General features: G+C 46.9%; 2 protein-coding genes across 4 annotated transcripts in view; both read left to right on the top strand.

Moving 5' to 3' along the window:
• Myo1c (myosin IC) overlaps positions 1-19,169 on the top strand; it is a 23,240-nt gene extending 4,071 nt beyond the window's left edge. For 2 of the 3 annotated variants that reach the window (XM_029483613.2, XM_021178300.3), the window contains exons 2-32: positions 2,701-2,856; positions 2,966-3,081; positions 3,565-3,763; positions 3,852-3,932; positions 5,529-5,708; positions 5,791-5,889; positions 6,256-6,369; positions 6,454-6,525; positions 6,863-6,982; positions 7,102-7,184; positions 7,391-7,496; positions 7,604-7,684; positions 7,942-8,033; positions 10,537-10,631; positions 10,712-10,758; positions 10,856-10,936; positions 13,073-13,178; positions 13,302-13,419; positions 14,092-14,205; positions 14,282-14,358; positions 14,881-14,949; positions 15,047-15,131; positions 15,231-15,390; positions 15,634-15,717; positions 16,469-16,562; positions 16,656-16,711; positions 16,863-16,998; positions 17,081-17,151; positions 17,233-17,330; positions 17,427-17,526; positions 17,885-19,169. In XM_029483613.2, coding sequence (XP_029339473.1) covers positions 2,701-2,856; positions 2,966-3,081; positions 3,565-3,763; positions 3,852-3,932; positions 5,529-5,708; positions 5,791-5,889; positions 6,256-6,369; positions 6,454-6,525; positions 6,863-6,982; positions 7,102-7,184; positions 7,391-7,496; positions 7,604-7,684; positions 7,942-8,033; positions 10,537-10,631; positions 10,712-10,758; positions 10,856-10,936; positions 13,073-13,178; positions 13,302-13,419; positions 14,092-14,205; positions 14,282-14,358; positions 14,881-14,949; positions 15,047-15,131; positions 15,231-15,390; positions 15,634-15,717; positions 16,469-16,562; positions 16,656-16,711; positions 16,863-16,998; positions 17,081-17,151; positions 17,233-17,330; positions 17,427-17,526; positions 17,885-17,911 — 3,117 coding nt within the window. In that variant the 3' untranslated portion in view covers positions 17,912-19,169. Of the gene's footprint in view, positions 1-995; positions 1,397-2,700; positions 2,857-2,965; positions 3,082-3,564; positions 3,764-3,851; positions 3,933-5,528; positions 5,709-5,790; positions 5,890-6,255; positions 6,370-6,453; positions 6,526-6,862; positions 6,983-7,101; positions 7,185-7,390; positions 7,497-7,603; positions 7,685-7,941; positions 8,034-10,536; positions 10,632-10,711; positions 10,759-10,855; positions 10,937-13,072; positions 13,179-13,301; positions 13,420-14,091; positions 14,206-14,281; positions 14,359-14,880; positions 14,950-15,046; positions 15,132-15,230; positions 15,391-15,633; positions 15,718-16,468; positions 16,563-16,655; positions 16,712-16,862; positions 16,999-17,080; positions 17,152-17,232; positions 17,331-17,426; positions 17,527-17,884 lie in introns of those variants that run through there. The other variant, XM_021178299.3, reaches the window with a different exon arrangement.
• A 5,901-nt stretch (positions 19,170-25,070) lies between these two features.
• Crk (CRK proto-oncogene, adaptor protein) lies at positions 25,071-53,242 on the top strand. The gene is made up of 3 exons (XM_021177079.3): positions 25,071-25,454; positions 37,829-38,364; positions 49,737-53,242. Exons 1-3 carry the CDS (start codon positions 25,214-25,216, stop codon positions 49,872-49,874), a joined length of 915 nt encoding a protein of 304 aa, XP_021032738.1. The 5' UTR covers positions 25,071-25,213; the 3' UTR covers positions 49,875-53,242.
• Positions 53,243-69,540: the final 16,298 nt, after the last annotated feature.

The following is a 69,540-nucleotide window of genomic DNA, read 5'->3' as shown; positions in this document are numbered from 1 at the left end:
GCACTTGAGAACCCTTTGCAAATGGTAGATATAGGGGCGGACGCTTTCCTCACTAGACAAGAAAACTGGACTCTCCCCCAAGTCCCTCAGTGCGTGTAGAATGAAAGAGGAAGAGGGTAGTAGTGGTGTTGATGGCTTGGTCAGTGCTTCATTTCAGGCAACCCAACAATTCTGGCAAGTATCAGCCAATCGGTCTCTTAAGGCACTTGCTCATGATCATCCTGCTAGTAAGAAAAGGCCAGGCTGGTTTTGTTGTTTTGTTTTGTTTTATCGTAGACATCCATATGCCACAAGAGGTGGCAACTGACCCAAAGTCAACTCCGCTCCTCACACACACTATTCTCGGGCCTAGAAAGGGCTGATGTCGTCAGAGAACCAGCGAGGGTGCTGGACAGACATGGAAGACAGCTGATGGCCTGGGTTCAGGGAAGAGCGGAGATCCAGAGGGAACAGAAAGAAGGGAGAGAGGAGAGGAGCCCATGGGGCAGGGCACTGAGTCCGGAGGATGTTCAGGCTGGAACATAAGGTTATTGGCTGCACATGTAGGAAAGTGAGAAGAGTGCTGCCTACTCGGCAAACAGGCTTCTTTAGGGGTCATGCTGGGTCAAAAAGGGGACCCTGCTCTGACCCTAGGACTAGTTTCTTTGCTAGGGAAGAGATCTTTCAAGAGATGTTTCTCTTCTGGCTCTCTTGGCACAAGTTTGTAATCTCAGCACTCAGGAGACTGAGGCAGGAGGCATCTTGAGTTCCAGGCCAGACTGGGCTCCGTAAAGAGACCCTGTCTCAAACAATTTCTTTTCTAGGGATTTAAAGAATGGAGCCAGTCCTTTGGGAGTGTGTATGGGGGTGGACAGTGTCCCGTACAGAGGCTCCGCCTGTCCCGGGGCGCCGGCCGTATTTGGACATTTCGTTCTATTTTTAACTTTCCCGGGACTCGAGGTTGGGGGTGGGGAGGGAAATCCTGCTTCCCCGGTGACCCACGGGCTTCAGCCCTCGTCTCGCGCGGGGTGTCCGGCCCCGTGTTGTAGACACGAGCCCGGAAGTGAGTTCCGGAGCTGTGTAGACGCGGCGGCCGCGCGGGTTCCGGGCCCCACCCTGGAACTAACGACGTTCCTCCTGGAAAACCTGACTCAGGCGGAGCCCGCGGCACGCAGGAGGCCCCGCCCCACGTGCGCCCCCTCTTAGGTCCCGAACCCCCTCCCACCCAGCCCGGCCAGGCCGTCTGCCGTGAGTCCTAGGGTCCGGACTCCGAGCCCCCTGAGCCAAGGGGCCTGCAAGGGGCGGTGCAGGGGGCGGGCTGGCCCCTCCCTCGGTTACGCCGCGGCCGAGCACCGACCAAGAGGCGCGGGCAACAGAGCGGGGCGCCGGGTCCGGCAGGATGCGCTACCGGGCATCGGTGAGCAAGGGCGCGGGCAGGTTTGGGGTCCGGGGTATCTCTCGGTGGCCTGCGGCGCTCCAGGGCCGGCCTTGAAGCGGGCGCGGCCCAGAAATTTCGGTGGAAGATGTCCCTGAAAGTTGCTAGGACAGGAGGCCGAGGAGAGGGCTGCAGAACGCTCGAACCCAGGACCATGCGGTCGCCCCTGGTGATGGCTAAGACCCCTCCCACCTGAGGACTAGGGGGCGTTGGCTGCGGTGGTGTTTGGCAGCAGCTTCGGGCTGGGTGGGTCAGGGGTGGGCAGGTCTGAGGGAGACAGGCCCCGGACTTTAGGGGTGACGGAGAAGCAGAGAACTCCTGGGCAACTAGGGCTAGAAACCAGGGTCAGGGGAGACTTGGTGACCTCCCTGGAATTTACAGCGGCTCCCAGCACCTTCCTCTTCCTTGACACCCCCCCACCCCCCGCCCCAGCATTTTCTAGATCTGCAGGCCCTCTTTGAAAGGAAAGCTCTGCCTAAGACGCGGCTTGAGGGTCGAGCTAAGCCTGTACCTGCCCCACCCTCGGGTGGCAGCTGGGTTTCCCCTGGGAGAACCCTCCACCTCCTGAGGCTTCTCAACGGTGGAGGAGCTGCGGGGGGGGGGAACGGGGGACCGGGGGGGGGGAAGCCTAGCAGCTGGAATGGAGGGAGTGGCTCCAGTTGAGGGAGGGCAGGCCACCCGCTTCTGGGGTGGGCATCAAGTCCAGCTGAGGTGGTGGCCCCATGGGGAAACCCTCTCCTAGGACGTGAGCTCTTGCTTATTCCCTAAACAACTTCTACTTCTGGGAATTTGGGGTGGATGGGAGTTGGAGAGGTGGCCCCTCCCTGTCTGCAGAATTCCCTCTGAACCGTTTGTCCTCCAAAGCACCTGTAACACGTAGCTGGGATTTGAGGTCACCTGAACTAACCCACTCCTGTTCTCTGAAGAGGAAGCAGTCCTGAGAAAGGAGGAGGTTTGTCCAAGGTCAACACCAGCATTCTTTCTGCTGTTCCTAGGAGCTCCTTGTCATGTCCCACCTTCCTCAACTCAAAACGCCGCCGCCCTGGATTCCATGCAGTCGTTCAATGTCTGCTGGGCTCTTGGTGCTCCTATGGGCTGTGTGCATGGTCCATATGTCCCATAGGGTCTCTTTTCTGCATTCCAGCATCCTGCAACCCAGCCATATGTCCGGAACATGTTCTGTAGCCTGTGTTCAAAGTGTCCCTGCCTTCTACATCCTGCAGGCAGGGTAGGAGACTAGACTAACCTGCAGACTCTGACAGTGTCTTGTGGCTGGTTCCCCACAGGCCCTGGGCAGTGACGGGGTTCGAGTGACCATGGAGAGCGCCTTGACTGCCCGAGACCGGGTAGGGGTGCAGGACTTTGTTCTGCTGGAGAACTTCACCAGTGAGGCTGCCTTCATCGAGAACCTCCGGCGGCGGTTCCGGGAGAACCTCATTTATGTGAGAGCCATAAGCACCGCTGGGCCCATGGACCTAGGGGAAGGTGGCAGCAGGAACCTTCAGGAAAAGCCTCTGACTCTTCTCCTCTCCCCACCCCCCAAACCCCCAGACCTACATCGGTCCTGTCCTGGTCTCTGTCAATCCCTACCGAGACCTACAGATCTACAGCCGGCAGCATATGGAACGCTACCGTGGTGTCAGTTTTTATGAAGTACCACCTCATCTGTAAGTGATTCCCTTGCCTTTCCAGGAGTGACCTACCCTGTCCTCTTGCAAGATGACTCCATCCAAACCCCACTCTGAAATGATTCCCTGACCCCTGGGTGACTCACTGGTCACTACTGTGAGGAATCCCATGGTTGTTCACCTATGGTCACCTCAGTTCTCATTAGTTGAATCTGAGTTCTGTCCACCAACCAGGACCCTCAGCTCCTGAACTCAGTTCCCACTCCTGAAGTATTCCTTTAACTATCTTAACATGGCCCACCTGTGAGGACTCCCAGCCTCATTCAAGTGCCCAGCTTCCCTTTGGCTGGCACCCCACTTGGAGTGATCCTCAGCTGGGCAGGTGTACCCTGTGAAGGCTTCCCACCTGTCCACCCCCTTCTCCATCTTCCAGGTTCTAACCCCCATATTTTACAAGAGTGGTTCCCTTCAGGAATGGGTGGGATACCACCCTGGGAACTCCCTGACAAACCTCTGTCCCAGGTTTGCAGTGGCTGACACTGTATACCGGGCACTTCGTACTGAGCGTCGGGACCAGGCAGTGATGATTTCTGGAGAGAGTGGGGCAGGCAAGACAGAGGCCACCAAGAGACTGCTCCAGTTCTATGCAGAGACCTGCCCAGCCCCTGAACGGGGTGGCGCAGTGCGAGACCGCCTGTTGCAGAGCAACCCTGTGTTAGAGGTGAGGAGAGTGCAGCATCTGAGGAGAGGGGTAGACAAGACAATGCCAGGCTTCGCTCACACTCCTGTCCCCGACCCCCCACCTTCAGGCCTTTGGCAATGCCAAGACTCTTCGCAACGATAACTCCAGCCGGTTTGGAAAGTACATGGACGTGCAGTTTGACTTCAAGGTACCTGTGGGTATAATAAGGAGGGGGTGGGTTAGCCATTCAGTGATTCAACATTTGTTTAGTGCCTACTACGACGTGCCAGGCACTCTTCCAGGTGCTGCTCTGGGAGCAGTGAAATCAAACAAATCTTGCCTCCTGGAGCGATAGGTGAATTATTACAGAAACATAATAATTAAGGCCTTAGCAGAAAATAAAATGAGGTAACAACTTCCTTTTTAATTAGATAGTCTCGGTTTGCAGTCCAGATTGCCCTTAAATTCCTGGTGGTTCTGCCTCTTCTTCCTGAGTAACTGGGTTTCCGGGAGCATACCGCCACAGCTGTGCCTGCGAAACGACTAGGGAGAAGGCCTCACTCAGAGATGGCATTGCTGTAACGACTTGGCAGACTGGGAAGCAGGTGTCACAGATGCCTGGGGGAAGGAGGCCAGGTAGACGTGAGGACCAAGGCCTTGCAGAGGCAGAGCCCTTGGTGTGTGTAAAGGCTACAGCAAAGCCGGAAGCTGGAGGAGAAAGCAAGGTGCCAGGAAAACAGTGAGAAGCCAGATACACCGAGGGCCTTTTAGGTCTGTGCAAAGGTTTTTTTTTTTTTTTTTTTTTTTTCTTTTTTGCCTTGGTGTGGGAATTAAACCAAGAACCTTCAGTCATGTTAAGAGTACCAGCTACGATGAGAGCTGAGAGCTCCTCAGAGCCCAGCAAGAATTTTTTTTTTTTTTAAACTGAGTGAAAAGGAACTATCAGAGGGTTTTGAGCAGTCGTGTAGTGATGTAACTTTCCTACTGAAAAGGTCATTCTGGCCGTTGTTGGGAGTAGATGACAGAGGAACGCAGCCAAGCAGGGGAACCGGTTAGGAGGCTGATGTAATGTAGCTAGCTGACAGATGGCATGGCGGCCTCTCAGATCAGGGTGGTAGACGTAGAGGTGATGAGCAGAGGTTGGTTCTGGGTGTTTTCAAGGTTAAAGTAGCAGGAGTGGCTGTTGGGATATAGGAAGTAAGTTGGGGAGGCCGGGGAGGGTTCCAAGGAGGACTGCAAACTTCCCTCTTGAATAACTTGTGGGACAGAGTTGCTGCTGACCAAGATGAGCTGGAGTTAGTGTGGGATAAGAAAAGCTGGGGTGCACCGTCAGGCTTGTTAAATTTGCAGTGCCTGGCAGGCATGCAAACAGGACTTCAGAAGTGGCTGAGTGTGCGTGTGTGTGTGTGTGTGTGTGTGTGTGTGTATGTATGTGTGTGTGTGTGCACGCGCGCGCGTGCGTGTGCAGGGACTGTGTGTGTATACCCGCTGAGGTGAGAGCAGCTCTCTCAACCACTGAGCCCTATCTCTGTTTCCTAGATGAACATGGTATGTGTGTGTGCACGCGCGTACGTGTGCGGGGACTGTGTGTGTATACCCACTGAGGTGAGAGCAGCTCTCTCAACCACTGAGCCCTATCTCTGTTTCCTAGATGAACATGGTAAGAGCAGAGTGGGTACCTGAGCCCACTTAGCCAGTGGCAAGGAGAGAAATTAGATCCCAGGTTTACTACAGGGGCAAAAGAGGAAGACAGCTTCTTTCTGCTGGTCCGGCTGACCATCCCTGTTCCCCACTCTGCCCACAGGGTGCCCCCGTGGGAGGCCACATTCTCAGTTACCTCCTAGAAAAGTCCCGGGTGGTGCACCAGAATCACGGGGAGCGGAACTTCCACGTCTTTTACCAGCTACTGGAGGGGGGCGAGGAGGAGACTCTCCGCCGGCTGGGCTTGGAACGGAACCCCCAGAGCTACTTGTACCTGGTGAAGGTAAGTGTTTGGCAGGCATGGTTGATGCCACCCAGGGGGCACAGTGCCAGTGGCAGCAGCCCAGCTGTGCTCTCTCTTCCAGGGCCAGTGTGCCAAGGTCTCCTCCATCAACGACAAGAGTGACTGGAAGGTTGTGAGGAAGGCGCTGTCCGTCATTGACTTCACTGAGGATGAAGTGGAGGTTAGGGCTCTCTGTGAACCCTCCCCTCACACCCACTTCTTTTGGACCCCTTTTCTTTTTTCTCTTTTCTTTTTTTTTTTCCTTTTGGTTTTTCGAGACAGGGTTTCTCTGTATAGCCCTGTCTGTCCTGGAACTCACTCTGTAGACCAGACTGGCCTCGAACTCAGAGATCCGCCTGTCTCTGCCTCTCAAGTGCAGGGATTAAAGGCGTGCGCCACCATTGCCCAGCTTGGACCCCTTTTCTACTCGAGCCCCCTTCTGCTCCTGAGGGCCTTACTAACCATCCCCTGCCCTATTTGAGCATCTCCTAGTTTCTGTGACCTCCCCCACCCCATAACCACCATGTGCCCCCTGCTACTACCTCAGGACTTGCTCAGCATCGTGGCCAGCGTCCTGCATCTGGGCAACATCCACTTTGCTGCTGACGAGGACAGCAATGCCCAGGTTACTACTGAGAACCAGCTCAAATATCTGACCAGGGTGAGTGTGGCGGGCAGAGGGTGTGGAAGGGGCGCTGAGGCAAGAGGACCCAGCCCCTCACTATGTCCATCCCACCCTTGGCAGCTCCTTGGTGTGGAAGGTACAACACTTAGGGAAGCCCTGACCCACAGGAAGATCATCGCCAAGGGGGAAGAGGTGAGACTCAGACTGGCCACAGGAACAGGAGGTGTGCGCAGTCTTAGGGAGCCCTGGCCTATTGTTCCCCTCCACTTGTCTACTCGGGGGCCTTCAGTAGTCCTAGAGGGGCCTGAGGCTCAGAGGGGTACAGTGAGCTGCAAGGCTCCCACCTCTTAAGAATGAGGCTGCTATACCAGCTTGTCCCTGCTGTCACAAAAAGCACCACAACCTTCCCACTTACTGAAACTCATGAGGCTGGGTGGTGAGAACGTCCTTGTCTGACGCCTGAGTCTGAGGGAGGTGGGACAGAAGGGTGTCTGAGGCATTCATCTCCTGTCTTTTTCCCCTGCTGCAGCTCCTGAGCCCACTGAACCTTGAACAGGCGGCATATGCAAGGGATGCTCTTGCCAAGGCTGTGTACAGCCGGACATTCACCTGGCTGGTTAGAAAGATCAATAGGTCACTGGCCTCTAAGGTGAGCGCTCGGTCCATGCTGCTTTCAAAGAAGACAGGGAGGGTGGTCAGGGAGACCCGTGATGGGGAGCTGGGGCAGACACTGGGGACCCATGCTATCTGCTGACTGGCTGGCCCTAGGACGCTGAGAGCCCCAGCTGGCGAAGCACCACGGTTCTTGGGCTCCTGGACATTTACGGCTTTGAAGTATTTCAGCATAACAGGTCAGTCCTAAGCTTTTACCCCTGCCCATCTGCCTGCCGATTGTCCCCTGCCCCTCTCCTCCTCTCTCCTCTGTCCCTTGCCCCTCTCTCCCAGCTGTGACCCTGCTTTGCATCTCTCAGCTCTGCTGCTTGTACCTGATCCTGTCCTTTCCCCGTCCCCGCTTTGTGTCCCCGGCACTACTGTGGGTTCTCCTGCTGTCCCTCAGCTTCGAGCAGTTCTGCATCAACTACTGCAATGAGAAGCTGCAGCAGCTCTTCATCGAGCTGACTCTCAAGTCCGAGCAGGAGGAATACGAGGCTGAGGGCATCGCGGTATGTGTGTGTCGGGGGTGCCCTGCGTGTTATAGGAAACTAGGCAGTGGGGCTCCCTGGAAGAGGGTACGGAACCCTATAATTGGCGCCCTTCTCGTTCTGTGCAGTGGGAACCTGTTCAGTACTTCAACAACAAGATCATCTGTGACCTGGTAGAGGAGAAGTTCAAGGGCATCATCTCCATCTTGGTGCGTGTCCTCTGCCCCTCTAGCCTCCTGCTGGGTGACAGTTGGGAAGCCTCCTATCCTCTCTCTCCAAGTGTGTCCACTGGGTCAGAGTGTGGGGTTGGGCAGGGTAAGTTGAGGTGCTGGCCCAGTCTGCACGCTCCCTGACAGGGCTCCCTAAACTCTGCCCCCTTTTCCTGTGCCTGTGGCTCTCTACATGGTGTCCCCTATACTTACCACCCGCCGTCCAGTAAATCCTCACCTTGTGTGCTGCCCTGCAGGATGAAGAGTGCCTGCGTCCTGGGGAGGCCACAGACCTGACCTTTCTGGAGAAGTTGGAGGACACTGTCAAGCACCACCCTCACTTCCTGACGTGAGTGGGCTGCTAGGGCTGGAGGAGGCTGGGGTCCCGCCACAGTAGCAATGCCGTGGTTGAAGGCATTGCTGGGTGGTAGTGGCAGAGGGCTTGCCCAACAAGCACAGAACTCCTTTTAGAACGGCGCAACACCCAAAACCAAACAAACCACCAGCCACCAGAGAAAGTAGAGATGGGGACAGTTGTAGAAAGCTACCCCTGCCCTTCCTCCTTAATCCTTTGTTGAGAATGAAACTTGCTAAATTGTTTGTTTGTTTGTTTTAAGCTTCCTTATTTGTGAATTGCTTTTTATGCAAGGGACCTCCTACCCTTAGGAGGCAGGGGCTGTAGAATCAGTAGTTCACAGCCATCTTGGCTACAGAGCAAATTCAAGGCTACACAAAGATCCTGTCAACAGAAAACTAAAAAGCCAAAGGATTAATCTAAAGTGGGGGAGCTTAGCACACAGACTGGGTGCGTGCACCTCATCTCCTCACCTACAGCACCAAGGATGCTTTCCTGTGCTCCATCTAACCAAAACGCAGAAAAATTCACTCATTTGGTAATAATAATTTAGCCAGGCAATGGTGGCGCACGCCTTTAATCCCAGCACTTGGGAGGCAGAGGCAGGTGGATTTCTGAGTTCGAGGCCAGCCTGATCTACAGAGTGAGTTCCAGGAGCCAGGGCTACCCAGAAACCCTGTGCTGGGATTAAAGGCGTGTGCCACCACACCCGGCTTGAAAAAGAATTTTTGAGGGTGAGGCATATTGTTTGTTTTAAGACAAGATATCACTGTAGCCCTGGGTGACCTGGAATTTAGAGGTCACCTGCTTCTGTCTTTGGAGTGCTGGACTTAAAGGCCTGCATTGCCATATCTGATATTTGTGTCTTGTCTCCCTTTCTCTCCCTTCCTCCCCACCCCCCAATCCCGTGTTGGGTTTTTGTTTGTTTGTTTGGTTGGTTTTGTTTTCATTTTGAGGAATAGTTTCTCTGTGTAGCACTAACTGTCCTCGAACTTGCTCTGTAACCCAGCTGGCCTTGAACTCAGAGATCCACCTGCCTCTAACTCCCGAGTGCTTGGATTAAAGGCGTGCGCCACCATTGCCTGGCTGGTTTTGGTTTTTTGAGGCAGGGTCTCACGTTGCTCAGGCTGGCCTTGAACTCACTATGTAGAAAAGAATGGCCTTGAATTTCTGATCCTAACTTCCCCTGCCTAAGTGCCAGGGTTACAGGCATGTGCTATCATACCAAACAACAAATTTTACTTTTGATTATAAAAACAATATTGCTGAGCCGGGCGTGGTGGCGCACGCCTTTAATCCCAGCACTCGGGAGGCAGAGGCAGGCGGATTTCTGAGTTCGAGGCCAGCCTGGTCTACAAAGTGAGTTCCAGGACAGCCAGGGCTACACAGAGAAACCCTGTCTCGAAAAACCAAAAAAAAAAAAAAAAAAAACAATATTGCTCATTAGAGAGAGCTGGAATGTGTGCAGAGCCTCTTGTGACCCTGTTACCCAGCGGTCATTCTTGGTAACAATTCCAGGCATTTCCTTCCTGCCTTTCCTATACATTTTTTCCCAAAGTCAGGAACTTACTGAGTATAAAGCTCAGGATAATCTTATGTTTTAAATTGTTGTTTTCCCTGTATCATCAAGCAGAAGGATTTCTTCAAATTATTTCTTTCAAAAACTGTGAGCCATGGGGACCTCACAGCTCTCACCCTGCCTTAAGGACTCCCAAGGAGCCTCTCCAGGATTTTGATTTTTTTTTTTTTCTTTTGCGGTATTGAATATGGAGCGTAAGACTTCCCATGCTAGGCGGGCATCCCTCCATGCTTCTGCTATAAGAACAAGTCTGCTGCACCCACCTTTGTACCTTGCTTGTATCTCTAGTTACAGGCTCAAAATAGTTCTTAAAAGTAAGAGGTGTGATCTGGAGAGATGGCTCAGTGGTTAAGAACACTGGCTTCTTGCTCTTCCAGAGGTCCTAAGTTCAATTCCCAGCAACCACATGGTGGCTTACAACTATCTGTCATGGGATCTGATGCCCTCTCTGGTGTGTCTGAAGACAGTGACAGTGTACTCATATAAATGAAATAAATACATCTTTTTTTTTTTTTTTAAAGAGGTGGTCTAAAGGGTACAAGTGTGTTTAAAAATATAAGTAATCTCTTGGGACAGTTTCCATTCTGAAAATGGAGAGGACAGCTTTACCACCCTCTAAACAGCTGAGCACTGGCCAGTGGCTGTGACAGATGGGTCCTGAGCCTATAGTGCTTGGCAGCCTGAGCCCAAGTTCCTACTCCTAGCTCCCGGAGTTGTGTATCCCTGGACCAATGTGTCTACTGTTTTGAGCCTCTGTGACCCCTGCAACAAGCGTGTACAGTCTGCCACACACTGCAATTTGTGGGACAGCCCAGGGGCCTGCTGGCTCCTTCCTGGATGGCCCTTAAAGCGTTTTCAACAGGAATTGGGCATGCTCCAGGTCAGAAATCTGTAGGTTCCTGTTCTTGTCATTCTCAGGCACAAGCTCGCTGACCAGAAGACCAGAAAATCCCTAGACCGAGGGGAGTTCCGCCTTCTGCATTATGCTGGAGAGGTGACCTATAGCGTGACTGGTGAGGATCCTGATGCCAGGTCCTGTGGGGCAGGGACGGGGCACTCCCTCCGTCACCTTCTGAATGTTCTCCCTTTCCAGGGTTTCTGGATAAAAACAATGACCTCCTCTTCCGGAACCTGAAGGAGGTGAGGGAGACAGGAGAACTAGGGTGGGCTGGGTACCCATAGCTCTGCGTGCATCTCTGACTTTACTGTCAACCCTGACCTGTGTTCTGCCTCACAGACCATGTGCAGCTCAATGAACCCTATCATGGCCCAGTGCTTTGACAAGAGTGAGCTCAGTGACAAGAAGCGGCCAGAGACGGTACGGGGACTATGACACTGGCAGCGGGTGTATGTGACTGAGTACACACCAGAGTCTACGTGGCACTGTGCCTGTGAGCGTGTTTGTTAACACCCAAGTACACAGCCATCTGTGTCTGCGGGAAGTTGCTCTCAGGGATATCTTTGCCTGTTTCTTTCTTCTAATTTATTTATTTTGTATATGAATGCTGTTTGCGTGTATGCCTCCAGGACAGAAGAGGGCACCAGATCCCCTGACAGACAGTTGTGAGCCACCATGTGGTTGCTAGGAATTGAACCTAGGACCTTTGAAAGAGCAGCCAGTACTCTTAACCACTGAGCCATCTCCCCAGCCCCTTTTTTCCAATGTATTACATTTATTTATTTGAGCATGTACGTGTGTGTACATGTGCTAGGGTGTGAGTGGAGGTCAGAAGATAACTTACTGGAGTCCGTTCTCTCCAGCACATAAGTCTTGGGAATCAAACTCAAGTTGACAGGCTTGTCAGGAACTGTTTTTACCTGTGAGCCACCTTTCTCCAAATGTAGACTGTTGTGTGCCTCCCTGCTTCTCTCTATAGGGTACCAATGCACCCCTGTCTGTGTGAGTGAGTGCCGTGTGTATCCGCTTAGTCAGCAGACATCTCTCAGCTCTCAGGGATCAGAAACAAATGGGTGCCCTCACAGCCAACTATGGTCAGGACCAGGTGCTAAATGGAAAAGTCTCCCTGGCCTGGGGGACTGCATGCAATGGGTGCTTGGGAACCCAAACTGCCAGAGGGGATAGAGGGGTCTCGGAAGGCTCCAAGGCAGAGGCAGCATTTGAGGTAAGAGGATGAGTGCTTGTCCAGTGGACCTGTAGGGGGCTGCTGTAGGCAGCAGGAGACCAGCACATACACACAGAGGCCGAGCTGAGCTATAGACAGTTGAACACAGTAGAGGAGAGGCTGGGGAAGGCACATGTGTGCCTGATGCAGGGGATCTTCAGCCCACTGAGGGCAGAGGTACAGCTATTGGGCTGAACCAGAAGAGGTTATCACAGCTCCAGGTCAGGAGGGAGAGAGGACCAGATTTCCAGGTGGATCATATTGTGATGGCCAGCCAGGACCCTGCTTCTGCTGTTCTGACCCTGCCCTCCCCATCTCCTGCCTGAGCCTCTTCCTCTTCCCAGCCAGGATCTTCCCACTCAGGACACCTCCACACCCTCCCCTCCCATACTCTAGCATGACTTGGTTTCCATATCCAGTGACAGCACCCCCCACCTCCACCCCAGCCTTGTTCTCTTTCCTCTTCCTGACTCGGGACGGGGTCACTCTCTACCCAGTCCCCCAGGCCAGGGACTTTTCCCACTCTTTCATTCAAACACTGGGTGATACCTATTCCTATGCCTAAGAACTTCTTAACTCCCTCTCCTTTGTCCCTGTAACCACTGCTCCAAGTCAGTCCCTGTTATTGCGCCTGTGAGCCAGCCAACCTCTTCCCTGGTTTCCTGGCTTCCCACCGGCCCTTCCCAACCCATCTTCCACATAAATGCTGTAGAAATAATCTAACATACAGATCTCCTTGCCACTCCCTTGCTCCAAACTCCTCATGGACTCTGTTTTCCTAAAGATAAAATCTAGTCTGTCCAGTGTAACCCTGCTCTGACATACTGCCCCTGCCTGCCTTAACTCTTTGCAAGGTTGTAGTTCCCTGTGTGGCAAGCCTTTGCTTAGCCATTCATCTGCTTGGACTGCCTTTCTCTCCTGCACTCTCCTACTGACTCGTACAATCTCAATTTAGGGTCATTTTCAGAGGATCTTCCCTGTGCACTTTTCCTTAGACTGATCAGTCATCTCAAACATAAGGAAGGGGGTGGAGGTATCTCAGAGATATAGGATGCTCTCCTAATGGGCACCAGGCCCCCACTTTCTCCCTCAGTACCAGGAAAAAAGAAGGGGGCGGGCCGATGGAGTATGATGTCACCAGGACCTTTGAGGAGGAGAGCTGGGTTTCTAAGCTGAGGTCTCTAACGGGCTGAAAGGAAGTAGGGTGAACTCCAGTCCCATCTGGTATGAAGCAGGGGTGATGGGAGGAAGTAGGGGGCAGAGGGGACATGCAGGGTTCAGTGGCCTCAGCCCAGCCCTAGCCAACCTCCTATACACCTTTGGTTTATCAGGTGGCCACCCAGTTCAAGATGAGCCTCCTGCAGCTTGTGGAGATCCTGAGATCTAAGGAGCCTGCCTATATCCGGTGCATCAAGCCAAACGACGCCAAGCAGCCGGGTAGGTCCTCTGGCCCCACGAGTTGTGAACTGTGCCTCAGGGATGGGGACACTTCCTTTCAGGGAGAGCCTAAGGACCACCTTTGTTACGCTCCAGTCGCTTTGTTACTTTGTTTCCTCTAAGGTCGTTTTGACGAGGTGCTCATCCGACACCAGGTGAAGTACTTGGGACTGATGGAGAATCTGCGCGTGCGCAGAGCCGGCTTTGCCTATCGTCGCAAATATGAGGCTTTCCTGCAGAGGTGGGTGTGGTCGGCCCACCAGTGAATGAATGAACTGGGCCAGTGAGCACTTCCTGGAACCTGGGAGGGAGGAGGGACGGTTATAACTCTAGTTTAGATATGAGGGTGCAGAGATCCTCAGCTGCTGTGAGACCCAGACCAGGAATCGTTTTATGCTACAGGCCTAATGTTAGTCTTGGAAAAGACAATGTAAGTCATGTACACAGCCCCATCCTCCCTGAAGCCCCTGGTGAGAGGCACAGGAGGAGCACATTGACAGGCTGCCACCAGAGATAGTGTGATCAGGGCTCAGAGAGGATGTTGTGGCTGTATAGCTATTCAGATGACAGGACCTGCCGGACGTGGTGGCGCACGCCTTTAGTCCCAACACTCGGGAGGCAGAGGCAGGCGGATTTCTGAGTTCGAGGCCAGCCTGGTCTACAAAGTTGAGTTCCAGGACAGCTGGGGCTATACAGAAAAACCCTGTCTTGAAAACAAACAAACAAACAAAAAAAAAACAGATGACAGGACCTAAGCCAACCAGAATATGAATCCCGTGTCTGCTCTAGGAAGATGGGGAAGATGGGAATACTTCAGTCCTCTATCTCTAAAATGGGGACGTCAGGCATGTGTACCATGTACCAGCCAGTGGGAGCAACTGTAGACTCCCAGCAAATCCCCTTCTATCCCTAGGTACAAGTCACTGTGCCCAGAGACATGGCCCGTGTGGGCAGGACGGCCCCAGGATGGTGTGGCCGTGTTGGTCAGACACCTCGGCTACAAACCAGAAGAGTACAAAATGGGCAGGTAAGTAGGGCCTGTTCCTGGGGCCTGGGGGCTGAAGGAGGTGGCGCCCAGAGGCTGATCACTGCTGTCCTCCCAGGACTAAGATCTTCATCCGATTCCCCAAGACCTTGTTTGCCACAGAGGACTCCCTGGAAGTCCGGCGGCAGAGTCTAGGTGAGAGAGACTCACTTTTGCTGTCCCACAGGGGGCCTGGTAAATAGAAATCACTGCTTTAGGGCTTCCTCTCCAAGAAACCTACCCAGCCACACTCAGGTCTCTTCCCCTTTTTGCCACCCCCAACAAAAGTCAACAGTCAGGGAGGCTGGAGAGATGGCTCTGCAGTTAAGAACACTGTCTGCTCTTCCAGAGGTTCTGAGTTCAATTCCCAGCAACCACATGGTGGCTCACAGCCATCTATAATGGGATCCAATGCCCTCTTCTGGTGTGTCTGAAGACAGCAGCAGTGTACTCATATATATTAAATGAATAAATAAATCTTTAAAAAAAATAGTTAACAGTCATCCCAGTTGCCTCCGGACACAGACACTAAATCATCCCTACACCCCTCCCTCTGCTGTCTTTCATTGGTTTACCTCACACAGCCTCCTCTGGTGTTCTTTACTTAAACCACTGACCATGTCCGGCCCTCAGCTAGGGCTCTGAGCTCTGACAGTTCATTTTCTCCCCCAACCATAGCCACCAAGATCCAGGCAGCCTGGAGGGGCTTTCATTGGCGACAGAAATTTCTCCGGGTGAAGCGATCAGGTGTGGGGGCATAGGGGTCTTTTGGAGGGGCGGGTCTAGGGGTGGGATGGGCCACCATGGTGAGAAGATAAAGGTCAGCTATCTGTGGTATCCACAGCCATCTGTATCCAGTCATGGTGGCGTGGCACACTGGGCCGGAGGAAGGCAGCCAAGAGGAAGTGGGCAGCCCAGACCATCCGTCGGTGAGTGCTGGGGTGCCAGTGTTTGGGAACTACAGATCAAAGTGAGTATGGGGATCTTCTAGTTTCTCACCCCAGTTGCGTCTGACCCTCCACCCCTAGACTTATCCATGGCTTCATTTTGCGCCATTCACCCCGGTGCCCTGAGAATGCCTTCTTCCTGGACCACGTGCGCACCTCATTTTTGCTTAACCTGAGGCGGCAACTGCCCCGGAATGTTCTGGACACCTCCTGGCCCACGCCCCCACCTGCCCTGAGAGAGGTCTGTGTGCTTTCCCTGCTGTGTTAGGGATAGTCATCAAAGCACTTAGTGTGGGAATCTTCTTACCCTGTGTCAGGAGAGCTGGCCAGGGGAGTCTCAGCAGGGAGAGACCAGAGAACGAGAGATGGGTTATGGAAATGAGTTTACTGGAGAGAAAACACTCTGGCTGGCTGAGGGGGCTGTTGGGGTTCTTCGGTGGGAAGGGCAGGCTGGAAAGGTGGTCTGACCCTGCCCTTCACATAGGCCTCAGAACTGTTACGGGAGCTGTGCATGAAGAACATGGTGTGGAAGTACTGCCGGAGCATCAGCCCTGAGTGGAAGCAGCAGGTGTGGAAGATGTAGCTGCAAGTATTTGGCTATAGGGTCCCTGGGAACAGCAGGCATTTTGCCTAGTCAACACTGTAGCCTCAAAAGAAGGCCAGGCCTTCACTGGACTTCATATGGGAAGTGGAGGCTGCAGTAAGTTTGAGGAAGCAGATAGAAGTCATGTTGTGGGCCAGCTTGCTTTGGTTGGTAGAAGCTTATAGGCCTTGGTTGGTCCATCTTCACACTCAGGGGTTGGTATCGGCCATTGATGTGCCTTGTGTTTACCGACATGGTGTTGGGTGAGGAGGACCTTAGCTAACCCAACAAGGCAGTCAGCCACCTACACCATCCTAAGCTGGAGCTGCATCTCGAGGCCCCGAGGGCCTGGTGGGAAACATTTTCTTTCTTTTTTTTTTTTTTTTTTTTTTGGTTTTTCGAGACAGGGTTTCTCTGTATAGCTCTGGCTGTCCTGGAACTCACTTTGTAGACCAGGCTGGCCTCAAACTCAGAAATCCGCCTGCCTCTGCCTCCCGAGTGTTGGGACTAAAGGCGTGCGCCACCACGCCCGGCAAGGGGAAACATTTTCAAACCTGACGGTCTGTCATGACTCCTGGAGAGCTCTCTGCCTTGTTTAGTGGGGATAATAGGCCAGGAAGCGAGAAGCTGACAGGGGTGTTGGTGACAGGGCACTGGAGAGCTGATGAAGGAGTTGCAAGCACTGCCCTCCAGGTTGTCCCCAGTCCTTTGATGCTGTGTTCTTTTGTCTCTTCAGCTGCAGCAAAAGGCGGTGGCTAGTGAAATTTTCAAGGGCAAGAAGGACAACTACCCCCAGAGTGTCCCCAGACTCTTCATTAGCACACGGCTTGGTGAGCTCCCACACTCCAGCCCTTGAGCCTTCCAGCACCATCTTGTCCCCTTCTGGCCTTACCTGACTTCCTTTTCCCTTCTCTCTGTTGTAGGCACAGAGGAGATCAGCCCCAGAGTGCTTCAGGCCTTGGGCTCTGAACCCATCCAGGTAAGAACCTGCTGTTGACTCTCACTGGTGCCCCCAAGTTCTCTGCCCCAGGGCTAGAAAAAGTGGGTCATGGCCTTATCAGAGGGCAAGGAAGTTGTCCCTACAACCCGTTAACCCTTACCCTGTGCCTCACACTGTTCTGTGTCTCTAGTATGCCGTGCCCGTGGTAAAATACGACCGTAAGGGTTACAAGCCTCGCCCCCGGCAGCTGCTGCTCACGCCTAGTGCTGTGGTCATCGTGGAGGATGCTAAAGTCAAGCAGAGAATTGATTATGCCAACCTAACCGGTTAGCCGGAGCGGAGGCCTACATGGGTGGGAAGGAGCCCTGCTCCAACCATCGCTCCCTGACCTCTGTTCTCCCCTCTCAGGAATCTCTGTCAGTAGCCTGAGTGATAGCCTATTTGTGCTTCACGTGCAGCGTGAAGACAACAAGCAGAAGGTACCCCTTCAGGGCCTGGGAGGCGGAGGGGGTTCTCTAGCCCTAAACGAGGCTTGACTCATCCGTGCATTGCACTCCCAGGGAGATGTGGTGCTGCAGAGTGATCATGTGATCGAGACACTAACCAAGACGGCCCTCAGTGCTGACCGAGTGAACAATATCAACATCAACCAGGGCAGGTGAAGCACGTGGGGGTGACTCAAGGACATGGGGACAGGACAACCCTAGGGGGTCCATCTCTGTAACCAAGTCTTCATGTGCTTCCTTGCCTCCAGCATAACGTTTGCAGGGGGTCCAGGCAGGGACGGCATCATTGACTTCACATCGGGCTCTGAGCTTCTCATCACCAAGGCTAAGAATGGCCACCTGGCTGTGGTGAGTGGGAGGGACCTGCTGTCCTGGGTCTATGGTAGAGCCATTGATGAGCAAGCCCTCCTTGGACTATGTGTCCCCTTTTTCGTGTTGCATGCCCAGGAAAGTCAGAAAGGGGAGTTGCTTGGACCCCTATGGTGGCCATAAAAGGGTGATAATAAGGAGGACAATGGGAAAGTGGGAAGATTGCAGGGAACGGTGGTGGTGTGCTTGTGGGAGGTTCACTCTGGCAAGCAGGTATTGCCATGGAAACAGAAAAGTCTTCAGGACCTAGCCTCCTGTAGGACTGCTAGGGGACTATCTAGCCTGAGCCTGTAAGCCCCTGCAGCTCCTCCACTTACTCCTGGGCTTCTCCCCCTAGGTGGCCCCACGGCTGAATTCTCGGTGATGAAGGCTCCGGTGGACCCTCCTGACTCCTGATGCTTTGCTTCTTCCTCTCCTCCCCTCCCAGTCACCAAAGACTCAAGCTTCCAGACAGGGATCCAGGGACACCCTCAAAGCCCACCTGCAAACTCCTGCCTCCTGCTTGCCCCCTCTCGAGGTGATCAGGAGCCAGGGAGCTACCCCAGGAGTGGGCCAGGCCGGGCCACAGCAATAGAAAAGCAGAGGCCTGAGCAGGCCAGGCCAGCCCTCTGCTGATGCCAAATATCTAAGAGAAGGGAATTTTAACTGAGGTTTTCTCTGAGATTTTTTGATGCTTTATAGGAAACTATTTTTTTAAGAAAGCCATTTTCCTACCCTAAACACACTGGATGTGTTTTTCCCTGCCTCGAACAGGGCAGGGAATGTAACTGAAAGACTGACAGGGCTGGGCTGGAAGGTCTCTTCTCTGGCCAAGCCTCTCCTCATTCCCTTGGCACCTTGTCTGTCTGTCCATCCACCTGCACCTTTTGCAGCCCACTATGACCTCCACAAAGAGGCTGAGGCCACCTCTGCCTACCCCATATTCCTGCCTTAAGAATGTCCTTTTAGGGGCTGGGGTATAGCCCAGTGGTAGAACTGGTGCTAAGCATGTGTGAGACCCTGGGCTCAATCCCCAGCATTAAAAAATAAAAAATAGGTTTTTTAATATTTTCACCCCAGTCTGAGGGCATCCCTAAAGTGGGGGAAAAGTCTTGAGAGTTTGGAACACTTCAGAGACAGTGTCTGGTCCAGGCTCCTGGGATCTACAGAGCTGGAGACAGAGGCACACAGAGGGAGGGAAGGCTTGCCTAGTAGAAGACTGAAGTAAATCCTAAAGTGAAGCCTGCCCTCAGCACACCTCACTGCCTTTCCCAGGGACAGGAAGGCCCATAAGGCAAGGGTCGCGTCTCATGTATGCACCTGGCTCTCTGACCAGCAATCACCCTTGGGAGCCACCTGGGTCTATGCCTTAGGATGACAACCTCCATACACATACATACTTTCGACCCAATTTAAGAATGGTAGGGTCTTTTATTGGCCTTGGGTGCCTCTGTGACCTGGGAGCCTAGGGACAGGGCTGGCCTTGGAGGAACTGCAGGGGCATCACCTCTTTCTGCTGCTTCTCTCCACCCCAGAGGTCCTTGGGTTTGCCCAGCTCCCTCTGTGCCCTCTGGGGCTCTCAGCCCACTGCTGACACTTCTGCAATCCAGAGAAACACTAAATAAAGCAATATGTATTTGCCAGTACAGTCTCCCTGTGAGTGTGGAAAGGGGGCCCTAGAAGGGAGCCTGGGGCTTGGCACTACAGAAGAAAGGAGACAGACCTACTTAGGAGCAATAGAGAAAAACCAAGTTAGGTGTGGTATTGTGAGCCTTAGTGCTCAGGAGGCAGGGACAGGAGGATTGGATTTCTTAGTTCTAGGCCAGCCTGGTCTACAAATCAAGTTCCGGGGCTATATAGACAGGCACAGGGCTCTGGATTTGGGCAAACAAACATCTGGTCTGGCAGCACCGCTGGACTGAGGAGATCTAGCATGGGCATAAGCCCAGGGGCCTGTGCTGATGCAAGACAGACTCAGGTTGGGAGGGGTCAGCACTTCATAAGGAAGCTGGTGTTTGAGGTATCTCAGGGGCTTGCTTCCAGTTCTGGGGATAGTGAATCCAGTCCAAAGTGGCTGGGGCGGTAAAGGCCACTTGTCAACAATGGCCATTTTATTGTCCTGGGGAGATCTCCTTCTAGGTGCTCAAAAGACATTGTTAGGAAAATGTCTTGGGGGCTAGAGAGATGGCTCAGTGGTTAAGAGAACTGACTGCTCTTCTGAAGGTCCTGAGTTCAATTCCCAGCAACCACATGGTGGCTTACAACCATCTGTAATGGGGTCTGATGCCTTCTGGTGTGTCTGAAGGGAGCAATGGTGATGTACTCATATGCATAAAATAAATGAATAAATAAACAAATCTTTAAAAAAAAGGAAAATGTCTTGGATCAGTTCTAGACTTCATCTCTGGGTACCACTGAAGGAATCACCCCCCCACACACACACACACATTTGTGAAAGCCACAACTGTCAGCAGTTCGAGGCTTTTATTCTATCCGGGGCAGAAAAACCCTGTTTCTGCCCTAATTATTTGCAAGTCTTGGAGATGATTTCACTAGAGTAAATGGGATGCCCTGCTCCCTGGTCATCGTAGTTATAAGAACATGGTAATTGGCTAGCCCTAGGACCCATTAGCCAGAAGGAAAGTGTGATCCACACCCAAGAGCAAGGACCACAAGTGGGAAGGAGGTGACCTCTCTGCAGAAGGAGAGGTTGGATATTGTAAGCTGGCATCTGCTCACAGCTGGGCAGCCAGCCACTAAGAAGCACACAAGAGGGAGGGTCATCATGGCACACAAAATGTACATGAAGGACCAAGAGGCAAGGGAAGGAAAGGCTTACGACTGTTCACTAAAGGCACATAGGGCAGACGTTCTCAGAGAATGTGGTACCCCAGTATACGACTGACTGTTGGGCCTTGATGTCATCTTGTGAATGGAGTAGATCTACGTTTAATACCTTCCCCAACACCTTAGTGACCATAGTGGGGGCCATTGAGATGGTTCAGCAGTCAGAGTATTTGCTGCCCAGTCTAATGAAGAAACCAAAATAACCTATCAGTTCTATCAATAGAAACCATGGCTCCCAAAGGCTGATAACTATATTTGTAGTAAATCACTAAAGCCACTATGCACAGCTTACTTTAGAGCGCTTTATTCTTTTTTTTAAAGATGTATTTATTTATCTTTTGTATATGAGTACGCTGTTGCTGATACACTAGAAGAGGGCATTAGATCTCATAGACAGTTGTGAGCCACCATGTGGTTCCTGAGAATTGAACTCAGGACCTCTAGAAGAGCAGCCAGTGCTCTTAACCACTGAGCCATCTCTCCAGCCCAAGAACTTTATTTTTTATTTGTTTGTTTGTTTTTGTTTTTTTGAGGCAGGGTTTCTCTGCGTAGCCCTGGCTATCCTGGAACTCACTCTGTTGACTAGGCTGGCCTCGAACTCAGAAATCCACCTGCCTCTGCCTCCCAAGTGCTGGGATTAAAGGCGTGCACCACCACGCCCGGCCAGGAGTCCTTTCTAAGAAGGCCTTTTCCTCTGTGGGGAAGTCTCAGGCTTATCAAGAAGCAAAACCTACCATTGTGATTGCAACCCATTGGCTCCTTAGGTACAAAAGGAGAAAAAGACTAAATTCTCCTTGCTGGGCAACTCCTGGGGTTTTGGAATTGCAGATTTGTGTGTGTGTGTGTGTGTGTGTGTGTGTGACAAGGAAGGTCCCTTGTGAACAGCCAGGTCTCCTCCCTGTTTTTTTTTTTTTTTTTTTTTTTTTTTTTTTTTTTTTTTTTGTGTGTGTGTGTGTGTGTTTGAGATAGGGGTTTTTCTGTATAGCCCTGGCTGTCCTGGAACTCACTTTGTAGACCAGGCTGGCCTCAAACTCAGAAATCCTCCTGCCTCTGCCTCCCCAGTGCTGGGATTAAAAGCATGAACCACCACGCCGGCTTCCTCCCTGCTTATTTTGCAGCTCAGTTATATGAGTTTGAGTGTTTTGCCATCGCATATGTCTGTGCACCACATGTAAGCCTGAAGCCTGTAGAGGTCAGAAGAGGACATGGGACCCCTAGGAACTGCAATTCCTGATGGTTGGATGGTTATGAGCTGCTATGTGGGTGTTGGGAATGGAAAACTCAGATTTTCTGCAAGAACAACTGCTCTTAAGTGTGAGCAATCTCTCCAGTCCAGTTATAATTTCCTTTTTTATGTTGTTTGTTTTACAGACAGCATCTTACTTGTTAGGCCTGCCTAGCTTGGAACTCACTATGTTGACCAGATTGGTCTCAAACATGCAATGATTCTCCTGCTTCTGTTCATGAGTGTCAAGGATACAGAGATGTGCAGACACACGTGGTTTAGGAGAAAGTTTAATTATTTTTGTCAATTAAAAATATTTAATTTGGGGGGCTGGAGAGATGGCTCAGTGAGTAAGAGCACTGACTGCTCTTCCGAAGGTCCTGAGTTCAATCCCCAGCAGCCACATGGTGGCTCACAACCATCTGTAATGAGATCTGACGCCCTCTTCTGGTGTGTCTGAAATCAGCTACAGTGTACTTATTTATAATAATAAATATATAAATATTATATAAATAAATATATTTATATAGTTAAGATATAAATAAATCTTTGGGCCAAAGCCAGCAAGCAGTGACAACTGGAGCGAGCAGAGGTCCTGAGTTCAATTCCTAGCAACCACATGAAGGCTCTCAACCATCTGTACAGCTACCGTGTACTCACATACATAAAACAAATAAGTCTTAAAAAAATTAAATTTCACAGCCTGGTGGAGTATGCTTCAATCTAGCACTGGGGAAGCAGAGGCAGGCAGATTTCTGAGTTCATGGCCAGACTGGTCTACAAAGTGAGTTCCAGGACAGTCAAGACTGCACAGAGAAACCCTGTCTAGATTTTTTTTTTTTTTTTTTGGTTTTTTGAGACAGGGTTTCTCTGTGCAGTCCTGACTGTCCTGGAGCTCACTTTGTAGACCAGTCTGGCCATGAACTCAGAAATCTGCCTGCCTCTGCCTCCCAAGTGCTGGGATTAAAGGCATGCGCCATCACCAGCCGGCTGAAATTTCTTTTCTTTTTCTTTTTTTTTTTTTGGTTTTTCGAGACAGGGTTTCTCTGTATAGCCCTGGCTGTCCTGGAACTCACTTTGTAGACCAGGCTGGTCTCGAACTCAGAAATCCGCCTACCTCTGCCTCCCGAGTGCTGGGACTAAAGGCGTGTGCCACCATGCCCGGCGAAATTTCTTTTTTTAATTTTATGAAATATATATGTTAGTGTTTTGCCTGCATGAACGTCTTTGTACCTGTAGGAGTCTAGGAGAGCGTGCTGAACACCTGGAAATGGAGTTATAGATGGGTATGAGCTGGCATGTGGGTGCTTGGATTCAAATCTGGTTCCTCTCTAAGAGCAGCAAATGTTCTTAACTGCTGAACCATCTCTCCATCTCTCTGAAAAGGGTCTTTCAGAAGAAGCATGAAGGCCAGGTGTGGTGGCTCACACCTTCAAGACCCTTAATTCTACTTGAGAGGCAGAAGCAGGTAGATCTCCATGACTTTGAGACTAGCCAGTGTGGTCTACATAGTGAATTCCAGGTCTAAACAGGTGAGCCTCCATCTAAAAATTAAAAAATACAAAATAAATGAGGAAGGGGAGGGCTGGTGAGATGGCTCAGCAAGTAAAGAGGTTTTGCTGCCAAGTCTCAGGTCCGGAGTTCTGAACCCTAGTACCTACGTGGCAGAAGGAAAGAACCAACTCCCCCACACTGTCCTCTGACCTTCACACCCAGGCCACACATAAATAAGCAAATACGTCAGTAAATAAACATAAAAAAATTAACAGAATATGGAAAACAAAAAAGATCCTTGCATAGGGGTGCACACCTGCAACCCCAGCACTCTGGAAGTAGAAGTAGGAGGACCAGAAGTTGAAGGTCATCCACAGCTCTGTCGTGAATTGGAGGCCAGCCTGAGCTACATAGGAGTATGCAATAGTAAATGAATAAATATGCCTTCCTGGGGGCGGGGGTGCAAAGGCAGACTGGTGTCTGCCAGTTTGAGGCCAGGCTGATGTACACAGCAAGTTCTAGGCCACCCAGAACTCATAGTGGGACCTTGTCTAAACAAACAAACCAAATCTCTCTTTCCTTTTCACTTATCCTGGGAATTAGGTTCAGAGTTTCCCAGAGTCTCTGTAAGGTCTTGCCTTGAAGCTCAGCTGTCCTGAAAAGGGAGAAAGGATAGTCCTTTGCCCCAAAGGGCCAGAATTTACACTGGATGGCTTCTGCTGCTAGTTCCTGGTGACTAAGCTAGATCAAGATGAGTCACTGGTAACAAGGAAGGAGCCCTTTTCCCTGCTGTCTCTCCCAGGGCTGGCCCAGACTATGGGTGGGAGCTCTGGAAGGCTGGAGCTATTGACTAGGCTAAGGATAACTTTGGTTTTGTAGTGAGACCAGGTCTTACTATATACAAAACACAGTTAACAGCTATGCAATGGTGGCACACGCCTTTAATCCCAGCACTGGGAGGCAGAGGCAGGTGGATCTTTGGGTTCGAGGTCAGCCTGGTCTATAAAGTGAATTCCAGGATAGGAAGAGCTATACAGAGAAATTCTTCCCCCCCCCCATTTTTTATTATTTTTTTTTGAGATAGATGAAGATGATCATGAAGGAAGTAAAAGTAGGAGATACACCTGGCTACAACTGAGAGTTTAAAAAAAATCTGGCTGGTGGATATGGGAGCCCCAATAGAGAGAACTCCATTTTTTTGCCTGGCTGGGCATTTTGTTTTCCTTGCCTTGAGTACCCTTCCCCACTTCATTCAACATCCTATCATTCAACCTAGGCCATCTCATCTGTGGACCCCTTTCTCTTATTTGTTTTGGTTTTATAATATAGGGCCTCAGACTCACAGGGATCCTCCTGTCTCCACTCCCGAAAGGTTGGGATAACTGTCATGAGTCACTTTACCCAGCTCTTGGGTCTCTCCAGCACTACTTAGTTGATTTCCTTGTGTTTCTGTTACCCCCACCCCCAATGCAGATATTGTTTCCTGGTCCCTCCCATAGGTGTGTGAATTCAGTGACTTAAGGCCAGTCTGGGTCAGCACTGCACCTGCGCGGCAAAATGCGGTATCTGTGGCTGCTCGTAGATAACAAGAACTTTAGCTGACCTCGGGGGAAACCGAAGGAAACACCGGGAAAAGACCAGCTTGTCAGGGAGCTTTGAGGGTGTCTATCATCCTGGGACCACATCATCTTTTTTAACTTCAGTCCTTTTCTTGGGGTTGCTACTTGTAGGTTCTGGGAGAAAAGACCGCCCCTACCAATCTGTCAAACACGGATCAGTCAGTTTGTAGATTGAGGCTCCGCCCCTTAGACCTAGACTCCGCCTCCTCATCCTCCGCGGTTGGGGTCTGGACCTGGCGGCGACGCCCAGGAGGCCGCATGCGCACTGAGGGCCCCAAGGACTCCGTTTCCCTTCTCCCAATGGCGGGCGTCGGTCCCCTTCCCGGCAGCCTCCCTCGGGTAGAGGGCGCGTCATTTCCGGTGGGGAAGGCCCGCGGCCGCCGCCGCCATTTCGGGCGCTGCTGGGAGGCTGACACCGGAGCCGGTCCGCTGGGCGGCGGGCGCCAGGGCTGGAGCGGCGCGCGTGCCGGCGGCGGCCCAGCGTGAAAGCGCGGAGGCGGCCATGGCGGGCAACTTCGACTCGGAGGAGCGGAGTAGCTGGTACTGGGGCCGCTTGAGCCGGCAGGAGGCGGTGGCGCTATTGCAGGGCCAGCGGCACGGGGTGTTCCTGGTGCGGGACTCGAGCACCAGCCCCGGGGACTATGTGCTTAGCGTCTCCGAAAACTCGCGCGTCTCCCACTACATCATCAACAGCAGCGGCCCGCGCCCTCCAGTGCCTCCGTCGCCCGCTCAGCCTCCGCCGGGTGAGGGACAGGCGGGTGGGAGGCCCGGGCGGGGGTGAGGGCCGTAGAACCCTGGTCTGCTGCAGGAGGGACGTGGGCAGAGAGGGCTGGAGTGAACCTGGCGGGGGAGCTGCCTTCTGACCAAGCTGGTTCCCACCGACGAGCGGGATTGTGGGGGAGGAGGAGCTGCTCACCGAGGCCTCTGGGTGTGCCTTGGGAGCCGGGGAAGGGGAACTGCTGCGGCCCCGGGGTGGGGCTGGGCGCCAGGGTCAGGCCCAAGGGCAGGGCAGGGCCAGGCAACTTGGGGACAATGAGTTAATGGGGATGTTACGGGGACATCCTTTGGCAGAGGTGCCCAGAATGGCTCTGCTAATCCTACAAGTGGCTTTTAGGCTCGAAACGTTTCCTGCAGTGTTAGAGCCGGGTTTGGCCATACTCCCCTGGTGGCCTTCAGTAGGAAGTCACCACGTACTGACTGGCTGGCTGGCTGGGAGGGATGGAGACACCCTCAGGAAGCCGGTCAGCTTTTTCCTTTCTTGGGCATTTTTCCAAAATATTTTTACCGTGCTCTTCCCTTATGGAAGGTGGTGAACTAAGTGACTTGGTGATAGAAAAAAAAAAATCCTTCTGTGACCAGCCCGGCGTAATTGAAGCCTAGCAGGCTTCTTGTGTCTAAGAGGTTTTAAGTGTCCAAAAAAACTGCCCGCTGCAACTAGAGTTTCTAGTTTCAAAGTGATTAGTGGAGGAAGATTTTTTTTTCCTTTAGGAAAAAACAAAAAACAAAAAAACCAGGCATAAGCCAGTGAGAACAACCTTGGAAGTGACTGGCACTTCATTCTCCCTGGATTTACTTAAAAAGTGTCAGATACGTACTTCTGGGTCTTTTCTTACTCTAAGTTGGTGTTGTGGTCAAAATCTTCCAGGATATGAGAACAGACCTGGTTAGCAGGTAAACACCAAGAATAATTATCCCACTGTTTCCTCATCAAGGACCATTGAGTTGTAATTGTCTTAGCTGTCTTATTGCAGTGTCTTGGCAATGTTAAGGATATTCATGCACTTAGCCCTTGACGTTTATGAGATGAACAGTGATTCTGAGATTTCTGTTGTCTCTGTGTATAACAGCACCAAGCTTCTTGCTTTCTGGATGTTTGAAGTGTAAGCTTTTTCCTCCTAGAGCTGAGGAATGGAGACTAGAGTCTCATGAATGGAGACTCACTGGTTAGCCTTGTAGCAGACTTGCATTTTTGGGATAGCTCTAATTTAGATTTACTCCCTTTGGCCACAAAGTGGGATAGACTGTTCTTTGTGTTAGCACATAAGTTAAGGGGAAAATTTGGATATTGAAGTCTTTTTAGTTAACAGATTTAGACCTTTCTATGTGTTGTTGATTTGTTTTTTTTTTTAAAGATTTATTTATTATATGTAAGTACACTGTAGCTGTCTTCAGACACACCAGAAGAGGGTATCAGATCTCATTACAGATGGTTGGAAGCCACCATGTGGTTGCTGGGATTTGAACTCAGGACCTCTGGAAGAGCAGTCAGTGCTCTTAACCACTGAGCCATCTCCAGCCCCTTGTTGGTTTGATAATATAAAATCAGATAGGAATATTAATGCAACACAATTGCCCTAAGCAAAGTACATTCTATTTTTGTGCTATGTGTAAAATAATGTATTGTTTTGTGTTAAGTGCAATAGTAAGATGAAATGTTGCCATTGACATCCAATCCTCATGCAGATTTCTTAGTTCCTGCTTCTAATCTTGGCACCTAGGAGGCTGAGGCGAGAAGATTTTTAAAAGTTCCAGGCTGTCCTTAGCAAGACTCTGCCTCAAAGTAAGAGTTATGTTAAGGGTGTGACTGGGAGTCTAGTTGAGTGGTAGCTTATTTGCCTGGCATTTGGGCAGGCTAGGTTTTATTCCCAATATTTGGGGGTGAGGGATTCAGTCCTCAGCTTTCTCTGTGTTTTATTAGAAAATGTGGGAAAAGCATTAGGCAGGCTTATTAGTTTAATATTTCTCTATACCTGGGCATTGTGGTTTTATATCTCAGTAGCTCCACCTTTTCAAAATAGGTGGTTGGCCTCAAAGAGGAGAAGATTGCCAGTTTGTGGGTTAGGTGTGGAAAGTTCATTGGCTTTGTGGCAATTTGTTCTGTCACATTCCCCAATTTCTCTATAGGTCAGTCAGTTCACTTGCTGGTTTTTTTTGTTTGTTTGTTTGTTTGTTTTTGTTTTTTCGAGACAGGGTTTCTCTGTATAGCCCTGGCTGTCCTGGAACTCACTTTGTAGACCAGGCTGGCCTCAAACTCAGAAATCCATCTGCCTCTGCGTCCTGAGTGCTGGGATTAAAGGCGTGCACCACCACTGCTGAGCTGCTTGCTGTCTTTATGATGGTTACTTAATCGCTGTTCTTCTCCCCATTAAGCTGGTTTTCTTTTGAAGCCACACAGGAATTAACTTGAGTTTTAGAGAGGCGTGCATGTGTATAATTTTAATAGTTAACACTTATTGGCGGATTATTGTATGCTAGATGCTTTGCTAAATACAGTGTGTGCCTTATATAATTCACTGTCAGTGAAACAATCCAATGAGTGAAATATTGCAATCTCCATTTATTAAAGTATTTTCTTGGTGCAGGGGGAGAGGAACTAGAAATCTAGTAACTTGTAACATTCAGTATAAGCCAGAATTTGAACTAGACAGGGTGACCTGAGAACTGACCATGTGTTGTATAGTTTTGATAGTCTTTGTTTATTCGCTTTGGGATCGATGCAGTGCACATAGGAAACCCCATTCTTTTGTTTTGAGACAGGGTCTCATTCTGCAGCCCGAGCTGGCCTGCAATTCTCTACATAAACCAGGCTGTCTTTGAACTCAGAAAAGTTCTTTTGCTTCTGCCTCCTGAGTACTATAGGAACCAGCAGCATGGCTCAGTAGGTCAAAGCACACACCTTGCAAACTTGGGAATCTGAGTTAAGAGAAGGAACCCTGAAGGTTGTCCTGACCTCCCCATGCCCACATCATTCCTGCACATCTATAGTTCTGGCTGGCCTAGAACTCATTATACTGTGTGCACACACTGTAAGAGGCATGTGGATAAGTAAGATAGGCCATGGATTGTCACCTTATCCCAGTAACCTTTTTTATTTGAGATAGGATCTTTTTGTAGCCCTGACATGGGACTAACTATGTAGACCAGGCTAATTTCTTTGTTTCTTTTCTTTTTTCTTTCTTCCTCCCCCCCAAACCCCCAAACCCCCCAGATAGGGTTTCTCTGTATAGCCCTGGCTGTCCTGGAACTCACTTTGTAGACCAGGCTGGCCTCGAACTCAGAAATCCGCCTGCCTCTGCCTCTGCCTCTGCCTCTGCCTCCCGAGTGCTGGGACTTTCTTTTCTGTTTTAAAAAGATTTATTTATTATTATATGTAAGTACACTGAAGCTGTCTTCAGACACTCAGAAGAGGGAGTCAGATTTGTTATGGATGGTTGTGAGCCACCATGTGATTGCTGGGATTTGAACTCAGGACCTTCTCTCCAACTCCCAGGCTAATTTCTAATTTGTGAAGATCCTCCTGTCTTTGCCTCGCTGTTGATATTACAGGCCTGAGCGGTTAGGCCCAGCTCAAACCCTGTTTGAACTTACCATAGATGTTTTGCTCCCACAGATGATCTCGTATGCTGCTATAGTCTGGGAGCATCTTTATGTTGCCCCAGAGCTGTATGGTAAAGTTTGTTAGAGTTTACTGGTCATGTTCTGTAAGGTTGGGCTTCAAAGTGAGCCTCTTGGGAAGACTTGGAACAATTGATCTACCAGTTTCTTCCACTTGAAATACTAGAGGACTAGACTTTGACTGATAGAGTCCTCTAAGGTGGGGGTGTGCCCAGCTTCTATCAATTGATAGAATTTTCATTCTAGCAAGAATGAGGGCCCTGGTTTCAATCCCCAGATCACACAGATCAGTTTTAGTGACACAGGCCTTTCTTATCACCACTTAGGAGGTAGAGACACAGCAAGATCATCCCTGGCTGGGCAGTGAATTGGAGGCCAAAACCCAAACTTGAATGGAGAGAGAGGGAGAGAAAGAGAATGAGAAAACATATATATAATTTAATGACAGGGTCTCACTATAGTTCTGGCTGGCCTAGAACTCATGTAGCTCAGGCTGATCTCAAATGTCTGCCTCCAGAGTGTTAGGATTAAAGGTGTGGGGAATTATTTTTGTTTTGTGCATTGGTGTTTTGTATCCTTGGTAGTGGAGTTACAGCCATTGTTCCTGACTGCTGAACCATTTCTACAGCTCCACCTACTACTTCTTACTTGTAGAACTTTGGGCAATTTTTGTTTTTTAAACTTCTCTTTGCTACAATTTCTTCATGTGAAAGTCAGAAAATGCCTGGTGTGGTGGCCCACGCCTTTAATCCCAGCACTCAGGAGGCAGAGGCAGGTGGATTTCTGAGTTTGAGGCCAGCCTGGTCTATACAGAGTAAGTTCCAGGACAGCCAGGGCTATACAGAGAAACACTGTCTTGAGAACCAAAAAAGAAAAAAAAAAAAAAAGGAAAATGATGTTAAAAGAGATTTCAAATGGAAAACACTTCAGCTGTGCTAGGTTCTCTGGCATGCACAGTGCGGTTGGTGAGCATGCGACCTCTTAGGGAGTAATGCTGGGTAGAAAGGGGGGAGGGAAGGGCTTGAGGTTGAGATCCTTGGGTCTGCAGCGTTTTTGATTACTGTGACTGGGCAATGGAAGTTTTCCACCTGTAGCCTAGTAGGTGGGTGAGGGAGCCTCAGACCTTGCCTTGGGCTGAGGATGTAGCTTACAGTGTTTGCTTAACATGCACAAGGTCCTGACAATGATCATCTTACCTTATTTTGGAGATGGTCAGGATGTCCCTCGAATGTAATGGTTCCAGAGAAGTTCTTTCTTGATTTTCTTTTTAAAAAGATATTCTTTAATTTTATGTATATGTTATTGTGTCTACAAGTGTATACATATATAATGGATGTGTAGTGCCTGCTGAGACCAGAAGAGGGCATTAGACTTTCTGGAATTGGATTGGTTGTGTACTACTATTTGTGGGTGCTGAGAACTGAACCCAGGTCTTCTGCAAAAGCAGCACGTGCTCCTAACTGCTGAGCCAGCTCTCAGCTGCTCTGCAGAGACAGAGATGGCCTTTAGTAGTTACTGACAAAAGTCCTATGGGAAGGTACAATAGGTTTATTAACTGTAGGACTTGCCACAGCTTTTCTCAACTTCTGTGAATTGCAAATTTTCTGGAGAGAGTTCTGAGTTTGTCAGACTACGGCTTTCTAGGATTGCCGAGATACTGTGGTACCTTCTTTGGCAGATAGGTGTAGTTCAAAGATTTTTGGGTGAATTTCTTGGAGTTAGGTTTGTAACATGTGTTTGTGTGCCCCTGGGTATGAAGGCTAGAGGTGGGTGTTGGGCATCTTCCTCTATTGCTTGCCATTTATTTTTCTGAGAAGTGATGTGTTACTTACTACACCTGGAGCTCCTCAGATGACTGGACTGGCTGGCCATTAGTCCCCTGGGATCCTTCAGTGCCAGCCTCCCAGTGTTGAGTTTACAGGAGCATGTCACCAGACTTGGCTCTTCCTTGTGAGTGCCAGAAATCTAAACTCCGTACACTGAGCCATCACCCAGCCTGAATTGCACATTTCTTAAGGAATTGAGAGGGTTTCAGGGAAGGATGCAGCAAAATTTTAGACTTGTTGAGTATCTATGATATACCAGCCACTTTTTGTATGTTTGTGTGTGTGTGTGATGCATTAAGTGCTTTAGGACACATGGGGATCAGAGAAAAATTTGTGGGAGTCTGTTCTTCCAAGTGAGTTCTGGGGATCAAACCCAGGCTGTCAGCCTTTGATCTTAACTGCCAGGACCTCTTAATATAATTACTGTGATGTTTTACTGTTATTCTTGGGGGTACATGTGCTGAGGTGTGGAGATTAGTGGGAGCTGGCTTCTGTCCTTCCATAGTCATAGTCATGTAGGTTTCAGGGATCGAACTTAGATCACCAGGCTTGTACGGCAAGCCCCTAGACCTGCTGAACCAGCTTACTGACCTTGCCACATTTTTTTGTTGTTGTTGATTTGCTTTTTTTGCAGGGATTTTGTTTTGGGTTTTTGGAGATGGGCAGCACTTTAGACTAGGCTGTTCTTTTTAGATTAGACAGTTCTCTTCATCAGCCACTTCAGAAACTGTTAGATGGGCGAATGACTTGTTTTACAGAGAAACTGAGGCACAGAGAAATTACATACCAGCTTATACAGCCAGTAAATGAGAATCTGATTCTGTCAAACTTTGGTCTACAAAGTACCATGCCAATATCCACTTTTTTTAAAAAAAAGATTTTCTTTTGTTTGCATAGTCTTTATTCATTTGTTACATTTTTTGAAATGGTCTCATATAGCCCAGGCTGCCCTGGAACTCCCCTGTGTAGCCAAGGATGATCTTGAACTCCTGATATTTCTGCTTCTGCCTCCCAGATACTGGGGTTTATAGGCATACATTACCAGCCAGGCTTCCTTAGTCTGCAGAATCCCTCTTGGATGCAAGGGCAGCAGCCTTTACTCCGTTGTATTGGACAAGTAGTGGGTATTTATCTATTTCTGCAGCTTGTGTAAATGCCATAGGTAATGGAAGAGGAAGAAAGGATTAGTAAAGAGGGGCAGAGAAGTGCTGTGAGAGTTGGAAAGGTTGATAGTGTAGCAGCTGTTGTTAATCTTGCCAGAAGTAACCAGGCCTATTTTAGCACAGAGCCCTCAGGTGTTCTGAATTCTTTGGGGAATGATACTATGAAAACTGATGTTGCCTGAGGCCTGAACAGCTTAAAAGTAATTGGTTTTGCAAATAGTGGTGAAGTACCTACTTAAAATTATCCCAGTTGTCTGCATATTTATTTATGTTTTTACTTAATTATTTAGTTTCTTGTTACACTATGTAGCTTTGGCTGGCCTGGAACTCAATTTGTAGACCAGGGTAGCCAAGGACATTCCTTCAGTTTTCTGCCTCCTAAATTCTGTTATTATAGGCATTTACCACCATACCTGGCTAATATTTATTTATTTATTTATTTTAAAAGATTTATTTATGTGAGTACTCTGTCGATGACTTCAAACACATCAGAAAGAGGCATCAGGTCCCTTTGCAGATGGTTGTGAGCCACCATGTGGTTTCTGGGACTTGAACTCAGGACCTCTGGAAGACCAGTCAGTGCTCTTAACCACTGAGCCATCTCTGCAGCCCCTAATATTTATTTTTTGATAGGTTAATTCATAACTGTACACTCAAGCCGTGCCTAGTGATGTAAACCTATATATAATTCAAGCTCCTTGATAGGCTGAGGCAGGAGGATCACCTGTTGAGAATCACTTGTCTAGGCTACAGAATAAGTTCAAGGCTGGTCTGGGCAATTTAACAAGAACCTGTCTCAAAATGAAACTTGCCTGGCATGTGTGAGGACCTAGGTTCAGAATCTTGCTCAGGTTTGATGTAGAGGAAATAACCAATCCTAGACAGCTGTGAATTCTGTACTTCTGTCCTCTAAACTGACCAAGTATCTCCTTCCTTTCTCTTCCTTCTGCTTCCTGCCTTTGGCTATTTGTGGTTGGGAGCGGGGAAGGAATCCAAATGCATAGCTGTGGTGAGGTCTGGGCTTATCTGTGACTTCTGTGCATTCTTTTCCCTTTTCTTCCCTTCTGGAGTTTGAATCAGTGAGGTTTTCCTGCCCCATATATCTGACTGCCCACAGCCATCAAGCCAGGAATCCCTCCTTTATTGTAACCTTAGCACCAACTAAGAATGATTTACAGGGAAAGTGTATCAAAGGTTTTGTTTGCTGCTTTGCTTATGTTTTGCTAGTTGGGATTGCCAAGGAAAAAGAAAAGGCTAGGGAGCCTGGTTTTTGTGGGTTTTTTTTTTTTTTTTTTTGGTTTTTTGAGACAGGGTTTCTCTGTATAGCCCTGGCTGTCCTGGAACTCACTTTGTAGTCCAGGCTGGCCTCGAACTCAGGGGAGCCTGGTTTATACCATGCAGCATTAGCAGCACTGGAACAAGAAACAACTTATCTTTGGCCTTTTTTTTTTTTTTTTTTTTAATGCTTTGTGCCAGGCGTGGTAACCCATGCCTTTAATTTCCAGCATTAGGGAAACAGAGGCAGGGGGGGAAATCTGTGAGAGTGAGTCCAGGACTGCCAGAGCTACACAGAGAAAAACCCTGTCTTGAAAAACCCAAAACAAACAAAAGATTTATGTGCTTTGCATATATGTATATGCACTACTTTTGTACCTGGTACTCTTGAAGGCCAGAGGAGGCTGCTGGGTCTTCTGAAGTCAGAGTTAGAGTTGCTGGGAACCCAACCCTGCAAGAGCAGCACGCATGCCTAACAGCCGAGCCCAGCCGAGCTGTCTCTCTAGCCTGTGTCTTCCTTGTGTGCTAGAAGAGTTTGTTGTTGTTTTTTGAGACAGGGTTTCTCTGTGTAGCCCTGGCTGTCCTGGAACTCACTCTGTAGACCAGGCTGGCCTCGAATCCGCCGGCTTCTGCCTCCCAAGTGCTGGGGTCAAAGGCATGCGCCACCGCCGCCCGGCACTAGAGGAGCTTCTGAAACTGTCTTAAAATTTTTGTTAATGATGGGCAGTGGTGGCACACACCTTTGATCCCAGCACTAGGGAAGTAGGTGGATTTCTGAGTTCAAGGCCAGCCTGGTCTACAGAGTGAGTTCCAGGACATCCAGGGCTATACAGAGAAACCTGGTCACAAAACAACAATAAATAAATTAATTAATTAATTAATTAAAAAAATTTTGTTGCACTCACCTTTCAGAGGTGTTTGCCATAGTGGTATGTTTGGGTCTTCCAGGCCCTGCCCTCCTCCCAGCCTCATGTAAGCACATCCCAGCAGTGGGTGAAGGGGCGTGGGGGGGAAATGTGTGTGTGTGTGTGTGTGTGTCTCCCTTCCTTCTTAGAACACAGGCGCTTTGGAAACGCTAGCGCCTCATCAGAACTGTCCTTATGATTTGCTATATCTCGGCAGTTTGCTGTAACTGGTTTTGTTTTGTTGCTGCTGCTGGTTTTTATAGGAACACATCTTCCATTGCAATAAAATCCATGTGGAAAGATGCCTAAGACACGCTGCTTTGTTTCTTGCGCACCACAGTGTTCACACCTTCTTTGTGAGTTGCTAAAACCTGAGTGTAGAATTTCATTTTACCACTTCTCTAATTTTAGAGTTGAACATTTATGTTGATTAACAATAATCAACGTAGGGGTCAGAGACATGGCTCTGCAGTTAGGATTGTTTCCTGCTCTTCTAGAGGACCTGAGTTCTGTTCCCAGCAGCCACAACAGGGGGCTGTAATTACAACCACTTGTAATTCCAGCTGTAGGTGAGCTTTTGACCTCTGGGAGCATCTATACATAGGTGGTATAGCATATGCTTCCTCCCTCTCCCTCTTCCCCTCTCCCTTTCTCCCTCTCTCCCTTTCCTTCCCCCTCCCTCCCCCCCTCTCTAAATAATCACACAAATAAATAATAAATAAGTAAATAAATATTCTTAAAAAGAAGTAATGGGCTGGTGAGATGGCTCAGTGGTTAAGAGCACCGACTGCTCTTCCGAAGGTCCCAGTTCAAATCCCAGCAACCACATGGTGGCTCACAACCATCCGTAACGAAATCTGACGCCCTCTTCTGGAGTGTCTGAAGACAGTTACAGTGTACTTATAAATAAATAAATCTTTTTTAAAAAAAGTAATATGTGGGGCTGATGAGATAACTCGGCAGGTAAATAAAAGCTTTTCCAGCAAGCCTGGTGGCCTGAGTTCAATCCCTGGGACCCACATGGTGGAAGAAGAGAATCCACTAACATAAACAAAACACACACCCACACACATTTAATTTTAGAAAACATTTAAGAATAACCTGTAAGGCCAGTGAGATGGCTCAGTGGGTAAAGGTGCTTGCCAGGCAAACCTGAGTTAGATGGCTGAAACCCAAACTCACACCTGTAATCCTAGTGGTCCTAAGTGACCTGAAGGTAGGGATAGGAGGAGCTCCTGGGAGTTCAGGAGCCAGATAGCCTGGGGCACAGGGCACAGCACAATAAAGAGAGATTTCCACAGACGTAAATAATAATAAATAGGCTAGGCTTTGCACATGCCTTCAGTCCCAGTACCTGGGTGGCAGAAACAATTGGATCTCTGTGACATTGAAGTTAGCCTAGTCACATAGTAAGTTTCAGGCCAGCCAGGGCTACACAGACCCTGTCTCAAAACAATATTTTAAAAGTAAATCTAAAGACAGCTCATGTTTCTAATCCAGTCCTCAGGAAACAGGCAGAAGATTACATGTGAATTTCAGGCCAGCTTAAATTACAGAGTGAGACTGTCTGAACAGAACAAAACAGGGATGTACGCTCCCCAGCAAAGAGAGTGATGCTTTATGAATATCTTTTTGTCAGCCACAGTTTCAGCGGGGCAGCAGGTAGCCATTTTGGCAGGTACACTTTGGTCTGTGGATAAGAAGACATCAGCAAGGCCCTCCATGATGTGGATGATGTAGGGTCATTTTCTCAGCAGCAGATGCCTGGCCATGTTAGCTCCTCTGTACACTGCACGTGGAGCTTTCTGGAGCAGGCAGTGCTGAACAGATTACTTAGTTCACACTGACTTTCACAGTTGCTGTCTTCATCTGGAACATCATGAATTAGATTAGTGGTGACAGACTGGAATAGGAACAGTTCTTTGTGAAAAGCTGTATTAGGTGGCATTGATGTTCATCAGAAGCCTCATCCCAAATACTTTGATGCCCACTTAAAATCGCAGCAGTGGGAGACCAAGGCAGGAATATCATAGACTGTAGCCTACTCTGGCTACATCACAAACCACTTTTTTTTTTTCCCCCGAGACATGGTTTCTCTGTGTAGCCCTGGCTGTCCTGGAACTCACTTTGTAGACCAGGCTGGCCTCAAACTCAGAAATCCGCCTGCCTCTGCCTCCTAAGTGCTGGGATTAAAAGCGTGTACCACCATGCCCGGCTACAAACCACTTTTCAAAAAACAGCCATTGCAGGGCTGGAAAGATGGCTCTATGGTTAAGAGCCTTCCAAAGGACCCAGGTTCAATTCCCAGTACTCACATGGCAGTTCACAACTGTAATTCCAGTTTTAGGGAATACAATACCCTCACACAGAGACATACCAGCAATGTAAATCAGGTTTTTTAAAAATGAGAACAAAACAGCCATAGGGCTAGTAGATTTGTTCAGTGGGCAAAGTGCTTGCCCCACAAGCCTGGCAACTTGAATTTGACCTCTGGTGCTCACATAAAACTGGAAGACAACTGACTGCCAAGTCCCCAGATTACATGCATACATCATATACACACACACAGTTTTTAAAAAATGCAGCCAGCAGTGGTGACTGGGTTTGTGATCCTGCAACTCTGAGCATGCATGTCCCCCCACTTAGACACACATAAGAGGAATCACATCTCTAGGTCTGTGCATGACTGATCAGGAGCGCTTGCTTCTCTTGAAGGGGACCTGAGTTCAGTTCCTTTTGGTATCCACATGGCAGCACACAACGTCATCTCTAATTCAAATCTCAGGGAATCTGATGCCATCTTCCAAGTTGTACCTTTTAGTGATAATAATCTTTGTGCCAGCCGAGGCTTCACAGACCCTGTTTCAAAATAATCAAGGGGTGGGGGTGGGGAGCTTGCTGTGTTTCCTGAGGCTGCAGGGTTGTATTTGGTTATTTATGTCTGGGGTAGCAGCAGAGCACAGCTTGGGAGAATCAAGAAGTGACTGTGTTGCGCTCTGCAAGCCAAGTGGCCTGGTCTGTCACGGCCTTTTCATATCTCCTCCCCATGGTGATGGGCACCTTGCTCTCCAGAGGATGCTCATTTTATTTTATGTGTATGGGTGTTTTGTCTGCATGGATGCCTGTGCATCATGTAGGTCAAAGGAGGTGAGGAATGGGCATCGGATCCCTTGGACTGGAGTTACAGTGCTAAGAATCAAACCTAGGGCCTCTGTAGGAGAGAGAATGCTCAATTTAAAGGATGACACCCATTTGGACTGTGAAGAAAGTTTGGTTTTTTTGTTTTTCAGTATACTTTTTTTTTGTTAATTTGTTTTTTTGTTGTTGTTGTTTTGTTTTTTCGAAGCAGGATTTCTCTGTGTAGCCCTGGCTGTCCTGGAACTCACTCTAGACCAGGCTAGCCTCAGAAATCCACCTGCCTCTGCCTCCCAAGTGCTGTTCGGTATACTTTTTTTGTGGTCAGATAACGACTAAATATGTACGAGGGATGCATAAAGACTTTGAACTTCAGTATAATATATCTTCAAATGACACTCTGCTCTGTTTTTTCCAGGAGTGAGTCCCTCCAGGCTCCGAATAGGAGATCAAGAATTTGATTCATTGCCTGCTTTACTGGAATTCTACAAAATACACTATTTGGACACTACAACATTGATAGAACCAGTGGCCAAATCAAGGCAGGGTAGTGGAGTGATTCTCAGGCAGGAGGAGGCAGAGTATGTGCGGGCCCTCTTTGACTTTAATGGGAATGATGAAGAAGATCTTCCCTTTAAGAAAGGAGACATCCTGAGAATCCGGGATAAGCCTGAAGAGCAGTGGTGGAATGCAGAGGACAGCGAAGGAAAGAGGGGGATGATTCCTGTCCCTTACGTGGAGAAGTATAGACCTGCCTCCGCCTCAGTATCGGCTCTGATTGGAGGTAACCAGGAGGGTTCCCACCCACAGCCACTGGGTGGGCCGGAGCCTGGGCCCTATGCCCAACCCAGCGTCAACACTCCGCTCCCTAACCTCCAGAATGGGCCCATTTATGCCAGGGTTATCCAGAAGCGAGTCCCTAATGCCTACGACAAGACAGCCTTGGCTTTGGAGGTACATAATGTGCAAAATGTAGAAAGACGAGATCTGCTCCAGGGTCTCCCTTTCAGACCTCTTCCGGCTTTGTAGGAATGCTGATACAGCGCCAGCTTTGTGATGTTGTAGATGTCAAACCATTAAGTACTGACTTTGGCATTTTATGTGGGTTTTCTCTTTTTTAGAGAAAACCTATTTTGCAATGAGTAAATTTAAAACTGTGTAACTGTGTAACGTTCCGATTGATGTACTAACCCTTTGACTAATTACCACCTGGATAGGAATTAACTTGAAGTCATTTTTTTTCTCATCTGTATTCCTAACTTCTTTCTTGCTGTTTGCCACTGTCTGAAACGAAATGGGTTCGCCCAGATCAGAATGTAATAAGTGGTATATAGCAGTATACTTAGGTGGGATTTTAATTTTTTCTTTCTGTTTTGAGACTGGGTGTCTCTATGTACGTCTGGCTGTCCTAGAATTCACTTTGTAGATCAAGCTGGCCTCAAACTCACAGAGATCTGCCTGCTTCTGCTTCCTGAGTGCTGGGATGAAAGGTGTGTGCCACCATGCTCAGTCAAAAACTTTTATTTTAGTGGATAGTAGATTCTTTACTATTAATTATGTTTGGCATGAATCAGGAAAAGCTGAATGCTAGCCTTCATCAGGCCTTGGTTCCTGGTGTAGGGGAGACACACACACACACACACACAGAGTGTGCAGGTGTGAATTGAGCCATAAGTAAGAGGATGAGTTATAAAGAATAGATTTGCTTCTCTTTGTTGCTTAGTGTGTTTGATAAAGGAGAAGCCAGTTCTTTACAAGGACTATATTTTACTTCAGTCCTCTGTGGAAGCCCCCGTTGTTAGGACCCGGCATTCATCACAGGTGTTCCTTTGTTCTTCAGCACTCCCACCTCATCTTTTTACCTGTTTCTTTCCTCCGTCTTTGTGTTGTGAAGAGGAAGGAATTCAGTACAGAATTCAGAACAGAAGCTGATGCAGAGGTGACCTGCTCCTGCGTATTTCAGAGCCTGCCAACAGCCTGGCTTGAGTATAGATCGGTAGCCAGTTCTCATAACCATGCCTGAAATTATGTGCACACAGTGGCAGAGAGGGGAAGGTGCCCTTGTGGCTTGCTCTTTTTTTCCCTGTGGGTTGTATTCCTGCAGTAGGGGTAGGAGCTGCCTGTGAGGAAGAGTGGCAGTTCACACGAGCCAGACTGATGCTAATGCATTTGAATTTTTTAAAATTTATTTTTATTTTATGTGATGGGTTTTATTTTATTTTTCTGCATATATGTCTATGTGTCACATGTCCACAGTGACCAGAAGGCAGCATTGGATGCCCTACAACTGTGGTTACAGACTGCCTTCTGGGTGCTGGCACTCAAACTCTGGAAGAACAGGTAGTGTTCCTAACCACTGAGCAATCTCACCAGTCCTGAAATTTTCCATTTTTAGTCTAATTGAGTTGAGTTTCATGGGTTTGACTGAAAACTGCATTATTTATTTGTTTGTTTAGATTTTTTGAGGTAGGGTCTAGCTATGTAGCCCTGGCTGTCCTGGAACTCACTCTGTAGACCAGGCTGGCCTCAGAAATCCGCCTGTCTCTGCCTCCCAAGTGCTGGGAGTAAAGGCGTGTGCCAGCACTGCCCAGCGAGATTAAGTCTTAATTTTAAAATACCATGTCTTGACTTTGAGAAATGGACTGTGTGTTATCTGGATCACACTGCTTGGCAGATGAAGAAAGCAAGTTGTGAGGCTGATGTGGGTGAGGAGGTGTTGCTCTTGTCTAACTGCTCTGCGCATTGTGGACGGGCTCTTTTTTTTTTTTTTTTTTTTTTTTTGGTTTTTCGAGACAGGGTTTCTCTGTATAGCCCTGGCTGTCCTGGAACTCACTTTGTAGACCAGGCTGGCCTCGAACTCAGAAATCCGCCTGCCTCTGCCTCCCAAGTGCTGGGATTAAAGGCGTGCGCCACCACTGCCCAGCGTGGACGGGCTCTTGACGTTGACTGTAGACCTTAGTGACAACAGACTGGGGTGTGAGGCAGCATTCCTGGCCGGCGAGGAGAAAGATTTGATTTATTTGACATGTTGAATGTTTTGCCTGTTTGTATATATCAGGTCAGAACTGGACTTATGGGTGGTTGTGGGTTCTGGGAACTGAATCTGGGTCCTCTCTGCAAGAGCAGCTGCTGAGCCATCATCTCACCCAGCCCAAAGAGAGATGATTTTTAAGGGTGTCTCTGGTAATTAGAGGCATCAGTGATTTAAAATGGTTGAATTGTTTTCTCAGTTTTGAAATACTATACAAAACTTGCCTCCCAAATTAGGGGATTAAATGTGTGTGCTACCATACCTAGCCTTTTTAAGACAGGATCTTGGTATGTAGCCCAGGCTGGCCTCACACTAGTGCTGGGAGTAGAGGCATGCGTTACCACATTGTTCGATAAATCTCAACTTCTAAGTGTAGATCCCAAAGCTTATTTTATGCTTCTGTAGACTATCCAGAACAGTGCTGCTTTTTTTAAGTGTAGTCTCCATTTTCTGATTTAGCCTGATAGATAAGGCTTGAGATGACTTGGATAGTTTCATACTTGGAGACCTTTTTAGAAGGGGAGGTCTTACTGTGTACCTCAGGCTGGTCAGTAATTTGTTATGTAGACTAAGCCTGCCTTTGACTTGTAGAGACCATCTCACTACTACTGCCTCCTAGGGCTCTTGCTCTGTGGGAACCTGCTTTTCATGACACACATGAGACAGAGAAGAGTGTGCTGCTGAGAGACTAGTGGCCTAACTCTGCATCTCTAATTGGGCCCACATTGATGGTGCCCTTTTTTTTTTCTATAGTTTATTTAGGTCATGAGTAGGGGAGGGAGTTGAGGGAGTAGAGACAGAGAAAGGGTGTGTGTGTCGGGGGGAAGAGTAGGGACCAGCCATGAGCATGTGGATAGAACTCGGGGAGGGGAATGGAGACGGGAAAGAGGGTAAAAGTGAGAAGAGACGAGTGATGGTGCCTTTTGACTCATTCATCCCTGTGGTGTTTGAGATTATGAAGAGCAGGCCTGTGGTATATCTCTAATTTGCATTTTTCTGAAACTCTACCAATAGGTTTCTGGTCATGGAGACAGGCATTTCATTTTCTTCTCATCCTCCTCCTCTGGACTCTCAGCATTGTTATTTGGAGCTCTGGGAAGAGTGGCCTTGGGTAGGAACAGGGCCTGGGGTTCAGTGGTAGAACACTTGTATAGTATGAACCAGGCCCTAGTTTTAATCCCTAGCATGTGCGTGCCTGCATACAAACACACACAGACACATACACACACAACTTCGGAAATAACAAATCTACTTTTTGGGGAGGTGGGTGTTGAGACAGGGTTTCTCTGTAGCCCTGGCTGTCCTGGAACTCACTCTGTAGACCAGGCTGGCCTTGAACTCAGAAATTCGCCTGCCTCTGCCTCCCAAGTGCTGGGATTAAAGGCTTGCGCCACCACAGCCCAGCTCACAAATCCACTTTTTTAAGATGAGATTTTGATAAATTAGCCTGATCTTGATATCAGCTGGCCTTGAACATTATCTTCCTCCTTAACCTTCAAATACTTTTGATGTTTTTCTTGTTTTGTTTTTTAATTACAAGTTCTTTTTTCTTGTTTTCTTGTTAAGTTAGGGTTTAAGCAGGTATGTATACTTAGCCCTCAAATGTTGAGATCACAAACCTCTGTCACTATGCTTGGATTCAGTCTTAAGTATTTGTATCCTAATAACTTAATGGCTGTTTTTAAAAACAATAAATGTAATTAAAAGAAAATATTTTTAGTTCAGCATTAAATAACTGTCATAACTTGTCTCATGAGATGTGTTCATCAGTTAGATGCCCTCTAGTTTTCAGACCTGGGGTCATGTTGACATTGCACTCTGATCTTTCCCTAGCATTTGTATTTGTGAGTTACACATACAAATAACAACTGTGTGACATTTTTGTACTGTGCTCATATTCACATCCTATGACCACTCTTGCTTCTATTTTCTTTGTTGTTAAATATTTAAAGGGTTATGTTTTGTTATGTTTTTGTGTTTATTTTTGGGAATACATACATGTAATAACTTTATATGTGGAGGTCTAGAGGACAGCTTGTGGAAGTCAAGTCTCTTCTACCATGTGGGACTAAACTCACCAAGTGCCTTTAGAGCCATCTGTCCAGACCTTGATATTTTGAAGACTGGATCTGTAGCCCATTCTGTTCTCCATTTCCTTGTGTAGTGAAGATGGTCTTAATCCTGATCTTTTTGCCTCCGTCTCCCAAGTGGTTTATTTTATCATTACAAACTTCTACAACCCAACTTTATATACATGACATCTTTCAAGTATCTATAGTGTATCCTAATGTCAAAATTGAACTTCCTCAAGCCTATTAACTCAATACAGATCAAATATCACTGTGTTTCTCTCAGCATCTTAAAATGCTTCCTGGCACTTCTGTGTGAGTTGTACCATGCCTGACACACTTTGAAGACTTTAGGTCTCGTAATATTAATTTTTAGAAAAAAATTTTTTTTGTAGTCTAAGGATTAAAATCTAGGCCTCTCATGGATCCTAAGTAAGTGCTCTACCATTGTACTACTCTCTTCCCCTCCCCCATCCCAGGAAATTCCATTTGTTGAACTTTTCTTTGAGGGAGTGGGGACTTGTTTGTTTTTGAGACAGGGTCTCACTGTATAGCCTTAGCCTAGAACTTACCATGTAGACCAACCTGGTTTTAAATTTCAAGAGATCTGCTTGTCTCTACTGCCCAGGTTCTGGGATTAAAGGTATGTGCCACCATGCCTGGATCCCAGCTGTGTTTGTTTTTTGTTGTTTGTTTGTAATGTATATGAGTATACTGTAGCTGTCTTCAGACACACCGGAAGAGGGCTTCAGTTCCCATTACAGTTGGTTGTGAGCCACCATGTGGTTGCTGGGAATTGAACTCAGGACCTCTGGAAGAGCAGTCAGTGCTCTTAACCACTGAGCCATCTCTCCAGCCCCTAGCCTTTTCTTTTTTATTTTTTTTTATTTTTTTATTTTTTGGTTTTTCGAGACAGGGTTTCTCTTTATAGCTCTGGCTGTCCTGGAGCTCACTTTGTAGACCAGGCTGGCCTCGAACTCAGAAATCCGCCTGCCTCTGCCTCCCGAGTGCTGGGATTAAAGGCGTGCGCCACCACGCCCGGCGCCTTTTCTTTTTTAAAGCAGGACCTTAACACTTGTAGCCCAGGCTTGCCTCAAACTAAAGGCACTCTTTCTGCTTCAGCCTCCCAGTTAAGATTAAAGGTGTCATCCACCAAACTAACCTCTCCTTTGTCCTTTATTTGGCTTTTCAGAGTTGAATTCAAGTCTTAAAAGATATTGAAACAAGTTCTCATACCGTCTCGCTAGCTTTATTGGAACTTGCTATGGTCCACTTATTGTCTTGGTTACAGTGGCAGAGTAGAATGTAGCCCTCGAACCCCTGCACAACAAGATGGAGATGACTGACTCCACAAAGTGTGCCTCTGACGTCTGCGGCAGGCATATAGACACACACAGTGACAAGCAGACTCTTTACATAACAGCAAACTAGATTGGATTCAGAAGCAGTAGTTTGCTGATTGCTGCCGTAGAATGCTATAGTTTCCTTAACTTCTCCCTCAGACAAATCTTGAAATATTTTTTGCCAAAAAATATTTGGACAGGCCTGAGGAGATGTCTTGCCACAGAAAGACTTGATCTGAGTTTGGGTCCCTGCCCCCGCATAGAAAGGGAGGAGCAACAGCACGTGCCTTTAAATCTAGCGCCAGATGAGGCAGACACAGAATCCCTGGGATTCACGGGACAGCCAGGCCATGCAAAACCATAACGATGGGCTCAGTGAGAAACACTGTCTCAAAAATATTGCTGGGCTGGTGAAATGACTGCAGGTAAGGATGCTTGCCATCAAAGCCTGGAGAGTTCCATCCCCATGGTAGGAAGAAAAACCAGACTCTACATGTGTGTGCTAAAACTTCCTGGGGAGGAGAGCTCAGTATCGCTTTGTTCCTGGTTCATTCTGGGTCTGATAATGTCTTCACTAGGCTCACAGTTGACTTGGGTAGCTGTACAGAGCTGGAAAACATGCCAGTTGACTTGGTTTCCTGGGAGCCAGCAACCCTATTTAGTCCCTTTTATCGATGGCTTGATGCTTCATCCTCAGGCTTGCTCCTGAGGATGTTGCCGGATCTGTAGGGAGGATGAGGACCAGATGGAGCAACAAACTGGTAAAAGGATGTTGGAGCTGTAACACCAGGGAAGCTGCAACATAAAAGGCCCGTCTAAGTTACACAGCAAGACCCTGTTTGACTCCTTTTCCTTCTTTACCCTCTCCTCCAGAGAAAGGAGGAAACAGAAGAAAGCTGAATTGACCTATAAAGTCAGTGCTTGTGAAACTGAGGAGGGTTACTGTGAGGTCAAGGCTAGTTTAGAATAATATATAGCTTAGTACCAGGTCAGCTAGAACTATATAGCAAGACTATCTCAGGAAAACAATAATCCAAGCCTGTGGTGGCGCAGCCCACTACTCCAGCATTTGGGAGGTAGGGGTGGGAGGGTCAGAAGTTAAGTAAAGGTCATTTTCAACCGAGAGCTCTTGGGCATCTTGATAGTAGGTTTTAAGGCCCTTTTTCTTTATTTCTTACTTATTTTTATGGTTAATGTTGAGAATAGGATCTTACAGTAGCCTAGGCTGGCCTCTAGTCTCTTCACTCAACTTGCAGTGGTGGTGCACGCCTTTAGTCCCAGCACTCGGGAGGCAGAGGCAGGCAGATTTCTGAGTTTGAGGCCAGCCTGGTCTACAAAGTGAGTTCCAGGACAGTCAGGGCTACACAGAGAAACCCTGTCTCGAAAAACAAAAAAAAAACAAAAAAGATGTTGTACCATGTACCCCAACTGATTCTTATACTAATTTAAAATTTGAAATGATGGGCAGAGAGATGGCTCAGCAGTTAAGAGCATTGACTGCCCTTCTAGAGGACCCAATTTAATTCCCAAGACCCACATGGCAGCTCATAACTGTCTGTAACTCTAGTTCCAGGGCAACCAACACCCTCACCCAGACACACATGCAGGCAAAACATCAATGCACATAAAAATAAATTAAGTAGGGCTAAATAAATAAAATAAGTAGGGCATGGTGATGCATGCCTTTAGTCCCAGCACTCAGGTGCCAGAGGTAGACTGATGTACATGAATTAAAGGCCAGTGTGGTCTACAGAGTGAGTTCCAGGACAACCAGGACTACACAGAGAAACCCTGTCTCAAAAACCCAAAATAAAATTGGAAATGAGTAGTGTTATAACTGTTGTAATCTCTATATTCAAAGGAAGATACGAAAGTATTTTAAGATTGTAAGATTTAAGCAGGGATGGTGCACATCTTTAATCCCTTCACTCTAAGAGTGGGGAGCAGAGGCAGGAGGATCTCTTGAGTTTAAGACTAGCCTGGTCTACAGAGCAAGTTCCGGAATACGCAGGACTACTACACAGAGAAACAGGTCTTGTCTTTTCTACTATTCGTTATGGTTTCTATCTATAATATCAGCACCCAGCAGTCAGATAGATAAAGGAGGATAATCTGCAGATTAGCCAATCAACAAAGCAAGTGCCAGGACCTCTGAGAATCAATAGTGAGACAAACCTCAACAAAGAAAAACAAAAGCTTTGTAGCACTGCTGGGGCAGACACTTTTGTTCTACTGGCTTTATAGCACAGGCCTGTATCCCAGCACTTGTGGGGAGCAGAGGCAGGAGGATCTCTGAGTTGGAGGGCAGCCCTATGTAGTGAATTCCAGGCCAGCCAGCCAGTTTCAAACAGACTGAAATAAAATAGTACAAAGTGAATAAGGTGGTGCACATGTGCAACCCCAGCATTGAGAGGTTCCAGTTCATCCTCAGCTGCGTGACTGCAAAGTCAGCCTACGTCAGGTCAGAAAGATAGAAGAAAGGAAGTGTTAAGTGTTGGATCTCTCTTTAAAACCAGGCTGTAGTGAGTTGATGTCTAACAGGAGAAAGTACATACATAGCTCTGGCTCTCTCAAACAGCAAGGACTGGTCTTAATGCCCCAGCATTTACAGTTGCCCTTTTCCCAAACTGTTGGGAAACCCGTCTCGTGGGGCTTCAGTGACAGCTCTGCTCTTTTAAGGTTAGTTATATTCCCTTTGGCTTTTGTCCTTGACCTCAAGAGCCCCCGAGAACTCTGAACATTTCAAGAGGGCAACCCTGTGAGGCACAAAGGGTTATTAATTTTAAGAGTATGTAGATGAAGGCCACCTTAGGGAGTTTTATTAGCCCAGCTGACTGGTTACATGTTCTCAGGGCCATGTAAAAATTAGTCATTTCATCTTTTTGATCTCTCTACTAAGAACTTATGAGTTTAAAAAGCAAATTTTATATTTAAAATACTGTTCTTCTTGGGCTGGAGAGATGGCTCAGCGGTTAAGAGCATTGACTGCTCTTCCGAAGGCCCTGAGTTCAAATCCCAGCAACCACATGGTGGCTCACAACCATCTGTAATGACATCTGACTCCCACTTCTGGTGCTGTCTGAAGACAGCTACAGTGTACTTACAAAATAAATCTTTAAAAAAAATTTTTTTAAAAAAAGATACTGTTCTTTTTGAGTCTCCTTTAGAGCGTAGAACCAGGAGAATTATATCTTTTTTTTTTCTTTCTGAGAGGGTTTCCGTCTGTAGTGGCCCTGGCTTTTCTAGAACTCGCTCTGTAGACCTTCCTGGCTTCAAACTCAGATCTACATGCCACCAACTCGCCGAGATTAAAGGTTTATGCCACCACCTTGAGAATCTATATCTTAAAGATGGCTATAAGGCCAGGCTTAGCAAACACCTTTCATCCCAGTATTTGGGTGGTAGACACAGATAGCTTTCTGTGAAATTGGGGCTAGCCAGAACTACATAGTAAGGAAGCCCTGCCTCACAATACAGTAAATCAAAACCACACACACACACATAACAAGAATAAAAGAAAAGGGAGAGAAAAGATGTCTTTGATTTGTCCAAAGGTTTGCTTATGGTGCACACAATTCTAGTAGCCTCTGGCCCCATTTTCTTTAAAGGAGAAAAGGCCTGATGACAGGTGGGCTGATGTAAGACCTAGGAAGAGCTAAGTAGTATGTTGACTGAGCCCTCCCCCTTTTTACTGAGGTGTAAACTCATTTGTTCACCTATAAAACTTAACAGGTGTTGCCCAGTGCATTTACAGGTATGGGTATGATAATCACGAAACTCAAAAGTATTTATTTCCAACTCTTCAGAATGTTCCCTGTGTCCTTTGTCTAGGGCCATGTGTATGCCATGTGCATTCCATATCGGGGAGCTGCACCCAAGCCTTAGATTACCTTCATTAGCAAGTAATATTTCACTTTGATGTCTTGGGTCCTTGAGGACTATATAACAATCTGTGGTCCCCACAGTCAGCCGCCTTGGATGTTAAGATGAGCTGAGTGAGTGCCAGAGCGTCCAGGCCTGGGTGCGGTGGTCGCCGAGATGCTGTGGGTCTGCAGGCCCCTCCTGCCTTTGCCTAGGTGGCCCTGGCCCTCGTGGCACTGGCAGCTGGAGCTGCTAGCTTTTTTTCACCCTCTGTATCTTACACTTTATTCCATTACTCCCCTCTGGTCCGCTTTGTTTCTCTGTTATCTAAACAGCCACATCAGTCCTTTGTGGTTTTCAGGGTTTTCCTCGGGGAACTTACGGACAGACCAGTAAGCAAGAATTTTCCCTGTTACTGAGATCAGACTGGTTCTATAGATCATCCCTGGCCTTCCCATGAGTAGGCATTGACCAGTGACTACTAGAGAGATTCTTGAGAATTCCTGAAGCCTCCTATGGCTGAGCTTCAAAGTTCCCCATCTAATAGCACCATGAGTTTTGGTGTCAGGTAATTCTGAGTTTAAGTCGTAAGCTGTGTAAAGATCGTAATTGTCCTAATCCTCCACTTTTTCTATAAAATCAAATTGTTATCCTGGAGATTTATTGTGAGACTTAGAAATTAAGATCTATAGAATACTCAAATACACTCAAAACACATGGTGTTCTGTGTAAAACTCAAGCGACAAGAAGTAGTCATCTTGCTTTTTTGTTTTTGCTTTTTTGTTTTTTAAGATTTATTTATTATTATACATAAGTACACTGTAGCTGTCTTCAGATGCACCAGAAGAGGGCATCAGATCTCATTACAGGTGGTTGAGAGCCACCATGTGGTTGCTGGGATTTGAACTCAGGACCTTTGGAAGAGCAGTTAGTGCTCTTACCTGCTGAGCCATCTTGACAGCCCCAGCTTTTTTTTTTTTTTTTTTTTTTAATTTATATGAGTACACTGTAGCTGTCTTCAGACACACCAGAAGAGGGCATCAGATCCCATGACAGATGGTTGTGAGCCACCATGTGGTTGCTGGGAATTGAGCTCAAGCCCCTGAAATAGCATTCAGTACTCTTAACCACTGAGCCATCTGTCTAGTCCCAGTCATCTTGCTTTTTAGTCAGGATCTTTTTGTTGTGTTTTGAATTATTGTTCAGTCTTTTGCCTCAGTGAATTCATTTGTCATACCGAGCTTGTCTTAGGTTTGTGGTAGGACAGAGTTATATCTTGTTAAAACTTTATATTTGATTTCACAAGGAACATTTTATAAGTGGAAGCAGTGATATAGTTGGCTGGTAATAGCTATAGTAGTTAGTGGATTTTTTTCCCTTTGTCCCTAATTGGGTAATAAATATGTGCCAGTTTAAGGAACAGCAAGTCAGCTACTAGATATGAGAGAGGTAACATTTATGGGGAGCTGGGAGGATTTGGAGTTCTGGCCTGTACCTTCTCTTAGATGCTTTTGCTGAGAGACAGTAGGGGCCGAATGCAGCATGCTTGCTGTGGTCGCCTTCTGCTGAGCTAGCAGCGGCAGCCACAGTGTGCATGAGAGAAAGTTGTCCTAGGATAGGGCCAGGCATGCTGCCACATCTGCCAAGGAGGGTTAGGCTTTATATCCCCTAAGTCAGATGATGTGGGGTGTGGTGGGGGCGGCTGAGGATCGTAGAACAGAGGAGACTGTTAGCTCAATCTAGACATGCTGAGGTTTGCAGACAGTATCATCTTCTAGGGTCCTTTTTACTTTCTGTATTCTCAGTGTCTTTCTTCATTGCTAACACCACTCCTTCTTTTTGCCTGCATTAACCACAAGTTAACCACTCTGGTGGCTGGGGCTGGGGAGGTAGTGAGTAGCCATTTCTATAACATCAGCCCTAGAGCAATCACGTGGGCAGGGTATGCCTAACAGAGAATGGAGATTTTCACCTTGCATTCTTAACTGGAAATAAAGTGCTCTCCTTATTCTCGTCCTGCAGGTCGGTGAGCTGGTAAAGGTTACGAAGATTAATGTGAGTGGTCAGTGGGAAGGGGAGTGTAATGGCAAACGAGGTCACTTCCCATTCACACATGTCCGTCTGCTGGATCAACAGAATCCCGATGAGGACTTCAGCTGAGTATAGCTCGACAGTTTGCTGACAGATGGAACAATCTGTTTCCCCCCAATGCCATCTATACAATTTTCTTACAGGTGTCAAAGCAGTCTAGTTTATATAAGCATTCTGTTACCTGGGATCTTTTTTAAGACTGAACTACTCCATTCTCACTTGTATTTACCATGTTCAGGGTACGAAACCGGAGGGCTTATGTGGTTAACTTCTGAGTTGGCAGTTTTAGGTGGTAGTGGCCGTGCCTGTATGAGAAGACGTAAATACATTGCCTCCTTTCTTTTGGGCAAAACAGGTCAACCTGTGGAAAGCTGATGGGCAGGAAAAGAATGTTACTCACTGCTGACCCTGAATTCTTCAGAGGTTCTGTTTTCATTCTGAATCCATACTGTCAAACGGCAGCAGACTGTTCCCCACTCCCATGACGTAATCATGCACTGTGTGAATATTACCCAGCGGGGTTGCATTTGCATTTATGGACCATGACCATTGTATGACTCATTCTGACATTTCAAATCCTGAGGATTCTGAGAACACTACTAGAGGCATTTGTCTTCCTTGGATTTTTCTTGGATTCTTTCCTTGTTACTCTCCTCCCCTGTACCTATAAGTGGCTTGATTCTTAGGATAGTGTATGTCTTCATTCCAGATGAGAAGCAGGATGTACAGAGCACTTTATCCAGTGCATAGCTTTAAGCCAGTATTGGATTCACTCAGTGGATAAACTCCCAGCTCTCTGCCTTCCCCCAAGGGGGCATCGTAGGTTCACACTGCTACCACAGCTCAAGACTCACCTTACTCATGGGACAGATCTGGCAGGGCCATTTTTCCTGATTGCTAGTATCCTAATGGGATGCTTAAAGTTCTCAGATTCTACTTGGAGTGGAAGGACCAATCACTTACTGTATCCTATAGAAGGTATCAAGGGCCAAACTTTGCCCTCTGCATCATGTGCAAGTTGTATAAAAGGCAGGTTAGAATTCTATGCATTTGAGTAGGATTGGGACTTTGAAAACTATTCCAGTCGTAAATTACTTATGTATCATTTTACATGGTTTAATAGTTGGTGAAGTATATTACACTATAAATTGCCTTCATTTGGGTTCTCCTTTGTCCAGATTTAGTTTATAAGCCCTTTAAAGTAGAGAATGATTTATACGAGGTCAGATGCTCCAGAGACTAGGCCTCTGAGGCCACAAATTATAGGGTTTCTTTAGACTGTAACATGAGACTTTCAGGTGATAAAGGCACTTGCTGGTCTCTGGTCTCTGGTGTAGGTGACCAATAGAAACACCTTATACTTTGCTTTGAACCTCATTTTAGAAAAATAATTTACCTTCTTAGTTGTCTTGTGTAGATTAATATGATGAACTTGCATTCACTGAACATATACCAAATCATGTGATTGAAGTGACTAGCACATTGCTGAGCACATGTGTGTAGAGATTTTGTACGAAAGAATGAACAGAGTGCAGAAGTGTGTTGTATGGCCCGGGGACGCCAGTTGGCATAGAATTGCATACATTACCACAGGCAGATTTAATGAGTTGATGCTAATTTAATACATTTTTTACCTCACTGTAGCTTGATAAAAACAGTAATACTCAACTTTAGAGATGTTGGCCCAGTGCTGAGCTCATAATAGGTGGTCAGTGATAACTGAATGAACAGGTTTGTAGCACGTGACTTACTGCACCTGACTGCTTGTTTCATTTTTCACCTAGCATAGATTCTGTAAATCCAAATGCACAGTCAGTCCTGTTTTCCTAAGCCTTGTGTGATAGTGAATGTCTTTAGTCCTAGCCCTTGGGAGACAAAGGCAAGTGAATCTCTGAGTTCAAGACCAACCTGGTCTACAGAGCTACTTCCCGAACAGTCAGGAATTAGAAAGTGAGACCTTGTTTCAAAAAAAAAAAAATCTGTTCCTGAAATTATGGCATCTAAAACATTTCTTAGAAAATCATCGTCACTGGCTTGTATTGTCTCTTCATTATATGTGGTGGGAATGGGATCTGCAGCTCTCCGTGAATCCTACGAACTCCTCAGTGATTAGTAGTTCAGAGCCATTACGTGAACTGTTTGGTTGGATTTGGCTGGGTGTAGCAGTTATTGGACCTCAAGAGATCAAAGGACTTCTTACAAATATCTTCCAAAAATAGCAAGTGCTATAATCCTAGTCAGATGCGTATGTACATTGTCACAGAGCAAAGTAAACTGAAATTGGCTGCTATGTTTTATATAATCACTTCTGCAAGAGCCCATTTTTGGATACTAATATTTGACATGGTTAATTCTTATTAATTTGTTGAAATTGTTTATTAATAATGCAAATAGATAATTTTAATTTTCCACAAGTAACATTTCACTATTAATGGTTTGAAATGGGTTATAAGCAAACCAATTTGAAATAAAATATGAACATGTGCCATTGTATTATAACACTATTCACTTTCTTGACAGTTAAATTTTAAAATGTTTTTTTTGTAGCATGTATTGTATATGTTTATAGTATATGTAGTAAATAAAAGTATGGCCAAATGTTTGGCTTGGTGATCTTTTGGAGAAAGTAATCTTGAAATATTTTTCACAAAAGTGAGTTTTTGTGTTTTTAAGGAATAGAAGGTGTGTGTCTCAACTGTTCATTAGTAGTTACATAAACTGTTACATACATGGTGGGTATGCGATGAGATCTCTAGAAAGTATCACACTACTGTTAGGAAACATGAAAATCATATATATGGAATATAAAGGAAGCACATTGTGAACAGAGAACACCAGACTTGCCTGGAAATGGGTCTCTGTGAGTGTGAGATGGCAGTGTGATAGGGAACTCTGCAAACTGGAGACAGCCTGTTGTGAGAGTGCTGCTGTGGACGTTCCATTCATTTCTCCTTTTTAATGTAAGCAGCAATTGCTCAGGGAAAGTCCTAGGGTAGGAACAGCAGCAGAGATGATATGTTTCTGTGTGTCCATGCCACCCGTCCCCAGAGTGCAGAGCACTCCACACTGACACTACTCACTCCAGTATTGGAGCTGTGGCTCAAGTTTCAAGGTACGGTGGCCTGTGCTGATTATTCCAGGACTTCTGAAGCCATGGGATTCCTTGAACCCAGGAGTTCAAGGTCAGCGTAGGCAACTAAGCAAGACTCCTGTCTACTAAATACCTAACAGACAAATTTTACCTATTATTGCCTATATGATACTCTCTGCCTTAGACTCAGCCTCCTGGTTGCTGCCACAGATGTAGGCCTGTTTAGTGCAGAGCTAAGGGAAAATGCCGTCTCCAGGGGGATCCCACTTTGGCATATGCAAGATTAACGGCAAGGTGGGAAGTGTATTCCAGCTTCTGACAATAAAATAAACTGTCCACCGCTTTACTATGTTGCATGTCGGGTTCCTTTACAAAGTCTCAGTGTTCATACAGCCCATGTCTCACTCAGGGAACTTCATGTGGAGGGAGGGGTGCCTGTGTAGGAGAGGTGGGAAGAGGCCCAGAGGGGACCGTGAGAGCTGCAGGAGCTACCACACAAGCTGTAATGAAAGTGAGCTAGGCTCAATCGCTCATCCCCGCCTGGACAGTCTCCTTAAGTCTTCCTCATGATCCAGCTCCCTGTCCACACATTCACACATCCTTAGAGATGTTCTCAAATCCCATTTACCTTCGTGGTGCTCCTTTCAAATGGTACTTCCCGAGCCCCATAAGTGTAGCTCAGATTGTCCTGGAACTTGCTTTGTAGACCAGGTTGGCCTTAAACTCACAGATATCCACCCGCCTCTTCCTCCTGAGCACTGGGATTAAAGGTGTGCGCCACCAGCATCCTATGCTGCCTACATACTATTTTTGTGACTGTTTAGCTCAACTAACAACATGAGTAATTTTTCAGTTTTTACATTTTCATAGCCTACCAGAGTGCTTGGCTCCCAGAAGTCAGCTGTTGCTGAGGACTAGCAATGGGTCTCAAAGGGAAAGTAGATACCCAACACTAAAGATCATGGCTTTGGCTTCAGTCCCCAGCACCACAAAACCGTAGAAGTGTTGAATGTTTTCCTCATATGGAGTTGTCTTAGGGTTTCTGTTGCTGTAAAGAGACACCAGGACCACAGCAACTCTTGGAAAATATTTCATTGAGGCTGTCTTACAGTTTAAGAGGCTTAGTCTGTTACTTGCCTGATTCATGCAGGTAGACATGGTGCTGGAGAAGGAGCTGAGAGGTCTGCATCTTGATCTGCAGGCTGCAGGAAACAGACTACCCACTTCAGCTACCTTGAGAGTCTGAGGCCCTAAAGCCCACCTCCACAGTGGCACACTTCATCCAACAAGGCCATACCTTCTAACAGTGTCACTCTCTATGGGCCAAGCTTCTAAACACAAGAGTCTATGGGGCCATTCCTATTCAAGCCACCACAGGTGTGCTGGGGATTCAAGAGCACCTCAGCTGCTTCTCCAGTGTCCTTGGTCCTCTGGAAGTTCAGACTAGGTTCAGCCACATTTACTTACATGATCCTTCATAGTTATATAAAATGTTCTTCATAGTTTGCTCTTGAGCGGGTGAGTGCTTCCCAGCCCTTTGTGTGTTTTTCTTTCACAGAGGGGAGGGTAATCCAGTCACTCCCTATTGTATTATACATACAGCGAGTCTTTACTTGGTTGTGTCATTTTTTAGTTTTTAGCTTTAGCCACATTCAAAAAGGCTGAGTCCCATTCCTCAAAGCATCAGGGGTATGTCCAGCATACTTTGTTCTAAAACACTATATGGAAAATTATATCATGACTCCCAGGGGTGCCAGCTCTTGGATAATAACATGGAGACCTGTTACTGACAGTAAAAGTGTGGCTTTAGCTGGCTTGTTCCCTATAGCTTGTGTAACCTAATAAACCCGTTGATACTAATCTATACTCTTGTCACTTGGCTTGTTACCTCTTCTTCAGTTGCCAGCACCCATTCCTCCCTCTGCATCTGACTCCTTCCCAGAGTTCCTCTCTCCCTGGAAGTCCCATCTATCCCTTCCTGCCTAGCTACTAGCTGTTCAGCTCTTTATTAAACCAATCAGAAAATGCCTTAGGTAAGGAAGGACAGAAACATCTTAAGAAAAGATTCTCCCAACATCTCCCCCTTTTAGTCCAATAAAAGGGTCTTTCTCTAACATCCATAAACTACATACAATAAGAACAATTATGAGCTGGGCGTGGTGGCGCACGCCTTTAATCCCAGCACTCGGAGGCAGAGGCAGGCAGATTTCTGAGTTTGAGGCCAGCCTGGTCTACAGAGTGAGTTCCAGGACAGCCAGGGCTATAAAGAGAAAGAAACCCTGTCTTGAAAAACAAAAGAACAATTATGAAAATATCAGGTGAGAATTACATTTGCAATATCCAGTCCATGTATATTTGGCAACTTGGAGAAAATACCATATTACCATATCTTGGTGAGTCCAAAGTTCTGTACCTGAATCAATTTCTATCATAACTTGTATTTATCAACCTAAAAACATCTTTTTAGACCTTAAGACATTTTCTTAAATCCTAAACAAGTTAAGCTTGATGTGAGACAATAACTCTCTGATCTTCAGTCCCGTCAGAGACCTGAGGAGGATAAACATTACCTGAGTAAACAGAGAGTGCAGTGTGAGCAGCTTCCAAAGCTAGGAATGACAGAGTGCTGGCTGCCAGGACAGTCGCCCAAGCTTCCTCTGTAAAGCTGGAGCATCCATCTTTGGCCTACAAGCCTAGAGCATCTGACATTTGTGAAGCACGAATACTGAATGACTAGCGTACCTTGTCTTGGCAGAGTTTGGCAGTTGACTTCCTCCATGTTCTGCTTGTCCACAGTTTGGACAGCATGCTGTCAGCTGCTGAGGAAGGGGCAGTTTCTTGTTTGGTGACTAACTTTGTCATATTTGAAGAAAATTCCAAATGGAGGTTCTTTGATGCCTATCTTTTAAGTCATGTGGAGTGCTGCTAGGAGCTGATGTGTCTCAGCCTTGTGTTATTAAAACATCTTTAAAAAAAAAGATTTATTTATTATTATATCTAAGTACACTGTAGCTGTCTTCAGATGCACCAGAAGAGGGCGTCAGATCTCATTATGGATGGTTGTGAGCCACCATGTGGTTCCTGGGATTTGAACTCAGGACCTTCCGAAGAGCAGTCGGTGCTCTTAACCACGAGCCATCCAGCCCTTATTAAAACATCTTAAATGCCATATTCTGTAGATATCTGAAGGGTTTGAAGATCATTTATCTAAAGTATATCTGAATAGGCAAATGTTGCTTGTTTCTAGCTATTTACTATTTTACTTTGAAAACATCTACAATAGGCTAAATAAAAGCTTATTTTTGTAATAAACTAAACCTGTACATAACATGACCACGAGTTTGACTGACCGACTACTATCTTGCAATTCTTAATTATCCTAAACAGTTTGTAATATCAGTGTTCAAAAGAACTAGAGCTTTACATTTTAGATACTTACATAGGTACAATACCTTAAACAAAAGGTGAAACATGTAATATGTTGTACCAAAAATAACCTTAAATTTCTAGCGTACAAAAATCCATACCAATGTAAACTACTTGAGTCTAGTAGTTGTTTTTTAGTCTAAAAGTAGATTGAATAGGACTGGAGAGAAGGCTCGGCGGTTAAGAGCACTGACTGCTCTTCCAGAGGTTCTGAGTTCAATTCCCAGCAACCACTTGGTGGCTCACAACCATCTGTAATGGGATCAGATGCCCTCTTCTGGTGTGACTGAATACAGCTACAGTGTATTCAATTACATAAGTAAATCTTTTTTTGTTTGTTTGTTTTTCCAGACAAGGTTTCTCTGTATGGCCCTGGCTGTCTTGGAACTCACTTTGTAGACCAGGCTGGCCTCGAACTCAGAAATCTGCCTGCCTCTGCCTCCCAAGTGCTGGGATTAAAGGCGTGGGCCACCACCACCCAGCATAGTAAATCTTTTTTTAAAAGTAGATTGAATAATCTACCCTTTCATCACACCATTCCCATACCCCCCCCACACACTTTCCTTATCATCCTCTCTTCCCCAACACTGGATAGGAGAAAAGGAAGGATAGAGGAAAGGAAAAGAAAAAGTGATCCCTGAAACAGATTTCCTTTGTTTCCTCCCTAGCCAAGATCATTAACAACTTATGACCAACCTCCCAAAACGACATCAGCCACCCAACCAACCACCCCAAAACACCCACCCCACCTCTTGGGAGTGGGACTTCATTCTCTGAAGCCTGCTTACTACTGTCTGGGGGCAGTGGTATCTTTTGGGAATCCTATGAAAATTGGGATAATGCCCAAGTCCTAGGAAAGCAAGCTGTATCATTTGCTGTCCAGTATCTTGTGATGGAGCTTGCAGGGAGGGCTTAACTGAAGTCCTGGCTGGGACAGTGTGTGAGGCTGGACCATCTTAACTAGCCATTTTGAGGTTTTCCTGGGTGTAAATTTTTGAGGAAACAGCTATTGAGGCAGCATGTGAGGCTGGATCACCTGAGCTATTTGTCTTCATTGGTGTCTCGTCCTTTTGCTCTGAAAGCAGAAACTTTTAAAGATAATATACATCTCTGCATTAACACATGTATGGAATGTTCTTTGTGCACAAGTCAGCTAAAGATGGTTCAGATGAAAGGCATCAAACTTTGTAAGTCTGTATAGCCACACTTTAATATAAACCTCCATCTATGGCATATGGAAGGATGGCATGTAAGTCCTGGTGACTCTGTTGCCAAGAAAGTTTATTGGCCTTGTATAGACCTGCACGTCTCAGCAGTCTCAGGGCTGTCCCCATGCAGAGGGAGCAGCATCTCCATCCCTTGGTTCGTTCTTTTGGGTTTCTTCCTGTTTGCAGTCAAGATTTTCAGGAGGTCTCTTCCCACCCCAGTCTAATCTGATCTTTATTTATTTTGAAGGAGTCCACAGCTTTTCATTTTCTGTTGAAACAAAGGCATAAGCTCTCCTATAATGCAACACACTTCCTGACTTGTCTGAGGTTATATCATATATAGGCTGATTTAACGCAACAGTCCTTTCTAAAATCCAGTTTTTTCAATAGCTGTGCAACCTGTCTCATTGACATTTAAAATTTTTGAAGTTGATAAAGTATTATTTAATCTATCTCTGGGAGATCTCATATTCTGCTCTTGTTCTATGAGCATCTTCTTCATGCTGTAGTTAGAACGTTTTTACAGTTGTCTCACCAGTAGGGTTATAATATATATTTGTAATATGTTCTAAGGCACTGTCTTAGGGTTTCTTTTTTTGTTTTCTCTTTTTTTTTTTTTTCGTTTTTCGAGGCAGGGTTTCTCTGTATAGCCCTGGCTGTCCTGGAATTCACTTTGTGGACCAGGCTGGCCTCGAACTCAGAAATGAGCCTGCTCTGCCTCCCGAGCACTGGGATTAAAGCTTGTGCCACCACACCTAGCTTTAGTCAGGGTTTCTATTCCTGGACAAATCATCATGACCAAGAAGCAAGTTGGGGAGGAAAGGGTTTATTCAGCTTACACTTTCATACTGCTGTTCATCACCAAGGAAGTCAGGAATGGAACTCAAGCAGGTCAGGAAGCAGGAGCTGATACAGAGGCCACGGAGGGATGTTCTTTACTGGCTCACTTTGTTCAGCTTGCTTTCTTGTAGCACCTAGGACTTCCAGCCCAGGGATGGCACCACCCACAAGGGGCCCTCCCCGCTTGATCACTAATTGAGAAAATGCCCCACAGCTGGATCTCATGGAGGTACTTCCCCAACTGAAGCTACTTTCTCTGTGATAACGACAGCTGTGTCAAGTTGACACACAAAACCAGCCAGTACAGCCACTATGTCTAAAAAAGTTGTTGTACTCTAATGGATACACATGCCAGGGCATCATCAGCTTCAATCTGCAAAGGAATCTCCAAGATAGCCACTAACTCTAATAAATGTGTAATCTCAGAATCATCCTTTTTAGAGCTTTAGGTAAAAGCCTCTTGAAATCCTGAATAGGAATCAATTGTATGATATAGTAACACATATACATACTTTAAAACTACAAACTGTACAAAATGAAACATATAAGCTATTGGATGACATTGTTCTAAGATGGCATCATTAACCATAATCTATATTCAGAATATTGCATCTCTATGGGTTGCCATTCTGCAATCTTGTCACAAGGTGGCACCATAGGCTTTAGATTGGACTTACCTGCTGCTTTACTCTGACTTAAAGAAGCCTATAATTTCTGTTCCATGGCCTTTAATCTAGTAATCTATTCCTCAGTTCTTCCCTTATCTAAGTCTGCCTTATTCTTTTTTTTTGGGGGGGGGGTGTTTCGAGACAGGGTTTCTCTGTATAGCCCTGGCTGTCCTGGAACTCACTTTGTAGACCAGGCTGGCCTCGAACTCAGAAATCCTCCTGCCTCTGCCTCCCGAGTGCTGGGATTAAAGGCGTGCACCATCACTACCTGGCTAAGTTTTATTTTATATATGTGAGTATACTGTTGGTGTCTTCAGACACATCAAAAGAGGGCATCGAATTCCATTATAGATAGTGGTTCACAACATGGGTGCTCGGAATTGAACTCAGAACCTCTCTCCAGCCCGTGTTTTCCATTTTGTTTTTGTTTTGTTTGTTTTTTTGTACATTTTGTTTGTATAGCCCTGGCTGTCCTGGAACTCACTTTGTAGACCAGGCTGGCCTCGAACTCAGAAATTCGCCTGCCTCTGCCTCCCAAGTGCTGGGATCAAAGGCGTGTGCCACCACTGCCCGGCATTTAAAAAATTTTTTTTTGTTCCATTTTTTAACACAGGAAATATTTTCTCTCTTTTTATTTTTTTTTAAGATTTATTTATTTATTTATTATATGTAAGTACACTGTAGCTGTCTTCAGACACTCCAGAAGAGGGCGCCAGATCTCGTTTGGTTGTGAGCCACCATGTGGTTGCTGGGATTTGAACTCTGGACCTTCGGAAGAGCAGTCGGGTGCTCTTACCCACTGAGCCATCTCACCAGCCCTCTCTCTCTTTTTAAAATATGCTTTTTAATCTCTAACTCCTTCCTCCATAGACTTTGCTTTTATATACATTTACAAAAATTTATATACATTTTTTTTCGAGACAGGGTTTCTGTGTAGCTCTGGCTGTCCTGGAACTCACTCTGTAGACCAGGCTGGCCTCGAACTCAGAAATCCGCCTGCCTCTGCCTCCCAAGTGCTGGGATCAAAGGCGTGCACCACCACGCCCGTGTACAAAACATCTTTATTTCCCTTTTGCTCTCCCGTCTTTGAAGACTTTATACACACTTATAGAGCATTTTTACTTGTTTCTCTTTCTCTTCCTTCGTAGACTTTGCTTTTTATATTCAAACTCAGCAATTCTATGACTGTACATTCAGTTTCTCTGCCACCTATGCATCTTTCAAAAGATGTCTATTGCTCTCTGACCTTCCTTTGGAGACTTTATTTTTTATTTTTAAACTACTCCTTTCTATAATTGTCTACACCGAATTTTTCTTTCTTCAGCACCTAAGCACATTTTCAAGTATACTGTACCTGTTCAAAGGTATTCTTGATCTGGACCTGACTTTCTGCATGCCTGCAGCCATTCTCTGATCACGTGAGCCAAGCCTTAGAGGGCCAGCCCTACCGCCTCCACTACTCGGCGAGGAAGGGGCAGTCGTTCACAGGGAGCAGTCATAAGCCAGCCAGAGACACTGTGGCTCTGCCCTTTGTCCGGGAAGTGCTTGTTCCCTGCCGCGGGGACACTGTCTCCTGCTCTGCAGTTTTTGCAACCTAACCCTGCCTTGGCTGCCCACTTGCTGCACAGCGGGGCATCTTAAAGGAGCCACACTGTGTGCACTGGCCCGTGAGACTGGGTCGCTAAGATCTCTTCTCCCGCCTTCCCAGGCGCTTCCACTGCTTTAATGCCTGGCTTGCCCAATGCCTAAGTTTGGATTTCTACCGCCTTCCAGCTGGAACTTTTTCTCGGGCTCTAGGCTTGGTGCCCTCACGTTGGACACCATTTATAACGTTTTTCTCTGAGGCGCCCATTAACCCGTTTATACTAACCTACGTTCTGCCACAGGAGGTCTTTCCTTTGTGTTCAGTCTCCACACCTGCTCTTTCCCCATGCCTGGTGGGTGAATTCTCTTCACATCTGAGTCCTTCCCAGAGTTCCTTCCTCCCTGTGAGTCTCTTCTACCCACTCCTGCCTACCTATTGGCTGTCCTGCTTTCTATTAATCCAATCAGAAAATGCCTTAAATAAGCAAGGAAGGACAGAAATGTCTTACAAAAGTTTTCTCCCAACAGAAATTACTTAGTATATTCAAAATATCATCCAGGGTGGTGGGGAGGCTAAGTGGTTTCACCTCACTGGCTGCTCTTGCAGAGGACCTGGCTACCATTCCCAGCACACACACAGAAGCTCAGAACTCTTGTAGTTCCAGGTACAGGGGACTTAATGGCCTCCTCCGGCCTCCTCGTGCTATAGACACAGGATTCACAGGCAAACATATGTGCAGTATCTCTAACGTTGGTATGCCTTGATGTTGTAGGTCCTAAAGACCATGGCTCAGTAACAGGACATGCTACTTTCTAGGGATCCCAACTTTATAGTGAATCCCATCTATGTGACAGCTAAGGGCTTGACCATGTTAATGCCAAGGGGCATTGGTACAATTGACTTGAGGCAGGGTCCTAAATGCTATCAACAGTCATGTGTTGGGCTGGTGAGATGGCTTAGTGGGTAAGAGCACCCGACTGCTCTTCTGAAGGTCCAGAGTTCAAATCCCAGCAACCACATGGTGGCTCACAACCATCTGTAATGAGATATGACTCCCTCTGCTGGTGTGTGACTCCCTCTGCTGGTGTGTCTGAAGACAGCTACAGTGTACTTATATGTAATAAATAATAAATAAATCTTAAAAAAAAAAGAGTCATGTGTTATAACAAAAAGAACACAACAAAAGGAATGGCATCTATTACCTGTTTTGCTCATTGTTTTTGTTTGTTGTTGTTTGTTTCAATGCAGTCTTGCTTTAGCCAGGGCTGGAGTTCAAGGGCTAAGCAGTGAGACCCGGGTTCAAAAAATGAATGGTGTGGGCTAGAGAGATGGCTCAGTGATTAAGAGCACTGACTATTCTTTTTGTTTTGTTTTGTTTTTTGGTTTTCCAAGACAGGGTTTCTCTGTATAGCCCTGGCTGTCCTAGAACCCACTTTGTAGTCCAGGCTGGCCTCGAACTCAGAAATCTGCCTGCCTCTGGGATTAAAGGCGTGTGCCACCAGGCCCGGCTTGAGCACTGACTATTCTTGAGTTTTATTCCTAGCAACCACATGGTGGCTCACAACCATCTGTAATGTGGCTGAAGACAGCTATAGTGTACTCATATACATAAAATACATAAATCATAAAAACCCAAGAATGGCGTTTTTAAGCCATGTGGCAGTGAGAAGAGCCAGAACAGCTGCCTTAAGAAAGAAATCATAATTAGTTGTAAGAGAGCCTGAGTATTGTATTATCTTTTACATGTTCTTTTTTTGTTCAGCATATTTCCTCAGCTGAATCTCTCCAAGCAGTGAGCTTATGGGGGATGCTCCTCATTCAAACTACCACAGCCCTCCTTCCTCAGAGCCTCTCTCCCTCCCATGGGCCCCCTTCCAGCTTTATAATCTCTCCCAACACCTGCCTCCATATAAATACATATGCCTTCAGATTAAAAGCTGGGATCCCACATATACAGAGAGAATATGCTGTATATGTCTTCCTCTGTGTGGGTCACCTCAATAACTTCTGGTTTCGTACATATTCCCGTAAATTTCATTCTTTTAAATGTGTGTGTGTGTGTAGATGCCTACAGGGTCAGACAAGGGTGTTTGGTCTCCTGGAGCTGAGGTTACAGGCAATTGTGATCTGCCTGACAGAGATGCTAGGAGCTGAACTCAGTTACTCTGAAAGAGCAGTGCATTTTCTTAGCCACTGAGCCACTGCCCCAGCTCAAATTTAATTTTTCTTCATGATTGTATAAGATTCCATCGTACACATATACCACATTTTCACATCCGTGTATCTATTCATGGACACCTAGGTTGATTCCTCCTTGCTTCAAGAGTAGAGTGGCAATAAACATGAATATACAAGGATTTGTGTTGCCGAACAGTGGTGGTGCACTCCTTTACTCCCAGCACTCGGGAGGCAGAGGCAGGCAGATTTCTGAGTTTGAGGCCAGCCTGGTCTACAGACTGAGTTACAGGACAGACAGGGCTACACAGAGAAACCCTGTCTTGTAAAACCAAAAAAACCCAAACAAAACAAAAACCAAAAACCAAAACAAAAAAACAAAACCAAACAATATCTGTGTTAGCTAGATTCCTTAGGGCATATGCCAAACACTGACCAACCAGGGTCATGTTTACATTGCATGTTCTACACTGCAGTTTTCTATTTTTAGAATATCTGTGTGTCTTCTGTCTGTCTATATGGCCAGGGTTTAACTGCATGGGCCTGGGTACCCTGGATTTTCTATGCCAACCAGGTTGGCCTCAAACTCTGAGATCTGCCTCTGTCTGCCTCCCATATTCTGGGAATAAAGATATGGGCCACCATAACTAGATATATTCTTTCAACTTTTGCTTCATTTTGTGTCTGTGTGTGTGACGTGTGTGCCATGACATGCATATGGAACCAAAGGACAACTTTGAAGTCAGCTCTCCTGTCATGTGTGTCATGTGTGTAGCTCAAATTTATATTATTTGGCAGCAGGCACTCAGTTAGCCACCCAAACACCCCAGTCGTATTTTCAGCAGTATGTTTAGAGATAAAACTTCCACATAGTCACATATGTAGCCTAGGTTTTCCGTTAACTCCTGGCAACCTTGCTCCATCAACCTACTGCGTACTAAGATTACATGCATGAGCTGCCATATCCAGCCAAACCGAAGGTCTCTCACGTATTAGAAATAATCTAAAATTAGCTTATAACCGTGTGCCAGTTTGTGTCTAAATACACTGTAAATGGATGGTATGGTGTAAGCTGTACCTCAGTGAGGGTGGAGATGCAGCTCAGTGCTACTGAGCTTGCTGGCCAGGCCCAAGGCTCTGGGTTCAGTCCCCAGTACGGTCTGTGAGCCTCCCATGAACATAATGTTTGTTGGGCAGTGAATGTACTTGAGACAGTTGAGTGCTGGCCCAGCGCACCAGAGACCTTGGATGAGACCCCTGTCCTGTATAAACTGGGCATAGTGACGCAATCCTGTAATCCCAGCATTTGTGGGGGGGGGGAGGTTGGGGGGAGGGCTGATTTGATTTGTTTATTGTTGGTTTAGGAGGCAGTTTGATTTTTTTTTTTATTGTTGCAAGACAGGGTCTCACTACATAGCCCCCTATATCTTAGCAGACTGCCTCAAACTTGTAAGAGATCTGCCTCTGAAATGCTGGGATTAAAGGTTTTTACTAGCATGCTCTGCTAATTCTGTCAACAGGGAGGTGGACACAAGAGGATCAGATGTTTAAAGTTGAGCCAGGTGCGGTGGCTTGTGCCTTTAATCCCAGCACCAGGTGGACAGAGGCCATCAGGAATCTCTGAGTTCAAAGCCAGCCTGGTCTACAAAGTGTGTTCTAGGCCAGATGGCTTCACAATGAGATCCTGTTTCAAAAAAACAAACAACAAAAATTCAGGCTAGAGAGATGGCTGAGTGGATAAGAGCACTTGTTGCTCCTGCAGAGGACCTGGGTTTGATCCCCAGTGCCCACACAGCAGCCCACAACCATCCATTAACCCCAGTTAATGGAGACAATGGTCATCAGCAGTGTCACTCAGCTATGGACTGCATGTGCCACACTAATGTGCCAGGATGTGCTTGCCCCTACAGTAGCGGCATCATCCGACTGTGTGGCTGCAGAAGGCACAGTCCCTAGTGGGAGAGCTACTGAGGCTTTACTGGTCAGTAGGAACCTACAAAATGACTCCACAAATAACAGTACTTGCTGACCTGAGTTGTTCGGTTTAAAAACTTAAAGATATTTTAAGTGTATGAATGTTTAGCCTGTCTGTGTGTATGTATATGCATACAGTACTCTTGAAAACAGAGGACAACTTTGGATCCCTTGGAACTACAGAAGGCTGTGAGCCACCATGTGACTGCTAGGACCTGAACCTGGATCATCTAGGAGAACACAGTGCTCTTAACTACTGAGTCATTTCTCTATCCCCCTTCCCGTTTATAGACAGGTTTTTACAAGTCCCTGGCTGGCTTCAAACTCACAAAGACTGCCCGCCTCTACCTCCAAAGTGCCAGAATTAAAGGTACTCTAGTTCTGGAGCAGAGTGGAAAGGAGGTGTTCCTCAGACCTCCATGGTGGATGCTGCAAGTTCGTGGCCCCAAACACACATGTACACACACACTAGTAATAAAACGTGAACATTTAATAGTGTCTGGAGACATGGCTCAGTAGTAGAGAGACCACTGAGTTCCTAGTACCCATATCAGGTGGCTCACAACAGCTCCAGGGCAACTGACTTCTTTCGGTACCTGCAATCACATGTGTACACCCCCACCACACGGGAACATGTGATTAAATCCGTTAGCGGTCAGTAGTGGCTCATGTTTTTTTTTTTTTTTATCTTTATTTATTATATGTAAGTACACTGTAGCTGTCTTCAGACACTCCAGAAGAGGGGGCCAGATCTCGTTACAGATGGTTGTGAGCCACCATGTGGTTGCTGGGAATTGAACTCTGGACCTTCGGAAGAGCAGTCGGGTGCTCTTACCCACTGAGCCATCTCACCAGCCCCGTGGCTCATGTTTTTAATCCCAGCTCCCAGGAGGCAAAGGCAAGTGAATTCTCTGCTTTGGCTACACAGAGAAACCCTGCTTCAAAAAACAAGACAAAACAATTTGGTAGAGTAGGGCTAGCAACAGGGTGACATGTTTGAGTCAGCAGGAGTTCTTGGCTGTGCCCCTTTCAGGGAAGCGAAGATCAGTGAAGATGTGAGACCCACAAGCATTGTGCAGCTAGCTGTACCAGCAAGCCAAGCTCTGTCTCTGTCACTCCGTGGAGTCCTGGTTATACCGTCCAGACATCAAGTGTCTTCCACAAGCTGTGTCTCACCATGTGCATCCTAAGGCGAGCATGGTGGCTTATGCCTTAATGCAGAAGCAGGCAGATCTGAGTTCTAGGACAGCCAGGGCTACATAGAGAAACTTTGTCTCAAAAACAAAAAAACAAAAAACAAAAAAAAAAACAAAACAAAAAAAGAGCCGGGCAGTGGTGGCGCAAGCCTTTAATCCCAGCACTTGGGAGGCAGAAGCAGGTGGATTTCTGAGTTCAAGGCTAGCCTGGTCTACAGAGTGAGTTCCAGGAAAGCCAGGGCTATACAGAGAAACCCTGTCTTAAAAACCAAACCAAAACAAAAAACCTAACAAAGCTGTTAAGGGGAAATTGAAGGGTTCTTTGGAAAGTTGGTTGGATGGTGTTTTGCTGGGGCAAACACAGGGAGGAATGTTTCGTTAAAGTAGACACAGCTGTGAAAGGCCAAGGCAGATGTGTGAAGGAACGTTTCACTGAGCAAGCACGAGAAAGGATATTTGATGAAGGATTCTTTACTAACAACGCACGCGAATTGGTTCGCCTTACATTGTGTAGTTGAGCTGCATTTGTCAGGACTCCATAAAGAGAAATGTCTGGTGGAGTACTACAGCCTGACTCCGGCTGATTGGATGCAAATGCATGTGGAAGACACCCGATGTCTGGACGGTATAACCAGGACTCCTCCACGGAGTGACGGAGACAGAGCTTGGCTGGCTGGTCCTGCTAGCTGTGCAATGCTTGTGGGTCTCACATCTTCACTGACCTTCGATTCCCTGAGAGAGGCACAGCCAATTATGTCTCCTGTCTCCTAGTGTCTCTCCCACTGACTCAAACATGTCACCCCTGTTGCTAACCCCACTCTACCGAATTGGACTCCTGCTGTATCCATGAGGTGTTTGTGAGTGGATGGAGCTGCCGCTGCCTGCTAACCTGTGAACTGAACAGCTGATTTCCAGACAATACAGATGGGAGTTGCTCCAAAGAACCTTTCTAAACAGGTCCACCCCCTCCTCTTTCCTTTCTTTTCCATCACCTCTGGTAGGTGGTGGGCTACAAGAGAGGTTAAAGCATTTAAAAAGTAAGGTTTGGGGCTGGAGAGATGGCTCAGCGGTTAAGAGCACCGACTGCTTTTCCAGAGGTCCTGAGTTCAATTCCCAGCAACCAAAAACATTTATACTGGGATCTGATGCCCTCTTCTGGTTTGTCTTAAGACAGCTACAGTGTACAGAAATAAAATAATTTAAAAAAAAAAAAAAAAAAGGTTACAGAGTGAGTTCCAGGACAGCCATGGCTACACAGAGAAATCCTCTCTCGCAACAAACAAACAAACAAAAAAAGGTTTGAAAAAATTAAAGTCGGGGCTGGTGAGATGGCTCAGCAGGTAAGAGCACCCGACTGCTCTTCCAGAGGTCCTTAGTTCAAATCCCAGCAACCACATGGTGGCTCACAACCATCCGTAACAAGATCTGACTCCCTCTTCTGGTGTGTCTGAAGACAGCTACAGTGTACTTTCATATAATAAATAAATATTTAAAAGAGTTGTCCTGCTCAAAAACACTATTTAAAAAAAAAATTAAAGTCATAAAGCTGGGCATACCTTTAATTCCAGCTACTGGGAGGCAGAGGCAAGCAGATCTCTTTGAGTTCATAGTCTACATAGTACTTCCAGGACAGCCAGAGCCACAAAGCGAGACCCTATATCAGAAAGAATAAAGCTAAAGGTACTGGATATGTCATAAGATGCTTTGAAGATTGAGGAAGCCCAGAAACAAAGGCTAACTTTAAAGAGGGCAAGGGGAGAGGGGAGGGGAGGGGAGGGGAGTCCTCAGGCGTCCAGAGTGACTTTAGTAGTTCTCTCCCGGAACTTGAAGGTGAGAATCTTGGTTGTTTCGCATCTCGAGGTCGGTGGGAACTAGCTATAGCAAAAGGAAGATCTTACTCAGTCGGTCCATCCGTGAGTCTTGGTGGGTTGGGTTATTTTTAGTCCAGATCCCCAGGAGTGCGATTACTGAGTCACTGCCATGGTCACATCTCTGTATCTCATTTTCCAGAGGCTGTTTATCCATGGCTGTGCTGTCAGCTCCTTCAGTGACAACATAGGAAATTTCAAATGTAACCCACATGATCATGGGACTGTACCTAAGACTTTTTTTCTCTTTTCTTTTTTATCTTTAAACACACCTTGGTTCTGTGGTGCTGTTGTGGATTTGCTATGTAAACCAGACTAGTCCTGTATTTGGAGCAGCCCCCTGCCTCTGCTTCTCCACTACTGGGATTAATTATACTTGTTGATCTACTTTTTTTCAAGATAGGTTTTCTATATATATCCATAGCTGTCCTGAAACTTACTATGTAGACAAGCTGGCCTTGAACTCACAGAAATCCTCCTGTCTCTTCTTCCTCAGCACTGGGATTAAAGGCATGTGCCACCATCGCCTGGCCCTGAAAATATATCTGAATAAAAAAATAAATAAAACCTCTTTGGTTTCCTAAGGATTGAACCCAGGACCTGTGCATGCTGGACAAGCTTCACTAAATATACTCCAAGCTCTACTTTAAAAATCCATGAAGCTGGGCTTGGTGGCACACACCTTTAATCCTAGCACTCAGGAGGCAGAAACAGGTGGATTTCTGAGTTTGAGGCCAGCCTGGTCTACAAAGTGAGTTCCAGGACAGCCAGGGCTATACAGAGAAACCCTGTCTCGAAAAAAAAAAAAAAAATCCATGAGCTGGGCGTGGTAGCACACAATTTAATCCCAGCACTTGGGAGGCAAAGGCAGGCAGACTATCTCTGTGAGTCTGTGAGCATGGGGGCACAATAACACAGCTTGTGTGTGTGTGTGTGTGTGTACATGTGCACAGACGTCAGTTTTCTCCTTCTACCCTGAGGTCTCCAGGCTTGCCTAATGAGACACCATGCATAGACCCAAGATTCTTTACCTCCTGATTGCAGGGGTAAAAGGCGTGTGCCACCATGCCCAGCCCAAGACTGTTGTTTTTATTCTGTTATTTTATTTTTTATATGTGACTGTTTTGCCTGTATGTCTGTCTTTGCACCGCCTGTGTGTCTGGAGCCCCAGGAGACTAGAGGAGGGCTTCCTTAGTCCCCAGAATGGGAGTTTTGGATGGTTGTGAGATAGTGTGGTTGCTGGACACCGAGAGGGCCAGGCCTTTGGAAGAGTAGCAGGTGCTCTTAGCCACTGAGTTCTCTCTTGAAATTCCTCAAGATTTTTTTTTTAAACACACTTTATTCTTGAGGTATGGTCTCACTAAGTAGCCCTGTTACTCTAGAACTCACTCTATAAACCTGGCTGGCCTCAAGTGCACAGAGCTCCCTCTGTTGCTACCTCCTGAGTTCTTAAAGGCATGTACCACCACACATATATGTGTATGGAGGCACATGTATGATAGTGCACAGAGTCCTCACCTTCTACTGGGTGGATCTCAGGGATCTGACTTAGATGACCAGACATGGCAGCAGGGGTCTTTACCTGCTGACCTATCCCATAAGCCCTTGTTTTCTTTTTTGGGTTGTGGTTTCATGCTACCCATGCTGGCTTCAAACTTACTATATAACCAAGGATGGTCTTGAATTCTTTTTTTATTTTATTTT

The sequence above is a fragment of the Mus caroli genome, unplaced genomic scaffold (assembly GCF_978045245.1).
Source record: "Mus caroli unplaced genomic scaffold, Mus_caroli_1 scaffold_13, whole genome shotgun sequence".
Lineage (NCBI taxonomy): Eukaryota > Metazoa > Chordata > Mammalia > Rodentia > Muridae > Mus > Mus caroli.
The sequence above is the reverse complement of the archived record's forward strand: the minus strand, read 5'-3'. Positions and strand labels throughout refer to the sequence as shown.

Bases quoted from the DNA above. Each gene is read 5' to 3' on its own strand.
- Crk (XM_021177079.3), top strand. From the start codon at position 25,214: ATGGCGGGCAACTTCGACTCGGAGGAGCGGAGTAGCTGGTACTGGGGC. The intron at 25,455-37,828 runs GTGAGGGACAGG...TGTTTTTTCCAG, and splicing joins GCCCGCTCAGCCTCCGCCGG to GAGTGAGTCCCTCCAGGCTC. The intron at 38,365-49,736 runs GTACATAATGTG...CTCGTCCTGCAG, and splicing joins AGACAGCCTTGGCTTTGGAG to GTCGGTGAGCTGGTAAAGGT.